The sequence below is a fragment of the Ciconia boyciana genome, chromosome 7, assembly GCF_034638445.1.
Source record: "Ciconia boyciana chromosome 7, ASM3463844v1, whole genome shotgun sequence".
Lineage (NCBI taxonomy): Eukaryota > Metazoa > Chordata > Aves > Ciconiiformes > Ciconiidae > Ciconia > Ciconia boyciana.
The window spans coordinates 34,777,581-34,849,669 of NC_132940.1; the positions used below are offsets into that span (position 1 = coordinate 34,777,581).

Consider the following 72,089-nt stretch of genomic DNA (forward strand, 5'->3'; position numbering starts at 1 on the left):
CTTGTTGGGATTTTTGGCTCTTTTTATCTTGCTGGACATCTTAAAATGTTAAAACACGCTTTTAAGAATTCTATTTATTTGCTTTACTCTGGTAAGTACAAAGTCCAGGTTTTCTGTTGTGCTGGAAATGCATAGCAGAAGGCATCTCTTTTTCCTGGACATATTAGGCAGATGAATATATGGGACATATTGGAAAAACTTGGGTAGCAACCTGTGTTTTCCAAGTTCCCTCTCTAGAAGATCAATCCACCTCCAGCCCTCTTTTCATACCAGTCTTTAGGAAGTGTGATTCACGTGTGGCCCTTGGGAGATGGGTGAGCAGTACCAACAGGAACTGGATTCATTCTGTCCAGAGGCACTTTTATAAAGTGAAATAGCTGTGGCTTGTAGCTGAAGTTTTGAATCTGAGACATCATTGTTCTGGCCTCACCATTTGCTGGTGTTGGCTTGGGAGGGGATGCAACCAGAAATCTCTCATTTATTCCTTCTGGAAAAAATAGACTCCTCAAACGTAACTGTACACAGAATTGCCCACAATAAAGTGAGCAAAATGCAGTCACTGCATTTCCAAGATGACCAACACTACTTGCAGTATTCTTTTAGCTGGGTGTGGCCCAGAAATATTAGTCATAAAGTAGCTTTCATTCATGTAAATGGCATTTAGGCATCAAATGAAACTGAGGGTGCATCTACAACATAGTCTGGTGGTATGTATTATTGTAAAGATCTAAACCAATTTGCTTTATAATTAGCTAGCCCAGAGCTCACCACAGGCTGCAAAAGCTTCTCAAAACCTTGGGCAACCTAGATTCAGCTGCCTGCAGCCATGCATCTGCATCAAGGTCTCCCTTGCTTGGGTTTTCCAGCCTAGGGTTGGAGACCCCAGCACTCTTGCACCCTTGTACTTCAACAGCAGCACTCAGGTGCCATCTCATCTGGCTGGGCAATGAAAAACAGGTTTGAGATGTGATCTGGCCTTGCTGGAATTTCCAGGAGGTAGTTTGCACAACTCGTGCCTTTTCAGGAATGTGCAAAGCAACAAATTGATTTTAGGTTTTAGAAAGAGAAAGAAGACAAATAGAAACAAAGCTGTTCAACTTGGCACATAGCTCTATGCCACCATGGAAGTGAACTGGAAATAATATCTTTTCTCTGCAAGTCTTGCAGGTAAGGGGCCTTCAAATGCTCATCACAGGATAGGAAGCTAGTATTTATAGGTAGATAAATTGGACAGACATGTTTATACGAAAAGCAAATAACCTGAGAACTGTGATAACCACACTACCCTAAAGGGAACTACTTGGCCAATATTTTTTTTTTTGTCAGAAGCTGAAGAACATGTAACTTAGATTTCGGTGACAAGGACATACACCCCTACACTCTCCACACTTACACTTACAGCATCAACTGATGCTGTAATCATGAAATGTGTATGAAAAACATAATCCAAACATGCCGTTATGATGAGCACTTGAAAGGGGAAATGTAATTCCTTAGGTATTAAAACAGCTGTCCTGAGCCTACGAGAGAAATCATATAACTGTTCCTCCATGCAAGATCCTCCCTTGGCAGCCCAGCTAACTTCAGGGCAGAGACGATATTAGATAGGAGTAGCAAGAAGTTTGTAACCCCTAAGACCTGAAGCTCCTGTTGTAATGCAACTGGTTTTGGTATCATAGCAATGTGAGAAGCAAAAATACATTCTGGAGACAGTGACTAATTTTCTTGTACCTGCTGATAATGCTGATTTTTTTTTGAAGCCCAGGCTGTCTGCTGGAAAAACTGATGTTACTGGATCTTCCTTTTTTTGTTTGTTTGTTTTTAAAGTAATAGAAATGGTCAAATCTGGAAATTTCCATCACTCTTTACTCTATCCATAAATTTAAAAATTCACTTAGAACATAGCTTTTTAGTATAAAATTTGAGTTTATCCTAACAGCTTTTACAGAAAATATAAAGATAAGTTTTAAAATAATAAAAATATTTGATCATTTTACTAGTATAACCCAAAATTTATTTGAAATCTTAGATTTTAATGCAATGAAGAAATAATTCCAATAACAACCTCCGATACTCACTCAGACTCTGAAACATGATTTAAGCTGTGCTATGATGCAATGGGACATCTTTAATCGTCACTCTATAACACTCTGTTAAGAAAAGTGTGATTAATGTCCTTTTAATGTTTCTTAATTTTTTCTTAAAAATAAACAGATTTATTGATATTCACTGGGGCCCAAGTTCTTCTATTAGGTATGTCTGGAGCTATTCAGAGATCTCAGATGTAGCCATAGCTGTTTTACATTCCCTTTTATTTAGCCTTATTAAGCAACCTTAAAGCCATGGGACCTCACCTGGTAGTACTGAATTAAGACTATCTCTTGAATTCCTTTTGTAGACTATGAATTAACCAATCTACAGAAAGAGAAGCATTTTGTTAAAGGCGATTGAAAGACAAAGTGCTTCCATATTTCTGCATTTCATGCTTTACTGTTTGAAATTCCATTCATATATTATTGTCAGTGTTTGTAACTTTTCTGTGTTTTAAAACAATATAAGAAGAAAGTCTAATTAAAGAAAAAAGCTGATGATGATAGGAAAGAGGAAAGAAAGGAAGAGGACAGTTATTCTGGACTGTTAATAAAAGCATAATGCATAGTAGTTTTTTTTTCTCTCCCTGAACCGTTTTCCAAAATGTTTATATTCTCAGAAGTTTTTCATTTGAATCTTTGAACCTGTAGTCACCTAATTAGATTAATTTTTTTTCCAGCAACCAGGTATTCTAAAATGGCTCTTGAATATGTAAGAGAACAAATTTGCAGATTGGAGTCTCTATATTAATTCTGATTGATATTTTTTAAGAAGCCAGAGGGTAGATAGTATATCTTTCCACAGAGCTGCTAGGAATATGGTTTTGCACCTTAAATTCCCTAAAGGGACATGTTTTGCTGCTCTTACTCTAGAGAAATAGAGCCAAGGCTGTTTTGTCTGGCTGCGTGTGAAGACAACAGAAAATGGCTAGATTGTTTTAACTTTATTCAGCTACCAAAAATGATGCTTTTTGGCATTTTATATGTTGCTTTATGTACCTCTGAGATGACCTTCACTGACCATCTCACAGTTGTTCCTTCCTTCTCCAGAGGTATTTCAGGTATTGACATAGCTGTTTCCCTGCAGATCCCATTTTGGGGAATGCCGCCCACGGCATGACAGCAGCACAGGCAATGGCTTTGCTGCTGTAGCAAAGAATAGTCTAAGGCTGGACTCATTTTTCTTCTTTTGTTCCTATTACTTATAATGAAATAGCTTACTATTTAAGCAAAATTATCCTTCAAAGGTTTTTTTCAGTAGACTTTGTTTGAATTTAGAAGTACTTCATAAGAAGCAAAACAGACAATCTCATTAGGATCTGTGAAATTGGCACATATGGGGAGATTTAACACCTTTTGAAGTATTGCTTATGATAGTGATATGTATTAACCAATTGTCTCTTACTGTGGTGTGAATAATGAGATGAGTCTGGAGTCATAGCAGGGAAGGATGTTAAAAGCTGTGGTGATATTTGTTCATAAATTTGCAAGAGTTGCAGCTGGCTGTAATGCTACCCTCACCCATATGCTTCACTGCAAATTTATGTACTGAATGTCTCTCCTGCCCACCCCCCTGTCAAAAAAGATCTGAGTGCTTGGTTTGAAAAACACAATTATATTTGAATTTTCTGTGGTACCTTACCAGGTTGCCATGATGTATAAACTTACATAGTACCAAATTTTCTACAAGTTATAGAGTTAGAGCTCATGTTAGGAAATCATCTTCCACAGATTATCAAGGTTATTTCCAAAATTTGAAAAAAAAAAAAAATCTCCAGCTCAGTGACTGATGCTTCTATTAGCCAAATACACAAAGCAAAGTATGTCTTAAGTTGTGTGCTTTGCTGAAAATTCAAAAAGTGAGATCTCTTCTGCAGCCTGTATAATTCATATAGCACTTTAACCTCTGATTAATTACAAAGGGACCAGAAGCTTTGCTCCTGCCCACTTGTGCTTTCATCAAAACCAAAAACCCTAAAGTAAATCTCTGCTAGGCAGTAAGAGACCCAAGTGACTTGCTAGGCTGATTAAAAGTCAGCCATCCTGCTGAGTCTTAAAACAGCACCCAGTAAAATGGAATCTCTGGAACGGAAACATCTACCAGAGATCAATGCTGTAGAAAATAACTTTTTTTTGAGGGGAGAAATGACACTGAAAAAGCAAAAGAAGGTTTCTGCACAGGGGCAAATCTGATCAATGGGAGAACAGGTAGGACTTTTTGATGTGGGGGTAGTGTTTCTTATTGAAGGTGATGAGCTTCTGGTGTGTTCTGGGGGTGGAGAGAGTTAACCCACTGCAGAGTGAATCACAAGATTGAGTTTTGCCATGCAAAAAAGCCTCTTGACTGATGCTATTTGATATGCAAAACTTTCTTGGTGATGGTGAATCATCTGTGAGCAGGGAGTTGCTCTCACTAGCAGCCTAGAAGTAAATTTTCCATGGCAAAACCCAACAATGTTATTTGAAATAAATTTCTCCATCAAGTAGTAGTCTGCCATTTTAATGTTTATTTGTGGTCCAGATGCTCTCATAAGGTTTCAAGGTTATTAGAATAAGGTGAGATTAAAGGATGGGGTAGGAAGGGGAAGAGCAAGGTTTCATTGTGAATTTTTGTCTGTTTGTTTTGAGCCACTTCTGTTCTTTGTCAACCTATTTCAGCCAGATAGTATGTCAACCTTGCATGGTGAAATAGTTAGCTACAGATCAGGAAAGGTGTTTCCCTGCCTTGGTTTTACTGTGACTGTAACTCAAGGACAGAAGTAAAAGGAAGTGGGAACACAAGACCCATCTTCTTGTGAATGGAGAGTGGGCAGATCCCAATGTGTTGACTGAAAAGGAAAATATGGGAGTGCTTTGCCTGGCAGGTGATGTACACAGCTGAGTTCCTCTTGGGAGAGCTATGAAAAGCAATCAAGAATACCTCTGGGACCCCCAGCTCCTTTCTGTATGTCTCACCCATTTCTTTGCAAAGGATTGGGGTCACAGAGAGCACACAATTGTTTTCCATTACTTCCCCATCCCCAGTTTCCTCCTCTCAGAGATTCTAGTAACTTCATTACTCTCAGCAAGAGGTGGGAGTGGAGAACTATAAAAGTTGGGGCTTTGAGGCTTGTTACCATCATTAGGTCCTGGTGGTGCTGCCCCAGCTGTCCCTCTCCCCCATGGTCCTGCACATGCCTTAGGGTGCAGCTGGGCACTTAACCAAAAGTGTAGTGCTTGCTCATTTCAGCAATATTCAGGGAGCTGAAAAAGGAGATGAGAGAACTCACATAAGCAAAAAAAATAATAAAAATAAGTAAGTAAATGGTTCTGCAGCGTAGTTTTTGAAACTGCGTGAGGAGAGCAGCAGCTGGGGCTGAACAGGGGAGGGGGAGAGTCATAATCAACATGCTCATTTTTCAGTAAGCCCCAGATGCAGATCAAGAAATGCAGAGTTTGTGCTGACTAGGAGACAAAGGCCTCAGTTCTCATCCAGCAGAGACTAAATTAAAAAATAATTATGAATAATAGCAATTTCTCTGAAAGTGTTCAATGCCTTGCATATTTTTTCCATAGTTATTTTCTTTCTGTAGATGAAATGGAATGTCCTGGGACTTGGTCTGGGAACATTTCATGCACCTTTATTCCTCCAACAGCTCCACCCCACAGGGCACATGCCCTCCAGCTGACAAGTATGAACTGCTCTGGAAGTGGAGTTTTCCAGGTGGTGTGGCTTAGGAGCAGTTGAGAAGAAGAGGATAAGCAAACTCCTAAGGGTGGAATTCCTAGGCAAGGAAACTGAGAAACTGGCTGCTTTTGCTCATTTGGTGTTTCCATGGATTGAAGGAATTCAGTTTTGGGGGAATGAATATAAGCAATATTTGCACATCTAAGTGAATATTGAACAAATCTGAACAAGTTTCTCGGACTTGTCCTAGTATTATCCGTGGCCCAAGCAGCCCCAATGCTGAATCATGGGTTCATTTCAGTGTAAGGCCAAACATGAAGTCAGTAAAGAAATCTTCAACTTTGGTCTCTAGTACTTTGACCAACCTCATTTTAAATCTAGATCTCTTCCCTATGTGATATATCCTCTGTCTCACCTAACTAGTAATTGAGTCAGATAATGTTGATTGCCTATAAAGAGCATGGATTTAAGGAGAGATTGCAGGTTCTTGGCCAGTTAACTGGTTCTTATTTTGTATTTCCACTGCACCATACATTACAACATAGGCTGCTCTTCAGTATATCATGGGAATGCAGAGAAAATACAAATAACTTGCCTCATATATTTAAAAGCATATAGAAAGCACTGGCTCGTTCCGTGTGTGTTCCTGGTTCCTCTTTTAAATTATTCTCAGCATAAAGCATGTATTTACATTCAGATCAGAACTATTCACAAGAGGCATGCAGCTCTGGAATGTGTTACATATTGTAATTTCAAAGATATATTTGTTGCTTTCTCCCTGTGAATAGATTCTTGTATTGATTTGTTCTTACTTCTGCACACCTACACTGAGGCAATGGAGAGAAGGTTGATTTTATGTGAAATTACTTTAATTGCCTTATCTCTGGGGAAGAAATACAGTCATTGAAAACCTCAGTTACAATTTTGTAACAATTTTTCCAAACAGACTTAGACTAATGATCCAAAACACTTTTCTTCTTAATTAAGACTATGGTTATAGATGGTTACTGGGATGCTTGGAAGGTTTGGGGAAAAAAGAAAGCCTAGCAAGTTCAAGGAAAAAAATGTAATATTCAGCTCACATTTTTTAAATTGAATGAAAGCTATAGCTTCTGTAAACTGTTTTGAGAAAAAGAGTTACCCAGCAGATTCAAAGCCATCTAATAAGTGAAAACCTGGACAAAAGCTGGAATTTTACTTTTAAGCCTACAAAAAAGAGCCAACAAAGAGTCAAAAGACCAAAAAAGAACCAACTCAAATCCCAGACCCCACAAAGAGATCTTTGTGGAACATTGTGACCTTCAGGTTTGGCTCTTGCTTTCCTGGACATAAATGGAGACAAAATCCAACAGTCAGTAGATGAGGGCAGTAAGGCAACCACAAGGTGTGTCAGTTGAGGAGTCACACGAGCAAGGACTATTTGTAGGTTTTGAACCTTTTTTTACCTCTAGCACCTCCCTTTGAGGTAATGTCCCAAAAATTGCTCATAGGTTGTCATACTTTGGAGATGCTGTTTTGAAAAGCAGTAATGAAAGTTAAGAACTATTATGCACTCTGTTGGCTGTTTTTATTGAGTTGCAGGGTTTTTTTTAGTTCTGAATTATAAAGGTCTCCAAAATTACTGCAGCAATATGGCTACTGTTACTACAAAGTTCTTAGTTGTTAATATAACCATTATATTTCAGTTTGTTTTAAGAATAGTTAGAATATGCTGCTTTTTAAAAAAATAGACGGAAGGAAAAACAAACCCTGTGTTGGACCCGACATATTCACCTCTGAAGATCTGAATCCTCTACAGACATCCTGCAGTGATATTGAGTCAGGAGAGCTGTACAGAAATGCTGACAGAGAATGTTGCATCAGATAAATAGATCAATTTTCTTGGCAGAATAACAACATTTTTCCTTCTTTTATGTGGGGCAAATGGAATTGCTGAGCTGTGTTCTCAGTTAAGATTAGATACATATTTTGAGCCCAAAGCTCCTCTCTATCAGAAGTTAATATTAAAAAAACCCACAAAAGCCTCTCTGCTTTAAGTACTGCTACTACTGCTATTAATGTATGTGTGTCTATCTGAAAGTATAGCATGAATGGCTCTTGCTTTTTATCTGCAAAGAAATGTATTCAGCTCTTTTACAGGAATGCAGTGAAATGCTTCAATTCACAATGTTTGTTCCTCTGTGGTTTAGATGGATACAGCACATTGTTTCTTAAATGAACGTGCAAAGGTTCTCTCTCTTATACCTCCAAGAGGAATGTGTTATGGTTCTCTCTCATATCAGCATCTACCCAAGCTGGGTGTTCTTCTCTTCCCCATCTTGGGTTTTCTGGGATTTTTTTTCCTCCTATTTTTTTTGCAATTATCATAGGCACCTTTTGGCTCAGATGGTCTAGTCTTGCATGAAAATTAGATTTTAATTAATCTCTTGCAAAAATTTATGCTTTGTGTGGATGATGTCATGTTTCCATTATCTAACCCTTAATAACTGATTATAACCTAATTGAACGTACTAGAGGAAAAACGACAGGTTGTCAGGATATAAAGTTCATTAAGGAAAATCAATTTGCAAGGCTTTAAATTGCATTAAGGGCTACCCTTTAAATCATCTAATGTATTTCTTCCTAGTTTGGGAAGGTAAATAGGCACATTGTGGAGAAATATGTGTGAGAAGAAGTGGTAGCTTTGTGGGTAAATAAAATTGCAAATGACTGAAGATCAGACAACAATTCCATTATCAATGACAAGCTGCCAAGGTACTCAAAGAAATACTTTGCCAAGTGCTTTGTATTTTCCATTTCTTTTTCAATTAAAAATAAATAAATCTTGCTTGTAGGTTGGACCGAGAGGTATCTCATTTATTAAAAAACCCAATAGAGAAGGGTTAATGAATACCAAGTCTACTACTTGCTCTCCAGGATGGATTTGGCAGCCCCTTTACATGCCAGACCAGATGTTTTCATCTTTTTCAAGTCTATAAACAATAGAAGCTGCTTATAGTCATATTCTTGGCATCATCATCAGCTGGATGCATTTCAATTAGTGTCTTTTGTGGTACTGAGTCAATACAGTACCTTTGTGAATTGTTTAATAAAAGCAGTCAGTGGGAGACAACCTTACCATGGTAGTTAACTCTTGACAGTTATTTGAGGACATGGTGATATGCTGGTGACAGTTTATGTCCCATGAAACTGGTATGTTTCTGTTGGGGTCTCAGGGCTAGCTGCATCTGCTTGTGGCTTGTATATATTGGTGTGGCCTGGCTGGTATTGGGCTACCTCTTGCTCTCTGCATGACCTCTGAGCTTTAGTAGCAGGCAACAATGGTTTTGTTCAAAAACTACAATAAAGTGATATAATAACCCCATGATATTACAAGCTAAATTAAACAAGATTCAGTTCTGAAATAGAGGCTTTTCTCTCTAGCATCCTGGTTTCTTCTTGGTGCTATTTTGGGCTGGATTTTGGAAACATAACATGGGTTGGTCCACCTATATCTCTTCTCCTCTGGCCTTTGGCATTCACACATTCCCAGCACTACAGTGGGAGACAAAGGCCCCGCTTCTGACCTGGACTCCCCTCTGGGGTCAGGGCAGTACGACCAGGAAGCAAGACCTGTTGCATGACTTCAGCTGCTTACATGGTACATGACAGCCTTTGATGAAAGGATATGTTCCCAACATAAATCCAGCACCATGGACATATGCTATACCGGCAATTCTTTGTCCAAGATCCAATTGTTTACCAGAGCTTGCCATGGTCTTCCTGTGCACCAGTGAGGGTGAGGAACCCAGATATCTCAGTATGCAAAAGCAGACCCGCAGTCTCCTGTTTGTAGTGATTTTCAGGTAAGATAATTAGGACTTCAAAGGAAGAAGATGGAATGCTTAGCATAAGTTTTAAGTCACATTTTGTCACCTTCCCAGAAGTTGTTTAAAGAGTGGAGAATTGGTACAGTATGTCTTTCTCTTTGAGACCGTTTATACAGAGTTTTTAATTACATTGGAGATCTCTTAAATGTAATTTTGCATGATGGCATCTGGTACAAACTGGATGTCTCACTTTGATCTCCCATGGAATAGAGGTTGACAGTAATCTTCAAATGAAGAGTAACATCAGCAGAAAAACAGAGATGAAATTAACATATTGGAGTATAGCTTTTCTTGTAATCATCACTGTATTAAATATGGAGGGGAGTATTCTGAAAATCAAGTTTGCATTTTGAACAGTGTTACTGGGGCTGAGTTGCCCTCATTAGCTATTTTGTATTAAATTTGATAAGAAAACTGATGCTGACAAGCACTGGAAATGCTTTTATTTATCCTGTTTTTCATCATTTTAGATCACCTACTAAATATCTTGTAATATTTTAATGGGTGTCTCATTCATAGTAAAAAAAGGTGAACAAATTGAATATAGAAAATAAAAATGCAATCTTCTCAGCCTTTTGCTCTTTGTAATGGTACCAGAATAAAAATTATGGTGCATCTGTGTTTTTATTTACTTTCAGTTTGCAACCATATTTTTGCATATTTGATATGACTGAAAAAGTATGTTGCATATTTTTGCAATGAATTTGCATTTCAGGTACAAAATTTTGGCCAGTTTTCTTGTAAATTCCACGTGACTGTAAGGCCCTTTAATTTTTTTGCAGGATTTTAGAACATTCCCAGTGTCTTCCCTGGGTGTAAATAAGATGCATCAAAATATACAGATGCTCACTTTTATGTGTTATCATCCCACAGTTGAACTCACAGTGAACATTTTCATTCTGAATATGTTCAGTTTTGGTTTTTTTTAAACAGATACATATTTGGGAATGCTGAAGAGGGAGAAGATACTTTTTATAATTCCTTCCATTTATTGTGAAAATGGGATTAAAAAGTTCCTACAAACATTCCTAAAAATTCCTACAAACATTCATTGAAGTCCTTCTTCATTGAAGACTTTTATTCCTAAGGAATATAATATATATTTTGCATGCCAAAAGCATCAGGTTAATTTTGTCCTTACGGTAATTCCAGGGGAGTCACTAAAGCCTTTCTTTCAGGAGACAGATGCTGCTGGAGGGTTTCTGTGTTTTCCTGGCACTTACTGCACTCCATTTGTGCTTCAGTGAAGAGGCATCTAGAGAGGAGAGAAAAGCCAACATCCTTGCATTGATAACTCTTCTATCAGATGGATGGACGTGGGCTTTAAATATGTTTATTGTACTTAATTATAATTTTTTAATGTTCTTTAATTGAAAATGTAGATTTGCTACAGCCTGCTTCAACAAAAATGCAGTCTAATTTGGGGTGATGCTCTTTGTTCAACAGGCACTACTACATAGAAAAATACCGTTGTTGAAGGTTGGGGTTCAGATACTTTGTCAAAGAAGCATGAGGAACAATAATAGCTACCAACACTACGCTCAGGCCCCATTGGTGCAATTTGGACGTAGCCCAAAGCCCAATAAAGATGTCAGTGTGCTTTGCATGATGCCTTTAGTGAACTGGAACTTATGTATTCTCCAGCCTTTACGTGCCTCCTTTCATCCCAGTGTGACAGTCCCCAGCCTGTGCCACGTACTGGGGACTTGGCTATTACTTCTTTCCTTCGTGTTTTAATGGCTCTCTATACCCTCCTTGACTGCACATGCAGCAGGACAGCAGAGCAAAGCAGAAGAGGGACTCGGGGATGCGTGGTTTCAAAAAAGCATCTATTTGTCACTCTTTGCTATGGGGAGACCCTCTTTTGGATTGACAGAGGGATTTTTTGGAGGCGGGGAATGACAAATACTATTATTATTTTCATGGAAGCTCAAAACACTAACTACTGCCCTGCCATTAGGAAATGGCATATACTTGTGTCCCTGTACCTTGAACGGGCTCGTGAGCCGCAAGGGTACCTGATAATTCAAACGCACATTGGCACTGACAGTATCTTTCTTTCTTTATGCATAGCACAGCAGAATCCCTGCCACTGAAGACAACTATAAAAGTATACAACCAGGCAGCACGAGTTTCTCATTTTCACAAGAGTTGGCATCTCTGGAAAATAATCTTAGCAAAAAAATAATAACTGACTTGCTATTTGCAATTGAGAAATTTTGTCATGCAGTGATTGTCTATTGCTTAGCGTGACAAAAAGCTAGACAAATATAAAGCAAAGCTGCAAAGAAAAACAGAGAAAATGGTAAGAAATGAGTGGGAAACCAGGTCTTTGTTAGATTTGGGACAGTGAATGGCATGATAAGAAAATCCATCGTGTGTTTTCTATCAGGCTGAAAACCTACTGTAATTTAGGCAATGAGAAGCTCATGTGCCATTGTGCTGGTACTGCTGTGGTTATGCTGCTCGTGGATGGCAGAGAGAGAGAAGCAATCTGATAAATGAAATGTAACCACCTGATGCATAATTCAGTCTTGCAAGAGCAGTGTAGGAAAACAGTGTCATATCTAGACAAATTAATCTATCTTAGGTTTATGACTATCTCAAGGCCTTCTCTTTCATTGTCAGTTCAGTCACAGGTACATATGTGATTATTATTTCAAATGGAAAGTTCTTTTCCAATAGCTATTTTTGAAAGATGCTGTCTCACAGCAAAATCACTTTAGTGAAGTATGCTTTCATTTTGAAGTACAATAGAAACTGTCAGTTAGAACCATCATTTGTTTTGCTTTGCTTTGTTTTGTTTCTATTATTTGTGTATTATCATTTCAGGAAATAAATTTGTATGTTAGCAGTCAGTGCCAGAAGTCTGAACTTTAATTTGTCATTTTAGACGTTGTCACCACTGTGGTGCATTACACTCACCAATCCCCATCATAACCAATTGGTTAATAACAGCTGTGTAAAGTTGGCTGTACTCACAAATTGCAACAACTTAATAAATACAGAGGGGAAAAGGAGCATTACAGCACTTTGCCAGAGATGGAGGCACTAAGAGGTTTGGTCCCCTGCCCACAAAGGCATCTGGGTGCACTGATTGCACAGACCGGGATCCGTTGGAAACCCATGGTCAGCTCTATAGGTGTTGGTCTACATACCGTGATTAAAGTCACACAGCAACTGCTGGTGCAACATGTACTGGGGGCAGTGTTTAAGGTCAACAGGCTGTCCTGAAAAACCTGAATTTGTGATATCACATCTTTGGCCAGTACTGACGTTGACTGTAGACTCCACTAGAATGGATTAATGATAAAAAATGAGTGTAATACAAGATATTATAAAGGATAAAATAATAATATATGTATCATTATTATCATAGAATCATAGAATCATTAAGGTTGGAAAAGACCTCTAAGATCATCTAGTCCAACTGTCAACCCAACACCTCCATGCCTACTAAACCATGTCCCAAAGTGTCTACATGTTTTTTGAACTCCTCCAGGGATGGTGACTCCACCACCTCTCTGGGCAGCCTGTTCCAATGCTTGACCACCCTTTCAGTAAAGAAATTTTTACTAATATCCAATCTAAACCTCTCCTGATGCAGTTTGAGGCCATTTCCTTACGTCCTATTGCTAGTTACTTGGGAGAAGAGACTGACACCCACCTTCACTACAATCTCCTTTCAGATAGTTGTAGAGAGTGATAAGGTCTCCCCTCAGCCTCCGCTTCTCTAGACTAAACAATCCCAGTTCCCTCAGCCGCTCCTCACAAGACTTGTTCTCCAAATCCTTCACCAGCTTCGTTGCCCTTCTCTGGACATCCTCCAGCAACTCAATGTCCTTTTTGTAGTGAGGGGCCCAAAACTGAACACAGTATTAAAGGTGCGGCCTCACCAGTGCCAAGTACAGGGGCACAATCACTTCCCTAGTCCTGCTGGCCACACTATTCCTGATACAAGCCAGGATGCTGTTGGCTTTCTTGGCCACCTGGTGGGCACACTGCTGGCTCATGTTCAGCTGGCTGTCAACCAGCACCCCCAGGTCCTTCTCTGCTGGGCAGCTTTCCAGCCACTCTTCCCCAAGCCTGTAGCGTTGCATGGGGTTGTTGTGACCCAAGTGCAGGACCCAGCACTTAGCCTTGTTAAACCTCATACAATTGACCTCAGGCCATCAATCCAGCCTGTCCAGATCTCTCTGCAGAGCCTTCCTACCCTCAGGCAGGTCGACACTCCCACCCAATTTGGTGTCATCTGCAAACTTACTGAGGGCGCACTCAACCCCCTCATCCAGATCATTGATAAAGATACTAAACAAGACTGGCCCCAAAACTGAGCCCTGGGGAACACTGCTTGTGACCGGCTGCCAACTGGATTTAACTCCATTCACCACAACTCTCTGGGCTCGGCCATCCAGCCAGTTTTTTTACCCAGCGAAGAGTACACCCGCCTAAGCCATGAGCCGCCAGCTTCTCTGGGAGAATGCTGTGGAAGACAGTGTCAAAGGCTTTACTAAAGTCCAGGTAGGTAACATCTACAGCCTTTCCCTCATCCACTAGGCAGGTCACCTGGTCATAGAAAGGGATCAGGTTGGTCAAGCAGGACCTGCCTTTCATGGTGGCTGGGCCTGATCCCCTGGTTGGCCTGCACATGCCTGTTAAGTGCACTCAAGCTCCATAATTTTCCCCAATACCGAGGTCAGGCTGACAGGCCTGTAGTTCCCCGGGTCCTCCTTCTGGCCATTCTTGTAGATGGGCGTCACATTGGCAAGCCTCCAGTCATCTGGGACCTCCACTGTTAACCAAGACTGCTGATAAATGATGGAAAGGGGCTTGGTGAGCACTTCTGCCAGTTCCTTCAGTACTCTTGGGTGGATCCCATCCGGCCCAGTAGACTTGTGAGTGTCCAGGTGGCATAGCAGGTTGTTAACTGCTTCCTCCTCAGTTATGGGGGGTTTATTCTGCTCTCCGTCCCTGTCTTCCAGCTCAGGGGGCTGAATACCCTGGGGATAACTGGTCTGACTATTAAAGACTGAGGCAAAGAAGGCATTAAGTACCTCAGCCTTTTCCTCATCTTTGGTGGCAATGTTCCTCCCTGCATCCAATAAAGGAGGGAGATTCTCCCTGGCTCTCTTTTTGTTGTTAATGTATTTGTAAAAACATTTTTTATTATCTCTTACAACAGTGTCCAGATTGAGTTCTAGCTGGTCTTTTGCCATTCTAATTTTCTCTCTCCATGACTTGACGAGATCCCTGTACTCTTCTTGAGTTGCCTGCCCCTTCTTCCAAAAGTGGTAAGCTCTCCTTTTTTTCCTGAGTTCCAGCAAAAGCTCCCTGTTCAGCCAGGCCGGTTGTCTTCCCCGCTGGTTCATCTTACGGAACGTGGGGACAGCCTGCTCCTGAGCCTTTAAGACTTCCTTCTTGAAGAATGTCCAGCCTTCCTGGACCCCTTTGCCCTTCAGGACTGTCTCCCAAGGGGCTCTCTCAACCGGTGTCCTGAACAGGCCAAAGTCTGCCCTCCAGAGGTCCATGGTAGTGGTTTTGTTCACCCCCCTCCTTACTTTGCCACAAATTGAGAACTCTATCATATCATGGTTGCTGAGCCCAAGATGGCCTCCAGCCACCACATCTCCTCACCATTCCTTCTCTGTTTGTAAACAGGAGGTCAAACGAGGCACCTCCCCTGGTAGGCTCACTTACCAACTGTGTCAGGAAGTTATCTTCCACACACTCCAGGAACATCCTAGACTGTTTCCTCTCTGCTGTGTTGTATTTCCAGCAGACGTCCAGTATGTTGAAGTCCCCCACGAGAACAAGGGCTAGCAATTGTGAGACTTCTGCCAGCTGCTTATAGAATGCTTCATCTGCCTCTTCATTCTGGTTGGGTGGTCTATAACAGACACCCAGCAGGATATCTGCCTTGTTGGCCTTCCCCCTCATCCTTACCCATAAGCACTCGACCTTATCATCATAATCGCTGAGTTCTACACAATCGAAACACTCCCTAGCATACAGAGCCACCCCACCGCCTCTCCTTCCTTGCCTAACCCTTCTGAAGAGCTTATAGCTACCCATCGCAGCACTCCAGTCATGAGAGTCATCCCACCACGTTTCTGTGATGGCGACTAAGTCATAGCTATCCTGCTGCACAATGGCTTCCAGCTCCATTATATTATATAACATATCATATAATAATTATCATATATAATATAATAAATGATAATATAATGATAAAAACCGAGTACCTGTTAGGCTGCCAGAGTGATTTCCATTCCCTCTCCCTTCCCCAAGTATAACTCTGAATTTGGGCTTCTTTTTCTTCCAGCTTTCATCTGTTTGTTTTACTAGGTGTGAACTGCTTGCTATGAACAAGGCACTGAAGCCTGCCCAGCTTGCAGTCTGTGGTCTTTCCAGGTGGGCTATTTTATTTTCCCGCAGAACACACCTGGGTAGGGGAGGGTCCCTGCAAGAAGAGAAACAGTTAAAATGTGAGCAAACTGCATCCAGGGGGAGATGGCAGGGGAAGAAAGAGTGATTTTGGGATTGGTGTTAGGGATTTCATATACAAAAATCGAAGACTCAGTAGCTTCTGTCTAGGACTAGACATGCAGAGACAGTGTCTGTGGCTCTTACCCCTCAGGCTATCAGAAAAGATTATGGATCTTCTCTGTGCTGTGGTGACATGCTGAACATCCATACATCTCATTCATGTATCATTGTTCACAAACAGGGTCATGGCTTTAACATCCAGGGACAGAAAAATGTCCTTTTGAATTAGTCCAGTCCTTATTCTGTGCTTTTTAACTAGTTCCTTCCCCATTAGAAAGGTTTTTTTTCTGGAAACAATAGAAAATGGCAGATAAGGAAGCAGGCTACAGCAGATACAACCACTTAGTTTCTGTCAGCTAGACAAGCACGTTTTCTTCCTCCCTAATATAATCACAAAAAAAAGTGAACAAAAACATGTTTTCATTCACAAAGTTACTTCAGTGCTGGAGCTGATAAAATCTTAAACATGCATTCAGAGCCAGCAACAATGGAAGAAGGAAAGGGACTTTTTCTCAGTGGATACCAAACAAATGGAAAAAATCCTGACATTACCCAGCGCCATAGCAAGGGTGAGGAATAAATGGGTTAGAATTCAGGGAAGAAAGGTCTTTGGAGGGTGGTTAAACCTGATGCTGTGGTTTAAATTTCTGCTCAGGAAGTCCCTGAACTACAGACTGGCAAAAGCTGGGAGGGAATGATGGAGAAAGGATCACTCTCCTCTCTTTTCCTAATGCTCTTTCCTCAAATAACTACCAATAAACACGTAATATTGGACTTAATAGACTTCTGTTCTGTCTCTGGGCAGCTGTTTCTTATATTGGTAAGCAGGTCCTCAGATGCAAGGCTGGGACAAGCATCTTGACAGTTCACAGCCTGTTCAGTAAAGGTAGGCCTGATATTATCTATTTAAGTAGGATTTATGCTTTGAATCTGCAAGTGTTAATATTCATTTATACTTAATTTTACAGAGCTGTCAGCAAAGTATGGTATGAAGGAACTAACAGTGTGTGTCGTTCACAGTTTTCAGTTTTACTGAAGAATATACCCAATGAGTATTGATAGGACCCAGTTAAGATATATAGAAGGTTTGGGAGGAGAAAGCAGGACTACTTTTGCAGATTGGTGTAGATGGGGACTTTTCCTCTCCCACCTGTGGCTCACAAGTCTTTTCCCAGAGAAAATGGTAGTCAAAAGTATTGGTATGAACCAACTGGTTTTGCACTGAAAAAAACCCCAAACCAACAAACCCCCCTAAACATTTTTGCCACCTTGCTTTATTACCACTTTATAGGCATGTACCTAAAGTATGAGGGAGTCATGTCTTCTTTCTAAAGGTGTCTTAAAATGATGAAGCATTTCTAAAGCCAATAGTTTATTCTTCAGAATATATTTCATGTTAATAAATGAATTTGTGAAATTGGCACGATTTCCATCTGCTTCAACACTATCTTTTACAGGCCCATAAAAAGAGATAATTTCAGAATAACAATCAGATACTGTTAAAAAAAAAAATGTAAAGGAGTTACTCAGTTTCTCACCCATATTATATTTATTTGGAGAAGCTGAAACTTCCTCATAATGGTACCAAACCTAAATTGCTCTTTGTATGGCCATCAGGACTGAATCCATATTTCTAAAGGTTTCATTTCTGAGGGCTTTGGAAATCAGATTTTGTTCTTTGTGCACCGAAATACTCATAAATATTGCATATGAATTTTTAACTTATCTTTTCTTTGTTTCACTGGGTATGGCTCATAAAAATGTCTCTTACTCCACTTACTAATATCCAAACTAGGTTAAGCAGCATTAAAACAGAGCACATAAATACAGCAGAAATGTAAATGAAAGAATTCTGGTAACAAGACCTGCCTGAAGAAATCTGTACAGACACAGTAATATATATTTCCTTGAAAATATCTTAAAGACCTTTTGCTCTACCTCCTACACCTTATAAAACACTCAGGGAATTATAAATTAAGTCCTGGAATACATTTAGATCATTATTTCCAATGACAACAATGCAATTCTTTGAACAGTGTGCATTTCATATATTCAGAACAGCAGTAGAATAAATAAGGCATATACTGCATTGGAAAAAAGCTACATTTCATGATTCACTTAGGGTTTGGCAGAGAGATAGGAACAGGTAGATTAGATATCCTCACAAAATTATTATCAGCTGCCTGGTGAAGATTCTGTCAGTGAATAATTGCAAGAAATAATTTTGTTTTCTGTAATTTAATATAATATTATACATGTAAATCAAATGGAGATAAACAAATCTTGACAAGCCACAGGCCTCAGTTAAGTGCCAGTTTAAGGGCAAAGTTTCTGTTCGCTACAGGGCTTACAGAAACACTGAATAGTACCTTTTTACTCTGAAGAGCCAATGGACATCCTCACGGAGTTATGCATTATTCAGTACTTTAATTGGTGAGCACAGCTAATTTTGGCAGGTCTCAGGTAGCTTCTTCAGGTCTCACCTTTTGTTGGCTCCTTCCTGGTGATGTGCCACTGTCAGTGAGGACTAGCTTCTCAAAGCTCCTGAAGGCTTTTGTTCTGTCAGCTCTAAGTTGGCTTCCCTTGGCTGTTCCCTGGTTAGGGGTGTCCAAGATGGTTGCGTACAACTGCCCATTGATCATGCAGGTACCAATGCACTCGGGAACAGCTATACTACCCATAGGCAAGAGCAGCAGGAATGCAAAAGGACACTGAATAGGTGTAATCTCTGACACTGCTTGGAGCTGTCATCCTTGGCAAATCAGAGACCTTGACGCAGGCAGAGCCCCTGAGGGAGGATGGGACTGTCCAGGTTTCTGGGGACAGGGAGCTCTGGGGATGGCAGTGGTTCCACCTATGGGACAGATGCTCTGCTTGGGAGGGATGCTCTGCTGGCTCACCATCAAAATGAAGTGAGCAGATTACGTGCCATCAAGGAGGACAAATGGGATATCTTCACAGTCACCCTACAGAAGCACATACCAGAGTCTCACCAGCATTTCAGGGAAGGATGGACAACCCTTAAAAGAACAATGGTCAGAAACTTCCAAGATGGTGGTGACTGGAAATTTGGCTTTTCCTACAAAACAACAAATCCCCTTCTCTGACTCTGTTTCTGCAATTACAGAATAGGGACTACAGGTATAGGGCATTGGAAACAGGTGAGGAAGATGATGTCCCATCAGGGGAGGCATCACGGTTGGCTGAGCCTTAACCAACAGCATGTATGAAGAAAGAAAAGGAAGATGATAGTTACTTGAGGCTTTCTCCTGTGGGTGATGAAGGCACCTATCTATGTACCTGGGGGGGCAGAGGTGGTGGAACTAGAGGAGATTCCTATGACTGGAAAAAGGCAAATGTTTCACCTGTCTTCAAGAAAGAGGATCCAGTTTCACTTCAGTCCCTGGGAAGGTTATGCCATTTTCAAGAACATGCTGATGGCTGGATTTGTTTTCAAACTCAGGTGTCTTAAAAATACATTGTTAAATAATAAGATACTCTAGTGATCATACAGCAGAGTGGTCCTCATGGGAATAGGATGTGTCTGTGTCAGTGTAGAAGTGACAAACCATAATCTCACTGATTATTCATAATCAGTGAATAATCAGTGAGATTAACCATAATCTCAACTGACTATTCCTGTTGTCGAAAGTTATTTATCAGCTGTAGAAGAGACAGGTAGGGAAGGCCTGAAATTTCAGACTGGAATTGGGCTTAGCTGTGCCGTATCAGAACTTCATGCCTATTTTAAAATGGAGAAGGGCTAGGAAAACATGAAGAAGATTCATTAAAATGGATACAATACAGCTGATATGCTTCATGCCTGCATGCTTGGGTGTCATTAGGTATATGCTAATCATTAGGATTAAGGTTCATTAGATAGCACTAATGATATTGTCTATCTATGGGATCAGTGAGCCATGTGAAAGAATGTCCTTTAGACTGCACTGATAACTGGAGTAAGCACTGAACCACCCCAAAAATCTGTATCTGCAACATTTAGACCATTTTGACTGTTTGACCTAGGAGCACTTTTGGTAGACCCGCCAGAAGTGTGAAGTACCAACAACTGCCTGGGGTCAGTTGAGTCTCACTGCACAAAACAGAACAAACAAAAAACCTTAAATCCAGTGGCGATCAAAAAACATTTATCGCGGAAGCTTCATGAGCAGGAATTTGTACAGTTACACTTCTGTCATACTGAAAACAGCTTGCTCTAGATTAAATTAATTTTTTGGGTATGTGATTGGGAGTTACTGACATGAAATCAAAAGTGATAAATATCAATAACTGGATGTTGGATCAGTTTTCCAATGTTGGGCAGCTTAATTACCTGCACCCTGATTTGAAGAGCTCACCCTTAATAACTTTTTGGTTGTGTATATTTATAAATCATGTTTTCACAAATCTGGATATTAAAAAACCCCTTCATAATAAACTGCCTCAGAAATCCTAGATGCTTTACCAGGTTTTGTCTGGCCTACTTTAGAGATTAGTTTAATTTAGGTGCTATTTGATTCCCCACTGTTGATGTTGTGGGGTTTTTTTTGTTTGTTTGCTTCTTGTGGAGATTAGCTTTATATAAACATGTTATCCATAACATAAATAAAAGTAGCTGGAAATAGTAATATAGTATGGTCATGTATATTCATGGTTGTTTGATGAAGGAAAGGCATTAACATATTTCTAGATTCTCTGTCATTCCCTTCCATTTTTTCTTAAAAGAAAAAAGAGAAAGAAGGAAAATGTTCTAATAAATTCATGTATTTATGAGAGTAAAATTATCAAAACAAGTAGGGCAATAACTCACTTTTTCTCTCTACTTTGGTGATTTGTAAATTAATGAGAAAAAAATGTTTTTCTGGTTCCATCAATCAGTGATGTAGCAGATTCTACTCTTATAATTAAGTGCAGTTTTTCCTTCTCTCCTTCAACATGGGGAATTTAAATGCTTTTGAAATAACCACCAGCACCACTTTCACAAACGGGATCATCTACACTGGTGCTGGAGAGCTTGCAACAGTTCATCCCACATTGTCAGATGGATTTTATTTTTTCCAACCATCACTTGCCAGTGTTGTTCCTATCAAGTTTATTATCTGTTGCTTAGGATTATAACTGAGAGACATCCCTTCCTGCAAGCTCTGTGCTGTAAAGTGTGTCATTATCCAGGTGAAGGGAAGGACGGCATCTCATATGAAGAACTTCACCCTGCAGGCATTAACATGTGCCCAGCCTATTGCTGAGTACTCGTCCTACCCTGGGTTCCTTTACTGATTTTTATACTTAACAGCCACACCAGAGATAAGTATCTCATGGTGTTATGCCCTCTGTGCTCCTCTAAGTTGCAATAATTACTGGTCAGTAGACTTTAAAATTAGGGTAATTCTTCCTTTGTCTATTTACAAAATCTCAGTCATTGTGACCAACTTGATAAAGGTGCCTAGAAAGCCCAAGGTCTCCCTCTTATCTGAGGATCTCTTGTGAGCTGGCCCAGGGCTTTCCCTAGGTGAGGGGGAACACAATTTCTACAGCCATAAGGGTTACACATAGTCTATACATTGGGCCTTTCACGTATCATGTAATAGGATGCTAGGCTGTGCAAGTTGAGGTCAGCACATCCTGACAAGCTGGATTTATTGTTCCTGCACAGAAAAATGCCAGTTCATGCTTGTGAGGGCTTCTAAGGAGTCCCACTGGAGAGAGGTGGAAAGGGGTTTCACTGGGTATGAAATGTTGAAATTATTTATTACTGAAGTTAAATGACTGACTCAACAAATCTCAACAGATCACCGTTCAACAAAATAAAACTAGAGCTTCCCTACTCTTTTAAATATTTTATACTTAATCCAGATGAAACTGATTTTTTTTTTTTGGTAGCTTTTGCTCTTTCTGAGCTGGAGCGGGTCAAAGATTAGGTTTTCTATTTCATGTAACATTTGTGATTTGACAAAAAAGGGGGAGAGGTCATTCATTCATTAATGAAAAATTGGAGTTCTGAAAGTTTCCCAAAGGGAGGAAAACTTGGGGGGAAAAAAAAAAAGGAAGCTTAGCACTAATCATGACATTGCAAAGCCTGGAGTGAACTGGAGGCTGGCGTCCAGGTTCTGGGGATCCCCTGCTCAGTGGTGGCTTTCAGGCCCTCTCTGTTCCCAAGTTCTCCCCAGCACAGGGCAGAAACCAGCAGACCCAGAACATGAGATTTTGGTTTCTGCTTCTGCATCAGAGTACCTTTGGGCTCTGGGAATGTGACAGGAGCTCTCCAGGTTTCTTCAAGCTTGAGACGTAGGAGGGAAGCCCTGATTAGACCTGAGGTTCCTTCATAAGACTTTCATTACTGTGTTGTTGTTGAAAAAGATAAATGAAGTGAGACTTACCACGCAAACTTAGATAAGCATGAAGAAAGGAAAAGCTGACAATTAGCAGTTTGATCAAATAGTGTAATAAGGTAAGAAACTGAATTTAATGCACAGTAAAACAATACAAGGCAATGGAGATACTATAATTAGGGAAATAACTTAATACATACATGTTTAATTAAAAACACCATTTATCTAAGAACATACACTCTGTTTTGAATAGTAATTTGAAATCACTAAAGCTCTAGTTGAACAATATAATTTTCATTTAATACTAATCTTGGACATGCACATTGAAGACATTCAGCACAGTGGAAATTAGATTTCAGTGAATTGTATAATGGTTGTCTCTTGGATCTCAAACTGTGAAAAGTAACTGTGGAAGCCCAGCACATAATTGCCCTTATTACATAATGTTAAAGTTAGCACTTAGCAGTGTCCATCTTCTGAAATAATATTGTCAGGGCTGTTACTTGTAATCTCTGTAGCTTTGAAAAAAACCCCAAATTTAATTCCAAGACGGAATTTTGAATTGCCAAATTCCTCTTTTCTTACTATTTATTTTAAAAATTACTTTCACTTTGAATAAAATCATAGTGAATAAGTCTAGTTGCTTTGTGTTTCCTTTGATGTTTTATACTGTGTATTTATCGAAAGTGGAAAAAATAGCATATTAATGAAAAATTAAAGCATTCTTTAATGGTCTTCTCTTTTCTTCTGTTTTGTTGTTGTTTTTTGTTGGGTTTTTTTATTTGGTTGGTTGGTTGTTGTGTGCTTCTTTTCCATTAATAAAATATTCTGAAAAAACACATGCATTTTACCAAATGCTTCCAAAGCCAACGGCCAAATAAAACTTGTCCGTGCAAACTCCGGTAATATGAGAAACTGAAAAATTATGATTTCAGAATGCGACAGGGTGTGAAGGGAAGCTGTATTGATGGAAAGATGGTTTCCAAGGCATTTCTGGTAAGTTCCAGAAACAGCTTGGTACTTAACCACTTAATTATCTCATTGCGTTCATTATTTTCCTACTTTCATGGATATTTTTCTTTTTGTTTCTGTTATAATTCTGCAAGAATTAGAAGAAAGCTCATAGAATTAGAACCTTTGTTTCAGTGTTTATAAAAGCTCCTAGAATGGGATGTTTTTTCTTTCTAAGTCATCAAACTTGACCTCAGATTTCTTACCAGAAAACTTAATCAGCTTATTGAAAAGAATAAGATATTTCACTGACTTTTCTTTTATTAGAGTTTCCACATGTCCCCTCTCATTGTCTCAGCTGAGCATTTAAGCTGCTTCCCATCTAGTTGTAAATGCTATTTTTAAATATTGCTTTCTGATATTCAGGTTTTAGATATCCTCAGTCACTGCGAAGCTATGTACCTTCCAGAGGTGTATTCAGTGTGGTGATGGAGCCCATGTCATCTGCAGTTCATTCTTTCACCTTGTCCCCTCCTTGCGCTTAGCGTGGGAATTTTGAATTAAATATATTATGGCAACCTTCCACATGTTTGTATAATGAAAAATATAAATGAAAGATAGAAATACTCATGGTGGTGGCGATCCTCAGGAATGAGTATTCCACAGTGTCAGACTGAGCAGTGAGAAATAAGTTTCTGCACATGGGAAACTCCTGTTGAGATGTGAAAACAGAAATTCCTACTGTGGTGTGTTGTTGGGTAGCAAAGCCATCAGATACAGTGAAAACTCAGTAACTTCTGTCTGTGCTTATAAGCATCTTAGGATACGGTTGGAGACTGACCTCAGCTTAGTGCTTTTTGGGAAGCTAGTATGCAAGAAGACTTTGATGTATTGCAGTAGTGTCTACTCCTGATGATTTACTCTGTCTTGGACTAGGTAATCCCTTCAAGGACTGCCTCCTAGATTTCTAGGAGATAGCATTACTTCCTCAAATTGGGAGATAACAAAGATATTTTGGAGCAGTGTGTCACTCACATCATTGATTTATTAGAACAAAACAGATTCTTAGCCAGCAGTGGTCATAAAATGCACATGAATCGCTGTAATTTAGGCTCCTTATTTACATGAAAATTAGTTCTTTCTGAGAAAGATTCTGTATAAAACAGACATTTGAGCTTAATAATCTGTGTTTTAATAGATCTGAGGCATCCAAGGGCCCTCTTGAACTGTACAGATTGTTTTTTGTCCTTTGTTGTGCCACGAAAATAAAGTGCATGGAAGCTGCAGACTTTTTTGTTGGATGCTACACAGAGAGAAGGTGGGTGTTGCAGCCTTTTCGTAATACAAACCAGGCACTCTGAGCTTGCCATATGGCCTTAGGCAAGTTGCTTATGTTTAAAGCTGATCATTGATTTTCTATGAGAAAAAGACAACTTGTTTAAAATTGAAACTGTAAGAAGGAGCTTCTTTTGATAAATTTCCTGTTCTAGTGTACAGGTTTGTTGGATATGTTTGACAAATAGCCACATCTCTGAATTCTTTCAAAATGTAAATCTAATTTTTAGTGAAAGTTCAAAGTAAAATAAACCAGAATATCAACAAAATCCTTTTAAGTTTGTTGAAATTAATGTTTCAGGGGATACAATCCAACTTGAGGGAACTTTAAGTCTGAAATATCTCAACTTCTGCATTTTGTCCCAATTCAGGCTAGATTTTCCTCCCAAAATTCTTGTAGAGCTGGTGATCTGTTTTTACCATGTTCTATTTAATAATGCTCTAACTTCAGACTCTCCCCAGATTAAATGACTGTTTCACTGTAGAGAGAGCAGCAGATATTCTAAATTCTATTTCTTTTTGAAGCTATATTTTTTTCCTTGTCAGTTTGGCTTCTGTTTCCTTTTTAGCCTCTCTCTCTCTCTCCCCCTTCCCCCTGCCCCCAAACAAGTCCAACAGACCTGAGCCCTCAACATTTTATTGATCAGAAAAATACCATCCCATTTGAGGACTTCACTGTGGCATAGGAAAGGCTCCATTCAATTGAGACTTTCTGCTGAGTTTTCATTAAATCGCACAGTAACGCTCCAGCTATTTTTCAGTTGGGGCTCAAACATCTTCTGTAGCTGCATGCCAGCTAAAACCTCAGAGAGCTAAAACCTCACTGCTTCCATACAGCATGGCCAACCCTTGCCTGGTTAGTACTGAAAATCTGCTGTCTCTGTTCCCATTAAGCTGACAATTTTCATATCCCAGTTACTCAGTGCTAACTAAAGTTATAGATCTTTCTTTTTGCTCTATAACTTCAGGTGGGGTTGATGAAATACAATAATCTGGATGGCTCTGGTGAGGAAAGTCTTGCATATGTCTGTATTTGAATGAAATAAAGTGGATTTGTCTTAAAAAGCCACTATTTTTCTTATTGACTGTGTATTTTAAAAGAAACATAATAAGTGAGAGGGTAAAATCATTAAGAAGGATGTGATCTAAATGTCTGGCATGTGGGAAAACAGATTTTCTGTAAAAAAATAATTTATTTAAATAAACCTTTGCAGCCAAAGTCATGTATATCACTGGCAGCATAATACTCATGAAATCACTGCTCACCATAACCAGAACAATGCAAGGCCCTGCAGGACTCCTGATTCCACCATGCATGTGGACTGGGACTGAACTAGGTATGGGAGGAGACCAAAACAGCTTCCAGAAAGTTGGCTGATTTTGTGGCTCAAAAAGCAGACATAATAAAATAATGCATATTTAAATGTTTCATATTCTTCATCAACCTGATAACTTTATCAACAGCTTTCATATTCTTTATTCTTTAACTGTTTCTCCTAGGTGCTAGTTATTAAGCTCATATAGGTTTATATGGCCTGAGTCCTCTTGTCCATCTTAGGGAGTTGTGTTGGGCTAATTAAATAGTTTGAGAAACCCCCTAGCCTGGTTGCTCAAAGATGGTCTATACCTGTGCCTTAGTGTTAGTACAAGCCTGTGGGAGAGTGGTTGAGTGACAAAGGGCACAATTTGATTGATGTGAGCATTCCAGCCTTTGATATGGCTGAAGAACCAGATGTCACGGTGGAATGTCCTTGAGATAAGGAAGAAAGCAGGAGGAGCACTTGGTAAACAAGATAAGCGGAACCAAGCCTGGGAAATGTCGACGGACCCCCTTCGCGTGAGCAGCGCGTGAACAGCAGCTTTGTACCAACCAAGTAACTGTTTTAGGTGCATGGACAAATGTAGTTATCCAATAGTATAGTTGTTATTAGCGCATGCTTTGCTTGGTTGTCTATATAAACCTGTCGAATAGTCTAATTAAAGGAGAACGACCATACTCATATTGAGACTCATCGTTACTCCGGGTCCGTCTCCCACTCCGGCATCTGGTAGCAGAGGATGGTTTCTCGCCGGTGAGATCTCCGTGACTGCGGTAAGCAGCTAGAGGAGGGGAGTGGGAAACCACGGCTGAGAGAAGCGCTGCTTGGGGCAGAAGCGGGGCAGACGCTGGTGTGAGGTCGCTCCTCACCTCTCAGGTGCAGTGATGGAAATAGAAGCTGCAGCCACGCTGCTCGCTGGAATCCTCTCCAAGAGAGGGACAGAAGCACCAGTGAAGCAATTAATTCGATTAATTAAGCTGGGACAAAGTTGGGGTCGCTTTTCTGACACCTGCATGTTGTTTTCCGTCTCGGAATGGCGGGATTTTGGAGGAACAATGTGGCAAAAAACAATAGAGGGAGATGAAAAGGATGAGAAGGAAATAAAAGCGGTTCGTGGGCTCTGGAACGCTGTGTTAGAGACTTTGAAAGCGATGAAGGCGGAGAGAGAAGTAGCTTGCGCCGCTGCCCAAATGTTAGGTCCGGGAGTGTCTAGTGATAAGTCCAGAAGTAAACCGGGACCTATTGCGCGATTTTTTGGGTTGCCTGCCGTGAAGGGCGTGTCTGGAGCTGTCTGTAAAAATGTCTCTGAACTGCGGGAAAAAGAAGGTCTCATCCCATTACATGAAATGGGTAGTGCTACGTCGGGGTCGATGCAAACGCCGGGAAAAACGGAAGTTCCTGCTAGCAGAGCTGATGCGAACTGTGGAGTAAATGCGGAAGTAACTCCGCCAAAGGCTCCTAGAGGGGCGGGGTTGACGAAACTTAATGACTTGGGCAGAGCATCCTGCCGACCCCCCCCTACAGCCCCTTCCAGTGAACCACCCTCCGCGCCTCCAGTACCACCCTCATCCTCGTTCTACCCGCCTCTGCCTCCCTCTACCGAATCCTCTGGAACCACCGCGCTGACTAGCGGGGAGGAGCTGCCACAATCCTCAGATGTCACTGCAAAAATATTGCAAACAGTGGAGCTGCCACAATCCTCAGGTGTCACTGCAAAAATATTACAAACTAGCGGGGAGGAGCTGCCACAATCCTCAGATGTCACTGCAAAAATATTGCAAACAGTTGTAAAACATCTTGACGATCTGGAATTACAAGCAAAAAGGAAAGGAGAAGCTGTGCCTCCATGTTTAATGAACCCTCCAGCACTCCCTAGAACTACACGCTGGAGTGCTGTCATCAAAGATGCAATTTTAGAAGGACAATGGAAGCCTGTTGGAGGGGCTGAGGGCCCTGCAACATTAGCGTTCCCGGTCATACAAGAAAACGGGCAAGGAAAATGGGCGCCACATGATTGGAAAATATTACAACAAGCCCGAACCACTATTTCAACATATGGAGTAAAGTCCGAAGCAACACGACAAATTGTTAGTTGGATTTTTGCTGCCGACCTCATGTGTCCACAGGATTGTCGAAACTTAATGATACTGTTACTTACCCCAACACAGTATCTACTGTGGATGTCGTCTTGGCAGCAACGAGCCACTAGTGCTGCGGCTCAAAGACAAAGGGACGGGGATCCACTTCGTGGAATCACCGTCGACATGCTCGCAGGGCAAGGACCATACAGTGACCTTCAGGTACAAATTACATTTCCGGCACACATGTTGCAGTTGTCTGCTCAGTTAGCACTAGAAGCATTCCTTGGCTTACCAGGATCCAGCGTCCCCTCATTTAGTAATCTACAACAAGGTGCAACAGAGAAATACAGTAATTTTGTGGATCGACTCTGGGAAGCGATCATGAATCACCCTGATCTATCAGAAGACAGCAAACAACAAATGTTCAAAATATTGGCTTTTGACAATGCCAATAAAATGACAAAACAAACGCTGGCCAGTTTGCCCAAAGGAGCTGGAGTAGAGGAAATGCTTCTGCGGGTGGAAAGAGCCGAGACACAACGACATGGAAACACCGTCGCTGCTGCGGTCCAGGGAGCAGTTCAAGAAATAATGCAACCCCTAGCCGCAGTGGTGCAGAAAAAACAAGGCCCAGCTCCCAAGGGAAAGTCTCATCGACCACCTGGACAACCTTTTCGGGGAAATTGTTTCCGCTGCGGGGAGTCAGGCCATGTTAAAATGAATTGTCGTGTCGCAGTTTGGTGTGAGCGCTGTCAGAAAAGCACTCATGCCACCAAGGCATGCTCGGGAAACTGGAAGCCGAGCGCGGGGAGAGGTCGCGCACAGACACAAATGAACCCCCAAAACGAAACACAGGGTTTTTACAACAGTACCAACCAGCCACCCGAGGAAGTCTGGGAGTCGACGTGGAAACCACAATAGACGTCACCCTTCTTGACTCTAACGTTCAAAGAATTCCCAGCAATGTTATAGGGCCTCTCGTTCATCAAGATAGCAACGTTGGAGGATTGTTACTAGGCCGGTCCTCCGCCGGTATAAGAGGTCTCATTGTGTTGCCCGGAGTGATCGACGCAGATTACACGGGTCGTATTTATATTATGGTCTATACCGTTTGTCCACCTTTGTTTATCCCTGGAGGTAGTAAAATCGCACAGATAGTCGCAGTTTGCAATCCACTAGGCCATTTGCCACAATCAAATGTTCACCGAGGCAATCACGGTTTCGGGTCCACTGGACCTGCCGTTTGTTTCACAGCAAAACTGAACCAACGGCCAATGATAAAAATAACCATTACTCAATAGGACATATCACAAAAAATTGATGCAATGTTAGACACTGGGGCTGATGTTACAGTCATCAGCTGTGACATATGGCCTTCAATGTGGCCAGTAGAGTTACCGACATCATGTATCGCAGGAGTAGGTGGACAATCAACACCCTATATTAGTAAACAGCCAATACATTTGCAATTTCCGGAAGGGCAGCATGCCACTCTTAAGGTGTATGTGTTACCTTTACCTGGGACATTAGAAGCACTAATCGGAAGGGATGTTTTGAGTCAAATTGGAGCAGTTTTAACAACGAAGTATTTTCAGTCATGGGCACTGGGGAGCAGTCGCCCAACCCGCCCAACCCGCCCAACCCGCCATTGACATGGCTTACAAACGAGCCTGTGTGGGTTGACCAGTGGCCCCTGACTGAAGAGCGACTGCAAATCGCTAGACAACTGGTTGCTGAACAGCTTGCAGCTGGTCATATTAGACCTTCTGTTAGTCCATGGAACACTCCCATTTTTGTAATCCCAAAAAAGAGTGGAAAGTGGCGACTCTTGCATGATTTGCGTAAAGTGAATGAACAAATGCAATCTATGGGTGCATTGCAGCCTGGGATGCCATCTCCTAGTATGTTACCACGTGGATGGCACGTCTTGATAGTTGATTTAAAAGACTGCTTTTTTACCATTCCACTGCACCCGCAAGACACTCAACGTTTCGCCTTTTCGGTGCCGACAGTGAACAAGGCCGCACCGGCAGAGCGATACGAATGGGTTGTTTTGCCACAAGGGATGAAAAATTCACCCACGTTGTGTCATTTGTATGTAGCATGGGCGCTGCAACCACTTCGAGCCCAGTGGTCAAATACAATAATTTGTCATTATATGGACGATATTCTTTGTTGTCAAGAACAACCATTCTCAGACGGGTCGTTACAGCAGCTTACCTGCATCTTAGCAAAAAAGGGGCTTGTCATTGCACCAGAAAAGGTGCAGCGTACTGCCCCTTGGAAATATCTTGGGTGGTCCATCTCAGACTCAAAAATCCAACCACAAAAGACAGAACTTGCCACTCAACTGCATACATTACATGATGTCCAAACTTTGCTTGGAGACATTCAATGGGTTCGCAACTGTGTTGGTATTTCCAATACTGATATTGCACCCCTGACTGCGCTGTTGCGTGGAACAAATCCTGCAGACAAAGTGACGTTAACAATGGAGCACCACACAGCGCTACAACAAATTATTCAAAAAATGCACGCGGCTTGGTCATCACGCCGCATCCTGCCACTACCAATATCATTGATCATATGCAACGGAAAAGACTCACCTTATGCAGTCATTTGTCAGTGGCAAAACAAGAAAGGGGAATTCATTTCTCCCCTTCAGTTAGATGCCACTGCCAAATGCAAAGGACAAGGAGATATGTTTAATATTTTGGAATGGGTATTCTTAGGTGTACAACCAAAAATAAGTATCCAAACACGGACTAAAGCAATAGGTGAACTAATACGGAAAGGACGGTCACGAACCATAGAAATCAGTGGCCAAGAGCCAGGAGATATTAGCATACCCGTTAGCGCCGTAGATGTGGAGTGGTGGCTTCGTAATGATGAGGCCATACAGAATGCCTTTTTAGGCTATAGTGGCAAGATACATTCTCAGCAGCCACAAGGGAAATTATGGCAATTGTTAAGGCGGAATCAATGGATACAGAGATCCAAAGTAAGTAAGAACCCATTGCCAGGCGGTGTCACTGTCTACACTGATGCCGGCAAGCGTCTGCGGCGTGCAGCCTGTGTCTGGAAGGAAGGTGACAATTGGAAGCAACATATCATGGAGGGACAACCTCAAGATTCCCTCCAGACTTTGGAGCTGACTGCCGTAGTTTGGGCTTTGACTAACTGGATAAATATTCCCTTAAATGTGGTGACTGATTCAATGTATGTGGCTGGAGTAGTGCCGCGTCTAGAAGATGCCCTATTAAGGGAAACAACGAATCCTAGATTGGGGAATTTGTTTGTCAAACTACGATCTGTATTAGGTCAACGAACAGCAGCTTGTTGTATTATCCATATTCGTAGTCATCAATTGGACATTGGTCTTGGCCAAGGTAATCAGCTGGCTGATAGTCTAGTCAGTCCAGTGTGTCATGTACCTCCTATGGATAAATTTCAACAAGCTAGACAAAGTCATGAAAATTTCCATCAAAATGCTAAGGGGTTAAAAAGACAATTTAATTTAACAGAAAATGAGGCAAAAGGTATAATTCAGGCCTGTCCAAAATGTGGAAATCATGGTCCAGGTATAGGGTCTGGAGTGAGTCCAAAAGGACTAAAGGCATTAGAATTATGGCAGATGGATGTCACACGTTCCCGAGTTTGGTCGATTGAAGTATCCGCATGTAACTATAGACACCTTTTCAAAACAGATAGGGCAACTAGCCTGTTGGGCCGAAAAACAAGCAAATATCACTACCGAAATAACAGAGGCTTTATTAGAGGATCAAAATAGCTTGCGCCATGCAATTTTGCAAAATAGAGCAGCAATTGATTTTTTGCTATTAGCTCAAGGTCATGGTTGTGAAGATTTTGAAGGCATGTGTTGTATGAACCTGTCTGATCATGGTGAATCAATTCACAAACAGCTGCAGCGGCTAAAAGAGCATGCCAACAAAATTCAACAGGATCAGGGGTTTCTTGATGAATGGTTAACCAGTTCATTTGGGCCTTTGCCGCAATGGCTAAAAGGCTTGTTGGCTGAAGGGTTGCGACTTTTAATAATCTTAGTTATTGTAGGTTTGTGTTTTTGTATAGCATTTAGCTGTATTAAAAGGACCCTTTTAACCATAGTAAATCATGCCTGGATTGCTCAAAAACAAGAAGGGGGAATTGTGGGAGAGTGGTTGAGTGACAAAGGGCACAATTTGATTGATGTGAGCATTCCAGCCTTTGATATGGCTGAAGAACCAGATGTCACGGTGGAATGTCTTTGAGATAAGGAAGAAAGCAGGAGGAGCACTTGGTAAACAAGATAAGCGGAACCAAGCCTGGGAAATGTCGATGGACCCCCTTCGCGTGAGCAGCGCGTGAACAGCAGCTTTGTACCAACCAAGTAACTGTTTCAGGTGCATGGACAAATGTAGTTATCCAATAGTATAGCTGTTATTAGCGCGTGCTTTGCTTGGTTGTCTATATAAACCTGTCGAATAGTCTAATTAAAGGAGAACGACCATACTCATATTGAGACTCATCGTTACTCCGGGTCCGTCTCCCACTCCGGCACAAGCCTGTAATTCACTGAAGTAAAGCTAATCCATTTCAATGAGGTCTATAATTGTTTAAGTGTCCAAGCATTAGGGTACTGTACCAAGTTAGGAAACTGGTCTTTTAAACTAGATTAGTTATATCAATGTGTTTATCCATTTATTTCTAATTTAACTGTTGTCTCTAAGCAGAACTTGGTGATAGGTAACAGCAAGATACAATATGTCCCAAGAACCACTTCTCCATTTTGAGTATTACCCAGGAGAATAACTGGATTTCTGTTTACTAGGCTTAAACAGCATCCAGGAATTGCTTCTTTATTACAAATGCCATTGAGAATCTCATTTTGCTTGTTAGCAAGCCCATCACAGGTGAAATTCAGACTGTTGTCTCCTGAGTGCTTTTTTTTCTTTTAACCTCTTAAGGATAGTATATTTAAATAATCTCTAAATATGAAAGAATTCACAGTTTGGAAAAATATATGGGAGTAAAAACAGCTGATAGGAGAACACTATTGCAAAGCAGTTCTGATTGGAACAAGCCGAGCCCTGTAAAATGACTTCAAGAGAGTTTGGGAACCAAAATACTCTCTTCTGTTGAATCATAAAATGTGGACCTAGCAGAGACATTTAGCTTTGCAGCACTACCCACAGCCAGCCAACACTCAGATAATTACTTGAAATTCTCTATCCATAGGGGAATTTGATTTTATTACTGCTTTCCTTGCTAACATCCCCCTCTGCTCCAAAGTTGCTAACCACCATTTCCTCTCAGATTGTCAAACCGATTAATGTAATTAAGTTAAACTCAGGGTGCCACCTACAGTTGTGTACCGTTGTAAGTGGCAAAGCCATTTTAAGGAGTTTGCATCTTTGGCCCATCACAGCTGACACAACATTACCTTTCCTGAAAAGTCATTGTCATCTTCCCTTGGAGGAAGAAAAGCCAGCATGAGCTTCTTGTGCTGGAGCTGTTGTAGCTCTGCCATTTTATGCCTCTTGTCTCTCTCTCTTCATTCTCATTTTGAGCAAGAGGAACACATAAGACTTGGTGTGTAAGTGATCTGCTGAGATTGAGTGACCTCTGAGTTTTCCCTGCTAGCTAAAATGTCTTGGCTAACCCAACTAATTGGGAAGGAAAAGAACATGGTATCCCATGAGCTGGCAGCTCTGAGGGCCAGAGACCATTGGCAAAGGGGCTATGATAAGCAGTGGGTGCTTGTAGCCTCTCTCAGTAGGAAAAGACATGGGGACATTGCCTCACCTCCACTGGGGCAGTGAGATGACTCATGTGCAGCCGACCCAGTTGGGGCAGGAGTGACTTCTAGCATGGAGGCAATGATAAACACCTGGGCATCAGCTTCTTCCAGAAGAGGACATGGGATCATTGCTTTAATCCTCTTCCCACTGGGGAATAAACAACATGGGTATCAGGGTGCTTTACAGCAGCATAACTGGGTCAACGAGATGCATGGGAAATTAGTGTTTTGAGGATAGCAGTATTATTAAAGTGATGTGATCTTCATGTCAAGAGTAGCTCAGGGGGCCCAGGTGATGGAGAACTTGCAGTGTCCCTAGTACTCTTTCACTGACATTTAACCTATAAAAATATTCTAATTTCCAGCAGTATACTTTGATATAAAATGGTAAAAAATGAGTTTAACAGACTTCTGCAGTTTTCTGTTGGCTTCCCATCTGTCAAGTCCCTCTTTTATAGTTGAGCTAGCTAGCTTATATTAGTCATTTGGGAGATACTGCATTGATTTACATTACAGTGTGTCATAAACCAGTATGTGATGAATCTAGTGTGCTAATAAAAGCTAATGATACAAGTAGAATGATATAAGGTGGGACAATGCTAATGTTATAACTTTCTGAGAACAAACCTTCCTTAAGCTTTCTACTACTCTATGTGGGTTTTTCCCCATAATCTCAAGGTTACATTTACATATTATTTTTAAAATGGTTTAGTATTTTTGCTGAATTCCTTGCCACAAAGGAGAATAGTAGTGCATGTATATTTTAAAATCAGTGATTTATTTGTTCTATATGTAACTTTTCAATTGTTCTAGCTACAAAGAAAATTCTCTATTCTATGGAAGTCATTGCTGGTTTTTACTGCCTGAAAATCTGGTCCTCTGTCTTATTGATTTTAGTATTTAAAAATAAAATGCTGTGCTTTCTCCACAAGAAAATGAGGGAAAGAAGTTCCATCCTGAACGTGGAAGTAATTCGCAGTTCCTGTGTGTTGATACAGTGATGCACAGATATCCTTCACATATTGGGTCTGGCAGGAGAGAAGTTTAGCAGAATTTCAGGTGTCAAGAACAGTTAGGTATTAATTAAAATGATACGTTTGCTTGTCCCCCAAGGTCCTCTAGTTCAATTACAACATGCAACAACAATATTGGGGCACTTTTTTTTTCCAGCTGCCCCTATGATAAAGCAACTACTTTTTCAGCTCATCAATGGGTGAAAAGTCACTCCATCTCCTGTCATACAAAGGGAAACCTTGTGCCTCTCCCTCTAGTAAGCCACTTTTTCTTGGGCATCTTCTCCAGTGTGCTGGGGGGTATTCACAATATACATAATCCATGAGTACTCAGCATTACACGTGGGCTAATACACATAGTATATAGTTACCATGTAATTAGACCAAGTGTTAATATGTTTGTTACCCCCATGATGGGGAAATGTTGGTCTCTTGTTGCTCTTCAGAATAAACCAATGCTTGAGGTGCTGTCTTTTTATTCTTTGCTTTTATTTTTTTCCTTAGGGTTTAAAATCTTTTTAAAAAGTTTAAAAACCTTTAAATATCAGTATTTTTCTCTTGAGTTGCTAAGTACTACCATCTGAAATATTTATTTTCTGTGTTTTTATTTTTCTTATCTTGTATGGTATTAATTCAGATACATTTGCGCAGCTTAAAGGCCCACTGTGTACACAACCAAAATGGATTTTGGGTCACAGACAACTGAAGCAGTGGGATGCACATTATATTTTATTTTTTCCTTGTTTTATGACATAGTAAATCACTGTTACTGCTATTAGAAAGCAGATTAGGTCTCTCATGCATCTGCAGAGAAGAAAGGAGGTTCATTTTTTAGTTTGTGTAAGGGCTATGCATATGTGCAACTTCTGTGTGCAAGGAGCTATGGAACAAGTTGTGAACATGCCCATAACTGTCTCTGTAGGGTAAGACTAATATTTAGATGAAGGAAGTAACCAGTTCCTGCCAAAAGCCATACGAGAAATTTTCCATATTTGAAGCAAACTATATCCCCAGCAGTGGTGCTCTTTTGCACCTATTCCAATGCATAATGGTGCCAGCCATTGTGATGTTGGAGAAGTGTGCAGGAGCATGGAAATTCATATAAACCCTGAGAATTTGAAGGTTTTTAGTAAAACCTGCATCAGCCTCTCCCTCTCCACCTTTAGATGTGAAAATAGTCAAATACGCTGCTGTGCATCTTTTCTCCCTTCCTAAGAAGCTATGTGGCATAGGCTCCCCCACCAACGCTTTGCTTGCTAGCTTATGCTAGAAAGGTTAATAATGGAGAGACTGTGTGATGAGCCTTAGCTAACAGATTTTCCAGAGAGAATAAATCAGAACAAGCCTGCTTCTCTGCTATCTTTTCCATTGAGATTCAAAGCCCTGGTGGCTGCTTCAATTACTAATTATAAGTTACATTCAGCCATGAAGGGAACAGAACAACAACAACCATGTGACTTATGTGAATAATCACACTTTGCTGCTCCAGCTTGAGTTTGGATTGCTGAATACTGATGGACTGTAACAATTTCTTGTCTTTGGGTCAAAGAAAAGGAGAAAAAACTGTAAATGCAAAAAAAAAAAAAAAAAAAAAAGAACAAGAAAAAGGAAATAAAAATGTTGAAGAATATGAAAGAAAGAATAGTTAGCCTAAACCTGCTTGATGATGTTACAAGCTGAATATTAGGCTAAAATTATCACATAAATATGTGTTCACCGAGGGTTTTTTAGTGAGCTAAGAGTAGTGGAAGAATGGGAATGTCACAATAAGTATTCCAAGGCTCCTCTCTTCCTTTATTTTGTTGCCTAAACTCTGTATGTCTCATTTTCCTCCATCTTGAAGACTCCCTTCTGATCTCCCACTCCTTATCTCACACCAGCAGCTTAATATTCTCCAGTAGTTTCTTTTCCAGTCCTGCATTGCTTCCACCCCCTCTTGGCCACTGTCTCTATTTGATTGTTCACCTACTTCTCTTGTGACATGTTACCCCACATTATCTTCATCCATCTCAATTTGCATCTTCATTTTTTGACTCTCTACTTTAATCTCTAATACTGTGTCCCAGTTGATTCATCACCATTAATCCAAGTCCATAATATTATTACAGATTCAGCTTTGCTCTCAGCTTGCTCTTCTCCATTCTCCGACTCTGGGTCTACTTCCTCTCTAGCCATTATGGAGATTTGGCTTATGAAGTTCCCATGTCTTTCACCCCATTTCTCTCCCTTTGGACTCTCGTGTCTGCTATATTTTCTACAGTTCCAGCTACGTCATCCTGAACTCAATCCTGCCCTTCTGGATGTCTTTTTATGAGTTTTGTGTCAAGTAGAGATCTTATTTCTAGCAGAAGCTCAACTACCTGTTGGCATAGCAAATAAAATGGGGTGTACTGAGTTCCAGCAGAATATGGGAGAAGATGTCTTGGCAGTGCAAGACAGGCTGAAAACTCTGCTTTTGTGGACGATGACTTAGGTATTCAGAACTGTGACAAAGTCAAAACACTTGATCCCACTTACATCTATAAGATTTTGGAATTGGTTAGATTTGCTATTTGAAAGTTGTGGCATTATAGGCAAATCAAATGTCAGAGTAACAGAGGTCACTGGGAAATTTTGCCTAGGACATTTAAGGGGTAGCAGAGTTGGCAAAGAGGATGTCAGCTAGTGTCTTCAGCACTCCAGCTCAAAGTCCCACTTTCCATCTTGAAATGTGATTTTGCACCAAGATTGCAGGGTATGAGATTGAATGGTTCATGAACAAGCAAATTTTCCTTGCTATCAACCCTGGTGATGGGGTGGTAAATGCTGGCAGAAGAGAAGAAACAAACAACATGAAGTGCTAATTAGGCCTTGCTTTATTCACCCAAAGAAGTCTGCAATGTTAAAAGAAACTGAAGGGAATCAGGAGCCCAAATCCATGATGGAAGCTGAATGTCTGACTGCTTTGAGATCCTCTCAAACCCCCAGTCTAAGAAATTGCAAGTAGTATTGCACAACATGGCCAAGAAAAATGGAAACATTGCATCAGTTTGGCTGCTTTAAGTACTTTCTGATTTACACACTTAGAGGACTGTAGCCTGATGACCTCTGTGGGGTTTCTTTTCTGTATAAAATTTGGTTCTCTTTTGTGTTCAACAAAATGGAATCTTTTATCAGAATATTTGAAAAGGGGAAATGATGGACCAAATGATTTGTGAATAAAGATATTCATACCACCTGAAATTATGCAGGCATAAGGTATCATTAAGGCATAAGGCAAATTAAGCATAAGGCAAATTTATAAGCAAGACAAGTTTGATATCCCACAGACAAAACATATCTTAAAGTGATCAACTGTTCATCAAATATTTACTGCTGAGAACAAACTACAAGGCAAAAGATGGTCAAAAGCCACCAAAATAATAGTCAAATTATATCAGTAAAAGAGACCTCAATTTACTTTAGTGTCTGATGTTTAGGAGCAAACACTGATGAAAGATGAAAAGTTTGAAAATCTTTATGAAAATCAGTTCTGTACAAAATTGCCTTCTTTGGAGCATCTCTCATCTGTGTGTTTGCATTAGGATTAAAATTTTGCCTTTTCCTTCTTTTCTTTTTTTTCTTTCTTTCTTTTTTTTTTTTATCAATCATAGATGTAAGAACAACCACATCAGCAGTTTTGTCACCAGAGAACTAAAGAAAATATTCAAACATGTATTTAGTCTCAGCCTCGATGATATTTGAGGGTAGTTAAAAAGCCTTTTCAGTGAGAAATTTGATGCAATTAACCAGCTTCCTATTTGCCATATCAGCAAATCACATATTTGTGTGATGTAGACAAATGCTGACACATAGCTAAGAAAGTTTACTGAGTTTACTGGTAGACTGAATTGAATAGATTAAAAATGTTTTGATGCAAAATCTGTAAAATAAGCCTGTTGATGAAAAAAAAATCACATATTACTCGAATAGCATAGGTCAATAAATGAACTTGTAGAGATCTAGCAGAGGTGGTTCATTAATACAGCAGGATTCAATCCTGCTTTTAGGCAAAACTTAAGTGCCATTTTTTTGTAACAGTATCACTAATTTGATTTGTGCATGATTATATATGTATTTATTTTTGCATTGCAGGAAGCTATGCAGTCACTCTTGCTCCCAGACACCATCCTGGTCTGAGTACTTAGCGTTACTACAGACTCATCTGCATCAGAAGGCCTATAATACTTTATATATGCCGTCCATGGTGCAGAGCTTTCTGCTAAGCCTTGGACAGCAAAGTTGTCTTTCTTTGTATCGGTGACACTTGAGAATGTTGTCACAAATTAATTAAAGGTGTGAAGCGAATGCATTAATTAAAATCCATGAACACCTGCATGGATCCTCTCAGTCATAACTCACGTCATGTTAAATTGCTTTTGCATAATAGCACACCTACTTTGGGATTGAACAGACCTGTAAAGGGTGCTTATGAAAGCAACAAGAAAAAAAATTCACTTGCAGGGACTTTGGCTTTGCGATAGCCTTGGAACATGGCCCAAACTCATCAAAAAGTATGAGAATGTTTTAAGCACACTTAGGACAAGATAATTTCAAATGAAGGTGACACGTGTGGTCTGAGACAGCTAGTGAAACACCATGATTTTGAGAGGGTTCTGCTTGGGGATTTAAGATTTAGTAGCATGTCAAACTCAAAGTCAACACAGCAGAATTTAATGCTGTGTAAATGGGAGCCAAAGACAATGCCCTCATGAATCCATGTAATAGATGCACATGCATTTCCCACAGCTTTATTCTCTACCACCAGAGTTTTGCTGTGAAATAACAATCGTTTCTAGGAAACAGAAAAATGCTATTCATTTTCAGTTCTCAGTGAAACTTTCTGAAGTATTTTTACATGAGAGAAAGCCTTTACAGTTTTTAAATTAAAATCCCTTTTTTTTTTTTTTTAATCTGTTGAAGTGAAATAAAATTGTGAGCACAGCCAAAATTGGATGGTGTTGACTAGCTTTTAAGACTGATCCTTAAAGGAAGTAGTGAGTAACAAATGACTAATGTATCACACAAAAAGACATACAGGGCCCAAAACAGCTGGAATATATCTGATAGTCATTGGCAGTTTGCTTCATGGGGTGGTTTGCAGTAGTTGCACTAAATTCACTTGCAACTGCTTTGGTTTCCATTACTTTGGTTTCCATTACATTTCATTCCATTAACTGCTACATTAACTATTGTATAAACTAAAGGATTTCACCGGCAACTTTCAGCTCTACCTAGCAGTTGAAAGATATGGATAAAACACGCTAAAGCTTTCAAGAAAACAAAGCTGTCTATTGTAATATTTGAAAACATTTTTTTTCATAAAGATTATGTGATGCTTTAGCATAGTAATACTTTCTGAAAGTAGAGAGATGTTTTATTTTATGAGTTTCAATGCTGCTGAGGTTACATCTTCCTCTTTCTTATAAACTAGACAGTCTTAGGAGTAAACAACATTCCAAGCTTGGGAAGTAAAAGCTAACTGCCTCTTTGTACCAGGGCATCTATCCTAGTATCAAGCAATGGTACCATTTCTTTAACATGCATGATGCATATTCTCTATTTCCTTTCAACTAGACTCCTCTCTAGCACCCATCTTTCATTTTAGAGACATCTTGGTTTTCACAGTTTCATATCTATATGATGTCTGCTTTCTAAAAAGTCTGTGTTCACACTAGTTAAAAGTATGTTGACTTTGTGCCTGTTCTTTTACACTAGTACTACACGAAGACTGTTATACTTCACTGAGAACATACTAATTAGAACTGGATGGAATTTTTTCAATAAGATGTCATTCATTCAGATTTCTTTTTGATCAGGAAACAGTTTCAGCTAAACCAAATAGCTTGGAAGATTTATTTCAATTAATCTTTTATTGAAAAACTTAATAAAAAGATTTGAAATTGTAGAAAAATCACTTTTGTTGTCTTTCCTAGGTAATAATGTTTCATTTTTGGCTAGGCTGAACTTTTGTTTAGGCATCTCAGTTAATGATACAGTACATACAAACTGGAAAAGGACAGAAATCTAAGTGAAATATTTCAAAAAGATGGAGCAAAATAAGTTACGAGTTGAAGTTATTTCCTTTGCTGTGAAGCCTTCCCTTTTCCATTTTAAGAGAAGAAAGCACTTCTCAGGTGTGTTTGCCTCGGTTCTCCATAGTGTTTGTTCACAGACTTGTTTAAAAACTCAGTGTAGAGCTTATTGCTTGTGGCAATGCCTCCTGTGATGAAATTTAGGCGTGTTAAATCCTTCTGTCCCCTTAATTCCTTTGGCAGCAAATTGTGAAGGTACAAAGACTATATTGTTATTGAAATTATACCAGTACTTAAATGGTTTGAAAGAAGTGGTGCTTTCTGTTGTTGTGCAAAAGAACTGAACAAACTAAATGCTTATAGAGTTTAAACAGCCTTAGCAGTTCTCAGGGCTGAAGTCAAAGGACGTGCCTCCTTTCCAGGGTTTTATTTTTTTCTTTTACTCACTGAAAAGAAAGAAAAAGAGAGAAGAGCTAAAATGAGAAGCCAAAGTTCCTATTTGTTGATGTTTCCATTTTCTTGCTATGCTACCAACAAAAAAAAAATAAGAAAAAAAAAAAAAAGGAGAGTCTTGTGGATGTTGCGGAGTCTTGTGGCAAGAAGTCTTTTAAAATTAAGTTAAATTAAATTGTTTGAAATGTGACCTTTGGCAAAATATTTTGGCCTTCCTCATCCTCTTTGCATTCCCCCTACCTCATAGCTGTTCCCATTGATAGAGCACAGCTAATTTAGAGCATCTGCCTCTGAACATTATGAGGTTGTTATCATGAACAGTGCTGTGCTGGAGAATATTTCTGTGTAAAAGCAGAATCCATCATTTGTTTGACAGAGACTGCAAGTAGCCTGTGCCAGACCAGACAGTGTTCTCATCAAGCAGCAAGACAGCCAAAACTTAGCAAAACTGGTTTGCCGCAAACATATTTGTAGGGAGTTCAATGAATGACAAACCCAGGACCTGGTGGGCCAGAGATTGCCACTGACACTGCAGCTAGATTTTGAGGATGAAAGGTATGCCAGAGTCAAACAGATAAGGAGAGACAGCAGGAAGACATCTAAATAGCTTCAAAAAACTATGAGGAAGAACGTAGCTGGGGATAGGAGCCTACATGAGCTCCCCGAGGAGGCTGTTGGTTAACTGGGGATTTGTTGAGATGTTCACAGAAAAAAAGCATGGGGTATTTCGTTGGGAGGGAGGGGGAATGTCTTCATGGCAGTGTTTTTATGTTTGGTTATAGTAGTAAGAGAGGACTGAGGAACTCCGATTTTGGCATAAAGCTTACTTTAGCACTTTGGAAATTACATTTGTACACAGAGACAAAGTTGACGTATACCCAAAGGAGCACCACATTTTTGGGGCTGCAGTAATGGTCATGTACATTTGCTGTGGTGAGTCGTCTTGCTGCTGAGGATGACTATGAAGCCAGGATGAATTCATGTTCTTCTTTGTGATACACAGAAAACAAGGCCAAGGGAAGAGTTTGATTTGTTTGTATTCCAGAGCCATTTCATAGACTACATCACTGACATTTGACCAACCTGAAGGCATTGAAGAGATTAGTTAAAAGAAATTTTGGAAAGCCAGAGTGTAAAAATGTTTTCCCAAAGCATGGAGAGCAGGCACCACAGATCTGCAGAAGTGGAGGAATCCACCTGAATGGTTGCGGGTTCTTTCATGGTGTTTTGTGTGAAGAATGAATGAGTCCATCCCCTTTTATAGATCACTTCAATACCTTTTGGCTTTTACTTTTTACCTAAAGAAAAAAAATCTCCAAGATCAACTGTCTAGAGGCTGATACCATTTACAAACTTTTATTCTTCCCAGAATCAGAAGGAAACAGAAACCTGAACTTTCTTTACAAAAGTATTTTAAAAGCTTGCTTTTAATCTTTCTGCCTTATAAAGTTTTATAAATAGGCCCATATTATCAATGATTTTTTTTTTCATAAAGCAAACTACCCATTGTTGCTATGCAGTTGTTTGCTAAGCTGTGTCTATTATTACTTTGTTTTGTCTTCCACAGAAGTTTTAAAAGTTTTGGAGATCTGAGTTCATTTTCATTATGTACTTTTCTGGTGCTATGATAGCACAGGATGAAATTACTATGCTCAAAAAAGCCTCAAAGCAACCCAAAGATGTCCAAACTACAGGTAGACAATAAACCTAGTAACCAAATCATCTGGTGCCTATGGGGATATTTTAACTTCAATGTGTATCTACAAAATTATGATCTGAAAAATACAGGTAACAGTCCTGTAGTTTTAAATGTAGAAGGCAGTCGGAGCAGTCCCATTAAAGTCGATACAAATAAGCTTAGGTAAGTCTAAGCCTGTTAGATTGATGCCATGTATTTTTATTTATGTTTGTTTCTTTTTGTGTCTCTGTTTCATTTATTTTTCACAAAGTGCTTCCTGTATCTGTTTGTCTGAGATATCACATTTCTGTTAAGTCCAATTATTTGTGTGCATTTCTTTTTTCTGCCATAGTTCTATCCTCTCTGGTTTTGATCTCTTGCAAGAATATACACTTTTATTCCTCTCCTATCTGGGAAAAAGACAGTGCCTTAGAACCACAAGACAGTAATTAAGTGCATAGCGTACCACTTTCTCTTGCATTTATAGTAGTTATGGTGGTAAATAATATTTTATTTCTCCTTAGTATTCAGGGATCAGAGAGGATGAGACCGGCATGACCACCCCTGGATGACAGCAGACCAGAGGATAGACATCAGGCTTCTTATGTTTCACTCTAGTGCTCTGTTAACCCCGCGAGTCAATAGCAAACCCACAGATCTTTGATTCAGGAGCTAAGTGATTAAGTGCAAAATTCGAATATCTTTATTCCTGCTGGACAGTGTCTCACTGAATGAGATTGTTTCCGAGTAAGGAGCCAGTTGGTATGTGATATGAATAAAGCCAACACGTCCAACCCTCCAAGATCTGAATATACGTGAATGCATGATTCTACAATTTAACGTTTTAATTTGGGTAAAGCGAGTGAAAACCGGAAAACTCCAGTTGTATTTCAGACACAAAGCCTCATTAGGAATGCCCATATGTTTTCTGCTGCGGTAAAACATGTGAAATGTAAAAATTCCCAAGTGGCAGGAAGCACAAAAATACTGTTTCTTGTTTGCTTTGGTTGTTATGTATGACGGTGCAATTTAGAGTAGACTGTGCCATGCCATGAGGTAACAAAAGCTTTGTCCCCATACCCCATTCCTCAGTGCGTCTTCTTCACACCCCTATTATGGATTTCATATGTACCTTGAGATAATTTCAAGCTCCCATTGATCTGAGGTGAGTTAGACAAGCTAAAGCGATGATGAAGCAGGCAAGCAAAATTACCAGTGTACGAGAAAGTATATGAAAACTTGCTCATGCAGAGATATTCATGTCTCCCAATTCATACCGACAAGGCAGCAAACATGAAAATCTGTACTTTGTTTTTCACATGAAGCGCAGACCTTCGTGCAGCAAAAATAAACGATCATTTCCATTTAACACCCTTGTCCAAGTGAGCTTTGTTTCACATTGCTAAAATAATGGCAGGCTGACTTAAAAAACATCAAAAGGCTGCTGCAAACCTTCATTGCCCCAATTAATATTTTTCAGTAACTGTGAAACAAAATTACGTGCAAAATACAGGCAGCAAATATTTGTGCCTTCTTATCCAGTGCCACTCTGCAGCTGGATAAAGCACTTGGGTATAATTAAATGTGACGACAGAGTTAATTTTCACACATATTCTACAGCACGTATGTCAAAGACGGCAAGATCCACCCGAGTGCCAGCCGGTCTGTCACATCTGACACCAGAGGCTCTACTTTGGCCTCAGGTGTTGAATTTGAGTGTTTTATCAAGACCTGCCTGCCTCATTTTCGCGGTGTCGGTGGGCTGACACAGGTGCTTGTTGGAAATATTTTATGGCTTTGTGCTGGACAGTTGTTGTGGTTGTTTCTGTACTCGCCACAAGAAAACTTTGTACCCATTTATTTACTTTTATCACACCTCACTTGTCACGCATTCCAGTTTCTGCTGCAACATCCTTTACTGTCTTAGTTTCCTGGCTTTTTGTGCAACTATAAAAATAGTTTAAAAGTGAGGTTTCTCACTTCTCACACTACCTTCCTCCTTTCCCCTACTCTATTTCTAGTGAAAACTATATGCTGCAGGAAGGAGGAAAAGAAATTGAGGAGAAAATTTGTTTTTCAGTTTTCAAAGACGGAGACCAAAAGCTTTTTAAAAAATCAAAATGGAATGAAAAGACAATCTGCCTTTGGAGAAGGAGGTTTATTACACTGGGAAAAAAATTGCCTTATGCAATTTTCTGTAGAGTAATTCCATGCTGTCCAATTTGCCTGCTAACATTTTAATTAGATAATCCTACAAATGCTCAATAATTGATCTGACTGCTCAAGTAGGTTTGATTCAAACATATTAAAATGGTCTGTAGGTCTCTTGGCCTGGGCAAGTTGGACAAGTGAAAGAAAACTTGTCTCTGTATGTTTTCAGTCATTTTTTCTGCCGTTGACTGTGGCTTTTTTCATGCCTGTTGACCAATGAAGGTTTAAGAGAAGAAGAAGGTGGCTTTTGCTGTCCACTGTAGATATTGCTCCTAGAATAAGGTCCAGATTACCGTGTTAGATAGGAAACATCAAAAAAGTGAAGCTGCCCCAGGGTCAATGCTTGGTTAGGAGCTATAATAAAATGAGCAACTGACCTACTCTGCTTGGATTTGAGCATAAAATGAAGTTTCACTTCAAAACCTAAGAACAGAAGACATATATTAGAAATATTGTTTCTTTTCTAGCACTTTCACCAGATACCTGATTTACATCCTAAAGGTAAGACTGGCTAAACTCTGTGTTAACATACCAAAACCAGAAACTGATTATGAAGTCTGCTGGTTGATACATGTTTTTTTGATTCTGCTCCATGGTAGTTGTCCTCCAAAAACTGCAACACTGAACCAAATCATTCAATGTTGCTAATTAAGAGAAAAAAAAAAAGTTGAGTGCCAACTGGGAACAGGCACTCAGCCTTGTTACTGGATGAACCTAGGGAGACAAAGCCACATGTCTACAGGGCTACTGAATTCAGCAACCTCTACCATAACTGACTGCTTCCCTTTCCGGTAGGAGCATGTAAAATAATATTTAAAAGTATACTTTTGTATGCCAACCCCCACACATCCATCAGTCTTGCTCAAGGTCAAGATTAAATTCTTTTATTAGGACTATTCAGCTGAGTTTACTAGATTTGCATCTCAGTATAGTTCATTCCATATAATAAAATAAGAATAATTACAACTGTAAATAATTTTATTAGTTCCTTTGCACACCAGCCAGTATATGACATACAAATAACATCTGCTTTACAGAGATAACCCATGTCCAGGTTTGCTGTTATTTTTTTGTATGGCTATATATTTAATTCTAAGTATTTTTCTTTTCTGGTTTGCCAGCTGAAGGTAACCCAGTTTGCTGCTTATGCATCTTGTGTTTCTAACCCAGCCAAATCTGTTTTAGCCACAATCCCTATCCTAGTCAGAATCCTACTAATTGCTTTGTTTTTTAAGTGCTATAGAAATTTGTCTCTTTTTTATGTCTGACCAAAACATGGACTTAATGAGCCTGCATCTCTGCAAAAGCATGTGTGACTCTACAGACCTTTCTCTCTTCTGCAGGTGACAGATGCCAGGCTTCTCTTCTTTGCAACACTACCAATTTATAAAATTAAAAGCTCAAGAGCTTTTATTTATGTCCTATTTCTGAATAAAAATTAAAATTTCTGAATTTTTGGCCCTGAGCAGTCTCATTTTCCATGACTGCGTGACACCGTGGAGAGATGCGCTTGCTGCCCTGGGCCAAACTATACCTGGTGGAGATGTAACTCCTCTTCTACACTTCTGGAAATCCTTTTTCTTAGTGCATGAATGCTGCTCAGCCTATGCAATAACAACACACTGCTGCCAGATCACCTGTGTTGCGTCTTTCGAGGGCGAGTAGCACACAGAACATTCTCTGTCTCTCTCCAGACAGTTAAAGAGATAAAATGACTTTGGGGAGCAGGCCCTGTTATTTAGACCGAAACTCCTGAAAGATGGATTTGCATCTGAGCTATTTGTGACCATGTGTGCTCACAGTCTTCTGTGAATATCAAAAAAAGCTTGCACCACACGAAGAAGATACCAGAATGCTTAATTACTAATTTCTTTAGTCTTGTGCATGGCTTGCCTCTGAAGATCCTTAAATCCGCTGCTGCTATGGCTAGACAGAGGGCTTAATATAGTAGATGTTATGCAAACGTTTGTGATAGTTATCTCCCTATTAAAATGTTTTAACTCTTTTTACTTACTTTTTTTTTTTAATTGTAAACAGTTTTAGAAAAGGTGAAACCTTTCCCTTGCCCTAAAAACCCCAAAATTTTCTATGATAAAATGCTGTGAACATTTCTCATTGTACATATTAAGAATTTATCATATATAATACTTAGAAGCAAAATATTAAAAAACTTCCTATTTTCAAAATCAGAAGCACTTCATCAACTGAATAATTTCTTGTGTTTCAGTGCTAAAATAGTGATGTTTTATTAATTTGGGGATTTTTAAAAATTGTTTTATAATTTTTAAAGGCCAGCCAAGTTCTAATGAGATCTAAGGTCTTTGTGTTCCTGTTACTACCATATATCCGCAGCTTCCGTGTTGAAGATATATAATGCGTAAGTAAACTGACCTTCATCTCAGAGAATTTGATGCGAAATGCCAATGCCTTCCTCGGAACAGGATCATATTCAGGAAAAAGGGCTTGGGAACGTCCCTGATCCCACGTGTTTCCATGTATTTCTTTTCACCGTGTCTGAACTGAACATTTCTAGAGATTTTCAGAGAGGAAAGAAAACTAGAGCCAGAAGATGTTCTCACAGAACAGGCTGTCATAGATGGAAACAGGCAAGCACAGGTCTTTGTGCTCAACACTGGTAACTGAATTTCTTGCATCAATTAAATCAAAAAGAAAAAAAACCCCTTGTTAGCACAAGTGTTGACATAGTCTAATTTCTGCAAGTGTTCTGTATTTGAAGAAGGGAGATGTCCTTCAGACAGAAGGGCAAACTAAACAAGAGTGGAAACTGATTTTAAAAGGACAGAGAAAGATACTCCATCTTCAGTAGTTGAAATGGTGCATAAGATTTTGAGTTTTCCATGGTAATTATTCAACTGTAACCTTCTCAACGCCTTGTCACTTCTTAATTTATTCTGTATTGTAAACACCTGCAGGCACAGATGGCTGATCTATTCTCTAAAGCTTTGGCTATTTTACAGTGCTAAAATGAGGTAGGGCATTGGTGCAATACAGATTAGGTGTATTATTGCTAATACTCAGTTTCACATGTTCATGGACAGGAGGAAGATTCTTTATGAATCCGTCCCAACAAACTGGCTTAGGATCCTTCCCCACCCCCCTCCCATTAGGTAATACCTTCTCTTGACTGAGTTAAAGCACATTTGATAGATACAGGTAATAGGCTATGCTGATGAGCTGGCTGAATGACTTCAGAAAAAAATGGGCATTTGCTGCAAATTACACCTGAAATGAGGACTTACCAATGTCTTAGTTGAAGTACCTTGATTTGGGGTAATAATTTTGCTTTGGGCCAAATTTTGCTTTCCATGCTTTCGCAACTTCAGGCAAGGCAGTGGGACTCAGGAAGTATATCAGATTCTCATGATATCCTTGACCTCCATTATATCTTAGTGAATGATGTTTAATCGATATGTCTCATTTTCTGATAAGTAAAATAAGGGTGAAAATCAATTTCCATCATTTGTTGCAGTCAGCCCTTCGGAGGCTGGGACTTGCATGCCAGTAGAGCCATGCAGGACGGGACTTGGATCTTGCCTACTGATATACATGACCGTAGCATGGAGAATAACATCAATCGTTGTTAGGTTTATCACTGTGTTGATCTCAATCAAATCCCTCTCCATACATTAAGAGTGGAGGCAAAGTGAATGAAAAGTCACTTCTGGTCTCCACCAGTCAGCTCTGCAGCCACTTTTCTAGGGGTAGCTGGATTTCTTGAAAATACTCATCCTCTCCCAGTAGGTACCCACCCATTGGGAAATATGCACTGCATATGTAATACTTGTATTTCAGCATAAATGGAATGGAAGTTTTATAACAAAAAAAAATTGGAAGAAAATGATATTTTCAAGAAAAATGCTGCAGAAAGGGACAAGAACTTGTGGTTTTTTCATAACATATTTACATTATTTTTATTAAATTACTAAAAACTAGCTGATGGTTTACAAAGCCACTGCAAATAATGTGTTTAATACACAGTAATCATCTAAGAATAAGGAAAAAAAAGGACTGTTTTTTTACTGATTAGAAGTATGTTGTGTTTATTATGCTAATTTGGGGATTTGAGACAGAAAATTGAAGCATCATTTTTCCAGTTCATTAAGATTTGACTTTTGACTACTGCTCTGCAATTGATTAGTTAGTTTAATTATGCAGATACCAAATGTTCTGAAGGCCGTGCACACTCTTTCACATGGCCACATGCTATCTATGATAAAATGTGTTTTTGTTAAATGATAATATGAGTTTTTCTAGTGAGATAACTGCTTCATTTGGCTCGAAGTAAGAAATCCACCATTTCTTGTCAACCAAACATTTTGTGGTATCCTTTAATTAATACCTTGAAGCATACATGTTCTTTGAGTGATGTAAATTACATTTAAAGTGACGATTAGTCTCTACCACATAGCAAGACTTTCACACTCCATTAAGAATAAAATTAGGTATAGCATCTTCTCAGCATAATCCATGGTCATTATAAAACCATCCATGGGGATCAAGTATTGTGGTTGTTATTGAAATATATCATTATAACAAGGGTAATGATTGCAGTATTCATCCAGCTGCTGTCATCAGTTGCTCTTTTTAGCTCTGATTTGAGAAGGAAAAATCTGCAATTAGAAAGCCACATATTCGCAGAAAGTCAGTGTACTTATTTTCTGTCACTTCTGTGCTTTAGAACTTCAAGCCATATTTATCAGAAAGTCCAAGAAAGAGGCAGAATAAATACAATTTTATTTTATAAAAGAAAAAAATGCTAATTCAACTGCTATGTAAGTTAATATAAGGGATCCAACATGTGGACTTAGATGTTAAATGAAACAATCTAAGCATTTGACTAACCTTTAGCTACAGGGAGCTCTTGCCCTCTTTCTATCTTTCCCCTTTCTTGCACTTCTTGTTCTCAGGGTGTGACTAATGTAATGAGATGACTCCATATTTTTAAAGACAAAGCCATTCTTGGTCAAGGCTCTCATTGCCTTCAGGCTCTGGGCACACACTGGCCTGTGCCTTGCAATTTGCTGTCTTTGCTGGTGATTCCACTTTCCTCTAGCTATGTGGTAGAAGACATCGTGTATGCAGATCTCTGCCAAAAACAGTCATCTGACCTCTGATACGGAGCTCTCCCTCATGGATCTGTTCACCAAGTACAGTAACAGGACTGGCACAACTATCTGAAACACTTCTCAATCCTGTTTCCAGCCCACTGGTTCTCCAGCTAATGTGTTCTCAGATAATGAATCAGTAATCTACCCCTACCCTGTTATTAAAAGTGACCTTTTCCCGGTCTGTTGTATTCCTATCTGTGGTTGATCACTGTGCCTTGCATGTTTTGCTACACAAGCCTTTCTAGTAGTTGTGCTTCCTGGTTCTTCTTCTGTCTCTTCCTACTTTCAAATATGTATGGTCTTGCTTGCAGTGCCAAGACCTGAGTGTGCTATGGGTGTAAGATTCAGTGTCCTTTAAACTTAACAAAGCCCTGTACTGAGCACAGTGTCTGGTGTGGATTTAGTGGACACTAATGTGGATGCCACAATGCTAACTTTTCTGTATTACTGGAAGGGTCAGTGCACCTGCTCCTGTGTGCTGCAGAAGTGGCTCTGCGGCTCTCTTCTTGTCAAATGCAGCTGCATCTGCCCCAGACGCAAGCCTAGCTTGGCAGAAAGGTGATAATCTCTGGTGACACTTCTTATGCTCTGGCTAGGCGGCAGTATGGACACTTTTACTGCCTACTCCAGCTCATCCTTCTCAGTCCTTTGCAGGGCTCTTCTATGGCTCTTGTGAGTGTATTGAAGTCAGGTCTGGTGAGTAGTGACAGCACATTACTAGTACTCATTTCACTAGTGTGATCTTTAAAAGACATACTGCTTGTGTTGCCGGGCAGCTAAAGCTCTGGAACTTAAAGACTGATTTGCACAAACACAAATGATTGAATTGGGCGATTGAGTTATACTGGTTTTATTACATAAAACAATATTCCAGTTGTTATTTTTAACAGCTGTTAAATGTTTATACCCAAACCAATATCTAACACACTATCTAACCTCGCACCTACAAGGATAATATGCAGCCATACAAGCACAAACCATGCTGTCTTATTCACACACTAGTTATCCTACTACTAAGGAAAGACCACCTTTCTATCCATCAGCAATTCAGAATGGCAACACCATGGAAGTCATGTTCTCATGCACTGCTTAAGATACCCATGCTGATTATGGTGGGGAACCGTCACTGGCCTAGGATACTCTCTTACTCATCCAGACCATGGTCCACATGTGTGGCTTTAGTCACATAGTGAAATTAGTGTCCTCGTTTTATCTCTTGATTGGCAGTTGGGTTCACTGATTGGTCTCCTCAGCATCTTCAGAAGAACTTTCCCAAAACTCACCTGGCACAGCCTGTGCTTATACTGGTGATCTCCAATCTGATCCCATGGATCACCTAATCAGATGTTTCCTCATTCATCTTGTCTTTATTTTATCCAACCATCATCAGTCTCTGGAATACCATGCCTTTCTGCTGTTTCTTTTGACCAGCCACCTTCAAGGTCAATAGTTAGTTTCCATTTTTATTATGCAAGTCACCTTACAACCCAACAGTTACTTTCATTTGTACACCCATAATCTTAAACTTATGGTTTACATATCTGTCTCCTCTACAGGTTGTCATTGACAGGTAGGGAAGTCCCATTCAGATGATCAAAAAACTTTGCATCCTCCATAAGTTCATCATTTTAAAAGTGTTTAAACTAAACATACATTATTAATGATAAACACTCTGTTTGTATGTCCTACTTAGAAAAAAAAATATTTATGGGCCAGCTTCATTTCAAACTCCTGCTTAAATTCCTTGGGGTGTCAATGAAGCATAAGTGTGCATTGACTGTGCACCCTCCTGTCGTAGGTTTTTTGCAAGCTTTTTAGGATGCTGAGCCTTTCTCTTCCATAATACCTGCTTCTTTGCTCTACAGAAGCCTTCTTCTTTATTGCACTGGTCTTCAAACTAATCCATCTCTGAGTTGGTGAACTCTCCTGCCTCAGTGAATGCATAATAGAAAGGCATCTTATGGTTTTTGGGTAGTTATACCAACCAGCAATGGGTGAAACTGGTATTGTTGATATAACATCTGGGGTTTCTGCATAACGGTGACACGTTGCTGAGATTTCATTTCCTGCAACACAATTAATAGCCTTGAACACATGCTTTATGGGGACATTTCCAACAACCTTTGCTAAATAACAGGGATGTTTAAAATACGTTCTTTTTATGCCTACATTCAGCTAAGGTGCAAGTGCAATTTTTAGAGGTCAGATCTGATGGGAAATGTTTCGTTTGTTTTTTATAGCAGTGTTGACTAATGTTTTCTGTCAAACAGGAAATTAAGAAAGGCACCAAAATCATGACTGCATTTAATTCTTCCCACTCTAAACCAAATAAATTCAGACTGCAAATGAGGCATACTTGTATGTATATTTAATAGCAGAGGAGTCACGTATCAAGGGTTATGCCATTTTCCCCGTTGCTGTCAGGGCTTGAATGAGGATCAGGTATGCTTTTCGGTTTTGTGTTGGAGGAGAGTCGTGAAAAATATGCTCTAGAGAAAAAACAGAAAACTTGTGTTGTACAGAAAGTCATGCTGGTTGATTGCAATTGTTCTTTCTGGCCTGGATCATTTTTAAATGAATTTATTTTATGCTAATAGGGAACTTGGCACCTTTACTTCTCTTAAGCTCAAAAGATACATAGGATTACCCCTGAAGGCAAAATTTGTGATTCTCCTACAAAATTGAAATTCAGTAGAGAAAATCTGGATTTTTTTGTTCCCAGTGAAATGAAGTAAATGTTTCATTTTGGGTCAGTCCAAAATGTTTTGAAATGTTTTTTCCTCCAGTTATTTACCCCTTTAATGAGCTGGTTTTCAATTTAGACAAATTTTTACATGAAGTGGTATTTAAGAACTAATAACTACAGTTCACTGTTTCATATTTCACAATGAAATAGACTTTTACTTTAAAAATTAAACACCAAACTCCACCCTTCCCCTGTTTATTCCTTGACAATTTTTGTTGAAGCTCCTATTTATTGCAAATAAGAAAAAAAAAAAATTGCTCACAGTTTAAAATGTGCAACTAGTTAAGAGAGAATTTTTTCCCATAAGATCTTGGACCCAAATTTGGCTGAGAGGAGTGGTAATGAGAGTTTACTTACCACTACATATTGCTTATGGTATGCTTATATATTTGATAGAAACTTAATTAACCATCCAGTTGCTTCAGTATGGCACAACTAGGGGTTTGTTGTTGTATTATATGTGAGATTTTTTCTTTTGAATAATGCCATATAGAATACTTACTGTGGAATATTTATCTTGTGCTCCTTGCCCGTGTTTCTCCTGCTCAAAACCAAGCTGAGTCTTTCCATCTGACAATATTTATAATGTAAAAATCTATTTCAGTCAGTCAATGATATTGCTACTAATAGCTTGGACTGCAATTTAGTAAAACCCTTAACCATATGGAAAATATCTGTTGAAGTTAATTGAGCTGCTGGCATCATTGAAATTACATATGCTTAAAGACCTGATACCGGGAGCTTAGTCAACTCCACTGAGTTGTACTGGTCTGTGGGATCCTCTTGGAATGGGATCTAGGGGACTATATCTGTCTTTGCCAGTTCTCATTCAGCACCTGATGTGGGGGTTCAAGATCTCTCTTTTAGGATGGGTGAGTACAGTTCAGCCTGACAGGGACATGGGTCACTTCTTGTGAAAAGTCAATAAATTATTAAAATTAATCACTCCTGTAGCAATCCTGATTGTTTAGTGCAGTTCCAGCCACTCACCACTATCCAGGTGTTTCTGGTAGAGCCTAACAGTTGTGCGTCCCTCATGGGTGTCACTGTGGGACATCTTCAAGCTTAAAGTCATAGTGAGCCATAGGGAAGAGGGAAGCCTAGTTCTCCTCTTTGCATCGCTAATGCTATCATCTCTCGAAACTGATACCTGTTTCTTCGTGTGAATCAGGTGGAAAAAGCAAGATGGCCAAAAAATAGGGAGAATACATTGGGAAGCAATTTTGTAAGTATTTGCTCTATCTTAGGTAAATCAAAATGTGTGCTTGAGCAGACTGGTTCAGGCCAAGCAAATAGGCCTCCATGGCATTGCTGCAGCAGGTGGTAAGTGAAGCCCAGGACATGTGGGATGGGGATGGCCTGAAGTGTGTTGGTGTGGTATGGGATGCTCACGAGCTTCTTTTCCAGCAGAGTGCCAAGGTCCAGGTCTTGCAATTCATCCTTTCAGGACAGATTTATTCTGGCCTTTTAGACAGATTTATTTTATAAAGATAGGAAACATAGCACCTTCATTTATAGTAACTACCTCATACTTTCAGAGCCAAAACCGTCTCGATTTTTCAAGGCAGAAATGCTAGTTAGGCACATTCCATTGACAGAGAATGGGAATTTGTGTGCTTTGTAGCGATTTACCTTCGAAAAGCTTCCCAGAGTGTTTTACAGACAAATTATGTATGCATCACCACACTCGTATGAGTTTAGAGGTTTTAATCTGATGAGTGACTTACCAGAGCAAGACAGGAGCTGACTGTTCTTTAAGAGTTGATAGGTCTGGCTTTCTTTGGACCACTTGTCTTTAGTGGCTGCAGTAATATGAAGAGTAGCAAATTAAATTTTGCCAGTCACTAATGATGGCTTCCCATATGCTCATAGAGTGGCCTGCAAAAAAGGACTTGGGTATAGGTTTGGGAATGCCATATACTAAATAAGTGAAGCTCACAAAATGAACATGGCTTTCCCCACTTAGAAATGATGAGTGTGATAGTAATTAACACACAGATAGGTGTGTGGTGGGACATGAAATTGATGACATATTCAGGGATAGAGATCATACTTACTCATCAGGTAAGCTCCTACTTTGGGACATTACTCCATAGTAGAAGATTTATTCCAATGGCTTTAACTTTCTTACCCTATCAGAACTTCTCTTTATTTTCACTGTATATCACCTTGGCATTTTCCTTGACTGAACTCTGCTCTCGCTTCTCTTTTTAGTGTGTCTGCAAATCTCTCTGTCATTACCTTTGCTGTGTCTCCCAAGTCATTACTACAGTACTTAATAAAAGGTACAGTAAAGTCATCTTAAGTATCTTCAGTTCTCAAAAGAGAGCATATTCAGAATTAAAGTGTTGCCTGGGTGTCAATAACTGGTGTAAACAGGAGTAATTCCATGTCAGCTAATGAAACCAGATCTGTGGAAAAAGAGACTCTGCCTATAATCCATCACACTGTGTATGGATTATGTATCACAGCAATCTTCTACATGCAGCTACAAATACAGTCTACCGTGTAATATACCCAACCACAGTGGTTCATATTAAACAAATTTTTGAGTCATTTAATTGAATTTTAAAATGTCACAGTAATTCAGGCTCTACTTCACTTACACTTGTACAAATCTGTTTATGGTGTCTTGATGTAATTTTGTCCATTGTAAACTCTCTTAAATGACCCAAAAAGGGGATTTGTTTCCCCTTTCAATTCCCCAAAAGCTTTGCAGAAGTTAATAAAGCAAGTCCTCTGTTGTTTTTGCAGCAGGCAGAATCTTCACTGCAGAGTACCTTGTTTAGTTATTAATTTACTCCAGTACAAAGGGAGTGTAATGTCATGGTCATTAATAAATGACATAAATATGACTTTTTAATGTGTTTTGGGGAAATTTTTCTTGCTGATTTTCATCTAGGACCCATTCATGAAAATGCAGCTAGCCTAAAGGATTTACAGTTAAGGGACTGATTCAAAGGGAGATGACTAAGGTTTGGCTTAAGTTAATATTAAGGACAGGAGGGTGGAGTGACCTTTTATGACCTTTTTTGAGATGCAGAGGGATGTCTTCTTGAAAGGTGAACAAAGACCCCAGTTCATGTTTGAGACTGGCCTCAGGGCTTGGGGTTCTTTGGAGGCCAACTTTGGGGAGAAGATGAGTTGAATGATCTATTAGTTGTTTTATGTAAACCTCCCCTCCATCTTTTCCCACCTTCTGCTGGTATAGTTGGGCAGAATAAACATATATGTGTTGTATATGGCTGTCATGACTGCAGCACACACAGATGATTTTTGTTTAACTCCTCCTCTTCCTTCTGCTTTGGTTTTTTCCTCCTAGGGAGATCTAACAGCTTCCCATCATTTTCCTGAGGGCTCACCCAAATTCATTTCATTTAGTGTGGCAGCTTCTTCACTGGAAAAAATATCTGCAAAAATTTTGGGTTATTGTGAGCCATTGTCCTGGTTTTGCCTGGGATAGAGTTAATTTTCTTCCTAGTAGCTGGTATAGTGCTGTGTTTTGGATTTTAGTATGAGAATAATAGTGATAACACATTGATGTTGTAGTTGTTGCTAAGTGGTGTTTACACTGGTAAAGGACTTTTCTGCTTCCCATGCTCTGTCAGGTGCACAAGAAACTGGGAGAGGACACAGCCAGGATAGTTGATCCAAATGGGCCAAAGGGCTATTCCATGCCATATGATGTCATGCTCAGTATAGAAACTGGGGGGAGTTGGCCAGGGGGTAGCGATCGCTGCTCGGGGACTGGCTGGGTGTCATTTGGCAGGTGGTGAGCGGTTGTATCACTGTTTTTTTTCTCCTGGGTTTTGTTCCTCTCTCGCTGTCTTGTTTTCCTTCTCATTACAATTTATTATTATTATTTTGTTCCAATTATTAAACTGTTCTTATCTCCACCCACAGGTTTTCTTACTTTTGCTCTTCCGATTCTCTCCCCCATCCCACTGGGGGGGAGGGTGAGCAAGCAGCTGTGTGGTACTTAATTGCTGACTGGGGCTAAACCACAACAGTCCTTTTTGGCGCCCAGCGTGGGGCTCGAAGGGTTTGAGATAATAACAGATTAACCAGAGTGTATTAAGGAATTTAGATGTGTTAGTAGTTGCGGGCCACAATATTGATTCATTTGTTCTTTGATATTGGTTTACCTGATCTGCACCATGCTCATTTTTTTCCTGTACATGTTAAAGATTGGTGTTGGTTTTTGCAGTTTGCTGTGTTCTGCAGTGATTAGTGATGTTTTGCCTGGGAGTTTTGTTATTAAAACAGTGACCTTGAGCTTACTTTGGTATCTAAGTTTGGTACTGAAACCATTACTGTACGTCGGGTACCACCTCATGGGGACAATTAGCAATTATACTTCTTCCTCTGAGAGGTTTTTTATGGAGGAAATACAAAATGGCACCTTTGCTCCCTTCTTGTACAATGTTTCCTCCTTTGTTACAATAACTTTTCAGTATCTTGAACATCCTTGGGTAGTTAAGATACATCCATTGGTAGTACTCGGGAATATTGTTTCGGTTTTCTCTAAGATTAGTAAGCAATTTAAGAATATCATCCAGAGATCTGCCCCAAGGCTGGATAGTTATGAGTGGCAGGGTGTGTGGGACAGCATGGGCAAATGCCTAGCACGGTGGGCACCTCCAGTGTTTTGGAACTTCACCCCTGAACAAGTGCAGAATCCTGAAAAATTAGTAGAATATTTGGAAAAAGTATGTTGTCACCCTGACAATTCTACGGAGATACAAATCACTGCAATGTGCTGGGGCCTGGCCCATGCCTACCGAGCCCTGTTCAACACTATTCAGAACCCTCAAGGATCTGGTGACAAAACGTCAGACACCATGGCTAATCCTGGTCCTCCTACGACAGGCACTGTGGCTACTCCAGATCCCCCTGCAACAGGCACTGTGGTCACTCCAGCCCCCCCTGTGACAGGCACTGCGGCTATTCCAGCCCCCTCTGCGAGAGGCACTGCAGTTCAACTGGAAACCAACCCGTGTCAGTATCAGTCGCCCCTATACACAAGAAGAAATCCTGGAAGCAAAAATCAGCTCGTTTAGAAAGGGAAGATGAAAAAGCAGAGCCATCACAAGGAGAGGAAGAGGAAAAACTTGTGGATGAGATGGAAACCACCCGATCCCTATCCCTGAGTGAGCTGCGAGATATGCAGAAATATTTCAGCCGTCGTCCAGGCGAGCACATTGTCACCTGGCTGCTCCGATGCTGGGATAACAGGGCCAGTAGCCTGGAATTAGAAGGTAAGGAAGCCAAACAGCTGGGATCCCTTTCTAGGGAAGGGTGCATTGACAAAGCAATTGGAAAAGGGGCACCAGTCCTCAGCCTCTGGAGGCGACTCCTGTCAGCTATGAAGGAAAGATATCCCTTTAAGGAAGATGTTATATATTGCCCTGGGAGATGGACCACCATGGAGAAAAGTATCCAGTACCTGAGGGAATTAGCCATGCTGGAGGTGATTTATGGTGACCTGGACAACGAGCAGTTACCCAAAGATCCAGATGAAGTCCAGTGCACACAACCCATGTGGCAGAAGTTGGTATGGAACGCACCATCCTCGTGTGCCAACTCACTGGCAATACTGAACTGGAAAGACAGAGAGGGTCCAACTGTGGATGAAGCGGCTAGCCAGCTCCAGGAATACAAAGAAAATATCTCTTCCTCCCTTGTCTCGGCTGTGGAGAAACTGTCCCAGGAGGTCCAGTGACTCAGAGCCCTACTTTCCACCTGTACAGACCAGTATCTCAGCTATTAGCAGTCAGCGTTCCTCTGCTCGAGAGAGAGGATATAGAGGGTACACACCATGGGGCACCCTATGGTTTTACCTGCGTGGCCATGGAGAGGACATGAGGAAGTGGGATGGAAAAGCTACCTCAACCCTAGAGGCACGGGTACGTGACTTGCAAGGAAAAACAATCACCAAAGGGGGTTCTTCCAGGAAAATTGCTGCTCTGGTTTCCAGTGGACAGTTCCCCAGACAGAGTAAAAGGGCTGATCTTACTCCTGATTTTAATGAAGGAGCTCCTGACTCGTATGTACAAGAAGTGGGTAATGAATACTATGACCAGGACTAGAGGGACCCTGCCTCCAGCCAGGTGGAGGAAAGGGACAACCAAGTTTACTGGACTGTGTGGATTCGATGGCCTGGCACATCAGACCCACAGGACTATAGGGCTCTAGTAGACACCAGTGCACAGTGCACTCTAATGCCATCAAGCTATATAGGGGCAGAACCCATCTGTATTTCTGGAGTGACAGGGGGATCCCAACAGCTAACTGTATTGGAGGCCAAAGTGAGCCTAACTGGGAATGAGTGGCAAAAACACCCCATTGTGACTGGCCCAGAGGCTCTGTGCATTCTTGGCATAGACTACCTCAGGAGAGGATATTTCAAGGACCCAAAAGGATACTGGTGGGCTTTTGGTATAGCTGCCTTGGAGGCGGAGGAGATTAAACAGCTGTCCACCTTGCCCGGTCTCTCAGAAGACCCTTCTGTTGTGGGGTTGCTGAGGGCCGAAGAACAACAGGTGCCAATAGCTACCACAATGGTGCACCAGAGGCAATATTGTACCAACCGAGACTCCCTGATTCCCATCCATAAACTAATGTGTTGACTGGAGAGCCAAGGATTGATCAGCAAGACTTGTTCACCTTTTAACAGTCCTATATGGCCAGTGCAAAAGTCTAATGGAGAGTGGAAACTAACAGTAGGCTATCGTGGCCTGAATGAAGTCACGCCGCTGCTGAGTGCTGCTGTGTCGGACATGCTGGAATTTCAGTACGAACTGGAGTCAAAAGCAGCCAAATGGTAGGCTACAACTGATATTACTAATGCATTTTTCTCAATCCCTTTGGCAGCAGAGTGCAGGCCACAGTTTGCTTTCACTTGGAAGGGCATTCAGTACACTTGGAACTGATTGCCCCAGGGGTGGAAACACAGCCCTACCATTTGCCATGGACTGATCCAGATGGCACTGGAACAGTGTGAAGCTCCAGAACATCTGCAATACATTGATGACATTATTGTGTGGGGCAATACAGCAGCAGAAGTTTTTGAGAAAGGGAAGAAAATAGTCCAAATCTTCCTGAAAGCCGATTTTGCCATAAAACAAAGTAAGGTCAAGGGACCTGCACAGGAGATCCAGTTTTTAGGAATAAAATGGCAAGATGGACGTCATCAGTTCCCAATGGATGTGATCAACAAAATAACAGACATGTCTCCACCAACTAGCGAAAAGAAAACACAAGCTTTCTTAGGTGTTGTGGGTTTTTGGAGAATGCATATTCCAAATTACAGTCTGATCGTAAGCCCTCTCTATCAAGTGACCCAGAAGAAGAATGATTTCAAATGGGCCCCTGAGCAACGACAAGCCTTTGAACAAATTAAACGGGAGATAGTTCATGCAGTAGCCCTTGGGCCAGTCCGGGCAGGGCAAGATGTAAAAAATGTGCTCTACACCACAGCCCAGGAGAATGGCCCTACCTGGAGCCTCTGGCAGAAAGCACCAGGGAGACTCGAAGTCGACCCCTAGGGTTTTGGAGTCAGGGATACAGAGGATCCGAGGCCTGCTATACTCCAACTGAAGAAGAGATATTGGCAGCATATGAAGGGGTACGAGCTGCTTCGGAAGTGGTTGGTACTGAAGCACAGCTCCTCCTGGTACCCTGACTGCTGGTGCTGGGCTGGATGTTCAAAGGGAGGGTCCCCTCTACACATCATGCAACTGATGCTACATGGAGTAAGTGGGTTGCACTGATCACACAACGGGCTCGAATAGGAAACCCCAATCGCCCAGGAATCTTGGAATTAATTATGGACTGGCCAGAAGGCTAAGATTTCGGAATATCACCAGAGGAGGAGGTGGCGTGTGCTGAGGAGGCCCCACTGTACAATAAACTGCCAGAAAATGAGAAGCAATATGCCCTGTTCACTGATGGGTCCTGTTGTATTGTGGGAAAACATCGGAGATGGAAAGCTGCTGTATGGAGTTCTGTACGACAAGTTGTAGAAGCTGCTGAAGGAGACGATGAATTCAGCCAATTTGCAGAAGTAAAGGCCATCCAGTTGGCTTTAGACATTGCTGAACAAGAAAAGTGGCCAGTGCTCTATCTTTATATAGATTCATGGATGGTGGCAAATGCCCTGTGGGGGTGGTTACAGCAATGGAAGCAGAACAATTGGCAGCGCAGAGGCAAACACATCTGGGCTGCAGGGTTGTGGCAAGATATTGCTGCCCGGGTAGAGAACCTGGTTGTAAAAGTACCTCACATAGATGCTCACGTACCCAAGAGTCGGGCCACTGAAGAACATCAAAACAACCAGCAGGTGGATCAGGCTGCTAAGATGGAAGAGGCTCAGGTGGATCTGGAGACTGGCAACATAAGGATGAATTATTTATAGCTCTGTGGGCCCATGACACCTCAGGCCATCAAGGAAGAGATGCAAAATATAGATGGGCTCGTGATCGAGGGGTGGACTTGACCATGGACACTATTGCACAGGTTATCCATGAATGTGAAACATGCATTGCAATTTAACAAGCCAAGCAGTTAAAGCCTCTGTGGTATGGAGGGCGATGGCTGAAATATAAATATGGGGAGGCCTGGCAGATGGATTATATCACACTCCCACAAACCCGCCAAGGCAAGTGCTATGTGCTTACAATGGTGGAAGCAACCACTGGCTGGCTGGAAACATATCCTGTACCCCATGCCACTGCCCAGAACGCTGTCCTGGGCCTTGAAAAGCAAGTCTTATGGTGACACGGAACCCCAGAAAGAACTAAGACAATGGGACCCATTTTCAAAACAACTTCATAAACACCTGGGCCAAAGAGCGTGGCATTGAGTGGGTATATCACATCCCCTATCATGCACCAGCCTCCAGGAAAATCGAACGATACAATGGACTGTTAAAGACTGCACTGCGAGCAATGGGTGGCGGGACATTCAAACATTGGGATACACATTTAGCAAAGGCGACCTGGTTAGTCAACACTAGGGGATCTGTCAATCGAGCTGGCCCTGCCCAATCAAAACTTTTACGCACTGTAAAGGGAGATAAAGTCCCTGTAGTGCACATAAAAAACATGCTGGGGAAGACAGTCTGGGTTACTCCTGCCTCGGGCAAAGGCAAGCCCATTCGTGGGATTGCTTTTGCTCAAGGACCTGGGTGCACTTGGTGGGTAATGCGAAAGGGGATTTGATTTTGGGTGAAAATAGACAATGAACTGAATGGTATGTTTAATTGCTATGTAATACTGTATGTCTTCACTGTTATGGTTACTATACACCATATCAATGGTATTTCACCCAGAATAATGAAGAATGAACTTTGATGAAGCCAAGCAAAGTGCAGCAGTGATGGAACTAGAACTGACTTCAGCATGCAACACTCCAACACCACACACCATCTCTCCTGCCCTGAAAGACTGTTATGACAGATGGAGGTGAAAGTAATGGACTAAATGAACGGACATTTTAGAGGGATGGCCCATAGACCAAGGGAATGATATCTGTGTGTATATATCAAAAGACAGGAAAAGTGGTGGTGATTAATTGGAATGTATTAGAAAGGGTAGAACCTGGGCATGACGTAGATGGTATAGAATAAGGGGTGGATGCTCTCCTGGTTTCGCCTGGCGTAGAGTTAATTTTCTTCCTAGTAGCTGACATAGTGCTGTGTTTTGGATTTTAGGATGAGAATAATGTTGATAACACACTGATGTTTTAGTTGTTGCTAAGTGGTGTTTACATTGGTCAAGGACTTTTCTGCTTCCCATGCTCTGCCAGGCACACAAGAAACTGGGAGGGGGGCACAGCCATATAGTTAATCCAAATGGGCCAAAGGGCTATTCCATACCATATGATGTCGTGCCCAGTATATAAATGGGGGAGTTGGCCGGGGGGTAGCAATCACTGCTCGGGGACTGGCTGGGCATTGGTTGGCAGGTGGTGGGCGGTTGTACCACTGTTTTTTTTTCTCCTGGGTTTTGTTCCTCTCTCGCTCTCTTGTTGTTTTCTTTCTCATTACAAGTTATTATTGTTATTGTTATTATTGTTATTATTATTATTTTGTTCCAATTATTAAGCTGTTCTTATATCAACCCACAGGTTTTCTTACTTTTGCTCTTCTGATTCTCTCCCCCATCCCACTGCAAGCGAGGGTGAGCTGTGTGGTACTTAATTGCCAACTGGGGCTAAACCACAACACCCATATAGAACACCAAGGCCAAACATATTGGGAGGTTATTTAATTTTTTCTAAAGATAAAGTAAGATGAGAAGAAAAGTTTTTCTGTCCACCCCACAAAATTACCTCTCCGGAGTCCCAACAGATTAAACATGATACAAGACTTAGCAATATTAGTTACATGGACAAGATAGCAACTCTGGTGTTAAATCCACTTGCTAGTTTAAATAATTGCAGGTATCTCTGTATCGTCTTTTAAGCTAAACCTAAGGCTGATGCAGACTTAAAAATCACTCGGATAATACCTTGCTGAGAAGGACCTATCTGGATGCAGGAGCACGTGCTACATGGATATATCAGTTCAGACCTCTTCACAAGCAATGTAATTGTGTACTGTATTTCTTTCAGTAATGAGGCAGTTGGCACTGCATCTACCAGATTTCCAGTCACAAGAAGGGGATCATTTTCAAGTGCGAATGAATTGGTCATGCTAAAGCAATTGGAGTTAATGGGCACGATGCAAAGGAAAGAACTTACAGGAAAATATTGGTTTGATGCAGTATGAGGGAGAGGGAATGAAATACTGAGGCTAAAACAAAATGAAAAAGAAAGCTTGTATCAGAATATGGGTACCAAAATAAAATGGGAAATGCAAAATAAAGTAAATGAATGGCCCTCATTTTTAAATTTCACCAAAAAAGGTCTAATTAAAATTTGCCATTGATGTTGACAGACACTTTCTGTTAAGAGCCAAGTGCTGTTCTGCTGGTAAAAACATTTTCATATGGAGAATTTTGACTTTTTTTAGATCAAACAAGGGTATTAAATTAATATTTTAAAAGTCTAAGATCTGTTGAAATGTGATAGCTATATGTTTATGAATACTAAAAGAAAGCATCCTGTAAATGAGTTCTTATTGGTAGTGAATGAACTATTTCATTATTATTAATGAACTCTGGAGTTGCTATTGCTGTCTAATTATACTAAATGTATTTCTCAAGGTTCAGGAATCTACATAAATCAATAAAATGAACTGGCCCTGAAAAATGAAGTGAAAGTAGTTAATACACTGCTTGATTGGACCTTACTGATGATTCTTCTTTTTTTTTTTTCTGGTTTAATTTTCTTACTTGCTTGAGGAGTCCTTCTGTTACAAGGCAATTTTGAATAGCTGGTGTTTTTTGGTAACCTACCTAAAAGTTATTTTTGAATTGTACATGCAATAGCCAAGAACTTTCCCTATATAATTGCTGTGGGGCTATGGAATTTTCCCTGCAGTGAGCTTTAATTATTCTGTGCTAATTAAGCAACTGATGCCTACTGTGAAAAATTTTCCCTTTGGAACAATGTGAGCAAAGGTGCATACATAAATTTCATAACATATGCATAAAAGCATCCGTTTTTATCTCTTGTACTAATTTCATGTCCCCATGTTCAGTCAGTGGAATGAATAAATATAATTCCTCTTGCCATATATAGCATGTTTATAAGACATAATATTAATCTTTTCCCATTAAAAAAAATAAAAACATGATATTTTTGGTTTTGTTGGATCCTCTCTTGGTAGTAAAGACTGCAACCTATTACAAAGTTAGATAAAAAATGAGGCGCTCAATTATATTTGTGTTAGAAGAAGGCTTGGTCAGAAGAAAACAATAATTGAGGAAAGTAGAGATAGACTGTACCGTCAACTTGAAAAGTACTTTTTTGTTTGGTTTTTTTTGCTTCTTAATTTTTATGATTTAAGAAGAAAATGGATAACAGAGTGGAACTGGCCTAAGCATGCAGCTCCAAGATAGATAAAGGACAGTACATGCCTCAAGGCTGTGCCTGCATCTCTATCTCCTTCTGCTACAAAGTCAGCGAGAGTATAGATCTCTCCATTTTTTTATACACTTCTAATGCTACTTTACTGAAAGAAGCAACATTTTGAATAAAGGGCAAGCTACAGAGAATAGCCCTATCGTATTGCAGTTTTTTTCCTCAGGAGGCTCATGTTGTGCCTTGCTGGTATACAGAAAAAGAATCATAGGATGATCTGGGTTGGAAGGGACCTTTAAAGATCATCTAGTTCAAGCCCGCTGCTGTGGTCAGGGACATCTTTCACTAGATCAGGTTGCTCAAAGCCCCATCCAACCTGACCTTGAACAGTTTGCAATTGCAATGAAATTGCAAAGTGCAAAGAGCAGAGAGAAAGGGTAGGGGGGAGCAGAAACTTGAGAGAGATATTTTGTTCTGGAAAGTGTATCCATGAGACTGCCAACTATATTGGAGAGCACATTGCAAGAAGTAGCAAGATTAAAATTGGTGATGTGGAATCACTATCAGACTGTCTTAAAATGGAGGGCATGCAGTAGGAAAGAGGAAATTTGAAGAAAAAATTAATGTATAAAAATGCCTGAAAATGTAATTTCTGATCAAAATAAGTAAAACGAGATTTGCTTCTCTTACTCTGTCTGAAACTAAATAGATTTTTTGGTAGTTGTGCTAGAGGTAAAAGATATTTTCTGAGGAAACTTTCATTGAATTAAAATCCAAGTTTTTGTCTGAAAGAAGTGTCAATATAAAAATTGAATCAGCATTAGTTGTTTTGAATGGTGGTTTGGAAAGTAAGCTTTCTGCTTCACAACTGAAACATTGCACTGGTGCATATTATGGAAGCAAAGCTGAGTGGATGGATAACTGGATAGTTACAGCACTAATAGGGCCCTGGGAAAACTGGTTCAGGACCTTACTCTGTTCCAGACTTCAGCTGTATCTGCTCTGTGAAGTGAAGATGGGCTTGACTGAGCCACATGGGTGGATCTGTGTGGGCTCTCACTGCACTGCTGGTTCCCTCTCTGGCTGTAGCTCAGAATCAAAAACATCCAAAGTGTAACTTTGGAAGAGGAAAACTCTATATAACAGGGATGGACTGGTATGGAAGCACTTGACAAGTGTCAAGGGATTTAAGTTCTTTGTTTATAGAGAACATGAAGACTGTGCTAAGGCTTTGTTTTAGGGTGAATCTGGTATAGATGAGCTCCTGAGAGTGTTGCTATACCCAGTTGGGTGCACTGGGGCAGAGCGTAAATCTCTTTTCCCAAGCCAGATGAAGTCAGTAGGAGTTAGAGGCTGTGCCTGGAGGAAATTGAGCTTCAGCCATTCGTTCTGCAAAGGGGGAACCTTGTGAGTCATTAGAAGCTACATACAGATTGGGAACAGCAGAAGTCTTCATGGGTGCAAACCCCTGCCCTGGGCAAGCAGACCCCCAGCAGCCATCCAGGCTGGACCTTCTTGGCCAGGGGCAGCACTGTGGGAAAGTCCCTGGTGCCTGGGGGCAGCAAGAGGAAGGGATCCCACAGCGCTGAGGGCAGCAGCATCCTGTGTGGCACAAACAGGGGCATGGCCAGGAGATCAAGGCAGAGATTAGCCCGCTCTGCTCAGCACTCCTTAGATCACATCTAGATGTTGTGTCCAGTTTTGGACATCAACATTGACAATCTGGAGCGAGGCCAGTGGAGGGCCTCAGGAGGTGGGAGACAATGGACAAGAACTGAAACAGAAGATGTTCAGGCTGGATGTAAGGAAAAACTTTTTCCCCATGAGGATGTTCAAGCAGTGGCACAGGCTGGCCAGAGAGATTTTGCCATCTCCATCCTCCAAGGTTTTCACATCCTGACTGGATCAAGCCCTGAGCAATCTGGTCTGATGCCAGAGCTGCCCCTGCCTTGAGCAGGAAGTAGGACCAAAAACCTCCTGAGATCCCTTCCAGCTTGAGTTATCCTGTGATCCTTAAGAAAAATAGGCTGAATACTGAGGTAGAAGCTGATTTTAATTTACTTCAATTGCTCAAGGTGAAAGAAATTCAGAAAAAAAGCAAACCAGTTGTAAATTTATTTCAGACTAAAAAAAATAAATTAAATCACTTATTAACAGGCTGCTATCTGTGTCACCTAGGTATTACAGATGGATAGACATGTAGATATCCCCAGTTCTGATCTACCTAGGAATCCAGTGGTTGTCAACACACTGCTGTGACAATCCGATCCAATCTCACAGGGACAGTGTCCCAAAGACAGGAGCTATTGCAGTCACATCTGGATATGTGCTCCAGTTTGCTGACAGATAGACGTGAAAATACTCATCCTAGCAGTGAGCTGTCAGAAACAGGAAAATGGTCTGCTTTCTACTTAAAATTGTCCATATGACCAAAGTGAAATTATAGGACAAAATATCTGCATGAATTATGTTTAGCTCAACCCATTTTTTCCTCTTCAAATTACAGATCTGTCATTTATATAGGTTTTTAATTCAATTATCTTTAGCTCCAGGTAACTGGAAACTCCTGGTCCCTGTTAAGGTACAGGAAAAATATTGCCTTTTGGCAGCTCAGCCTCATCTCTCCTTGTCTTGACAAAGTGCTTAAAGAAACTACTAAAGGTTTCAAACAGGCTCATTTATCTTGTATATTACTTCAAGATACTCTGGGCAAGTTCGTCAAAATGATTTCCAGATTTGCCACTTTTTTGATGTTTCTTTCTCTTCCCTGTCTTAGCTGTGCTCACCATGGCAGGAACACACAAACATAAATTTATGTATTTGTTTCTTTTACCAATGTGTGCTCATTTTTAAGCTGTGCTGGATTTTTCCTTGCTATGGCACACGACACTCAACAGTCAGAAGAGGAAAGCTTTATGTACTTTCCATTATTCGCTTTTTCTCCATTAAAGGTAGCTGCCCTGTACAACAAACTGTGGGACCAGTGCAGATTGCAAGAGATCATCACAGAGGTCTTCTGATTGTTTTGGCTTGTGTCCCCAGAAGTCTTTTTGCTCCCTAAATTTAGAAATTTCCCCCGCAGTAAAGAATTTTCATTCTGCAGAGGGTGCCAGCACTTTCAATGGGTTTTCATTTTTAAGGGAGACAAAAGGAAATGTTACATTTTCCTGTAAAAATGAAAGGCTTGAAAAATACAGCTTGCATTTATCAAAGTTTCCCCTTTGGTAATCTCCAAACATTTTTTTTTTTAGTGAATTAGAAGAGTGTTGTTGCTGCTGTTGACTGAGGTGGTTACTCAGCCTGCAGCAGCAGTGGAGCTGTTTGGATAACCGATCCTATGATGTAATCCTGTTTATTTGTGAGGAGGGTACAAAATGTTCTGCCTTTGGACATGGGTAGAATAAAACAGCAGGAGACAGTACTTTTTGCTCACCAGACTGTCTCTTGCAGTCAGTGCTGTGTAGATAAGCCCTGCTTTGTTTTGCTTTTTCCTTCGGGTCATGTTTCCCGGGCTGCCTCTGCTGTGTCTGTAGATGCTTAGCTCCTTCCCTGCAGCCTGTGCTGCCTGCACACAGCTCCACGGTCTGTTACCTTTGTTGTATGGTTCTCAGCAGAGATTCCCTAGGACACATCAGCTGTATTTTGAGTGTTGCTCTCATTCCCGTAGAGAAGCTTAATGTAGCCTGACAAAAAGCCACAGCTCCCACAAACATCCGTGGCTCTTTACCAACATCCTTTTCTTTACCTAGAAATGTGATAAAATAAGGAGTATTCAAATGTATAAAGTGTGCAATTATCTGATATGTTAATTGTTTAATAGTATGTATCTTAAATAAAAATGTACCTCCTGAAAACTGCCTAAGCCCAATATAAATTATATATGCAATACATAATTGCCTTTTCCTAGTTTAGGGCATGACCTAGTCAAGGAAGATGGCAAGGGATCTGCTTCCTTTCCTCCCTGCCGCCACCTCTGCATAGGGTCTAAATGTATGTATTAACATTTAAAATCAAGCTGTATGTCAGGTTTGGGGGGAGTGGGAAGGCACTGCAGTATCTTCATCCTCCAGCATGTTCTGTGAAATGACAGTGAGGGTTAACAGACTTTTGAGCATGACATATTCCAAATTGCTCTACTTGATCAGATGAATTTTGGAGTGCCCCCCCGCCCCATTGTAACGTCTGTCATTTCCTGGAAAGGGCACATTTGATCAAATATCTGTTACTCTCCTGCTGAACAGAACTTGCAAATTACTAATGATTCTGGCAAAAGAACTTTAATTTTGTGCCAGTGGGAGATTTCAGGTTAATTAGTCTCATTGCTTCTATGTTTCACCAAGTAACCACTCTTGGCTGAGACTTAGAAACTTGCAACTTGAGGCCCTAATACTGTCTTGACCAGAACTTCATCAGGCCAAGCGAATTTCCCCAAGTGTCTGAGCAAGTTCTGAAACTCATTTAAAAAAACTTTAGGGCTACACTAGGACAACAGTTTGCTCTGGGCTTTGAAAGAAACCCCTTGATGCTTACAACCTTTGTTAGGCTTTAAGCAAATGTTCAAAAATGTGAGAAGAGCAGCAAAACCCCACTGCTGAAGCACATGTCATCTAAATCAGGATCCCAGTCTCACCTATGGTAGAAGGTGAACAAAAGAGAAAGGCCAGGAAATCCCTGAGCAGAAGGTAAAAAATCCAGAGCAAACTTTTACCTGCAGGCAGTAAGTGCTTTCTGTCTGCAGTGCAGACTCCTGCAGAAGAGATGGATGCTGTGGGAGAAAAAACTGATATATTTGGTGTGGCCAGAGGACCTGCAATCAAATCTGGTCCTGCCTATATATTCACAGTGGTGCTCTATTACAGTTTGGCTCTCAGTTATGATATGAGGCTCAAATATGATGGTACATCATGCAGATAACACATCATGTATATAGGGTAACTCCTTGGGGATAGCCACAGGCCTTGGGCATAGGATTCATAGGAAGAAGTGTCACTGTCACTGGTTGCACTCAGCTATCTGCTTAGGATGGAAGGTCCTCTTCTGTTTTTTTTAGATGATAAAGAAGACGAATATAAATGAAATTATCTAATGAACATGGGAAGTATAGGGGGGGTCTTTCTTGGTCATCCATCTTTGGAAGAGATGAATAATATAAACCGTTGTTCACCGACATATGTGTTTCATTGCTTTTAAATAGCTCTGATGAGTCCTCATTACCATGGCATGATCCAGGTAGCACCTCCTTGCATTTGCATTAGTTCATCACCAAGAATTGTTCTAGGCTCCTACCTCAGTTCTTTGAGCAGCATGTATGTCAGCCCAGGCAGCTGTGAAAGACTCTCAGAAAAAAAAGTTTTTTGGGGAAAAAAAAACCCCAACATGAATCATTCTTTTTATAGAAATAAGAACTCGCAAGTAAGATGCATTGTTCCCCACCCTAAACACGTGGTGGGGAATGACAACAGTCAGCTAGACGTGCTGATTCACCCATGCTGGTGCCATCCTTGCAGTACAGGGGTTTGTGTTTCAGACACAGCTGAAAATGGCAAAAGCTTTCGTTGAAAATTGGCATCAGCTTGGCTAAAAACTGCAGTTTTCTGATTTGTACAAAAGACCCTGAATTTCTTTAGCTTTGTGCTTCTGATAAATGGCCATAACTAAAAATTCATTTCATGCAATTTTTAACAATGACCTGTTAAATGCCAGCTCATGTCAAAGCTTCTACCAGTTCATTGTCCATTAAAGTCCATGAAAGTGCAGTAAGGGAATTTCTGGCCAAAGTCTTACAGTAAAATTTTGGTGGTTCTCCTCGCCCTGTGCAGTGATGTTCTGACAGATTTGGGGGTCTGGGAGAAGAAAGTGGGGCCAGGAGAGATGGGAAGGGTCAGGACTGGGGGTTCTGAGAGCCACATTTTCACAGGGGGAAATCTGGAGCAAGATGAGAGTCAGGAAGCATTTGGGACACAAAATACTGGGTTTTGCTGGGACAGCTTAGAGGTTTTGTGGATAGTGTCTGGTGGGACTGGGTACAAGAACAAAGGAAATTAGATGAGCCAGGGGCTTTGGGGCAGGGGATGAGTGGCTAAAGAGCTCAGTGCTAATTGGTGATCTATAGGTGATGCTGAAAGAGCTCCCTCCACTTCCCACCCCATATGGGATGCTGGCCATCCCACCCATACTTGCGGTTAGAAATACAATAATCCCATGTGAGGATAGGCCTCTGCACCTGTTTTTATCTCCTGATTCAGATCTTCACATTCATAAACTAGATCAGCTGCTTAAATCTGAATCTCCGCCAGCTTCATCCAGCAGTTACACCTCTGCTGTCGTTCAGCTCCTCTCCAGGTCTGCAGCAGGCTAACGGGAAGCAGAATCAGGCTCCAGAGCTGTAGCTGGTTTGTCTGAAGATCCAGTATCAAACTCTTAGAATTTTATGCCAGAGTTTATCATACATGGCTGTCTAAAGGTTTTAGATCGCATTTTGTAACCCTGGATGAAGTAGAACAGTGAAACAAGAACAACTGCAGAATATAAGAAAAATGTTGATAAGATATCCAGAGGGACCTTTGTCTGTAATGGTTGCCACCAGTGTTATTTTATTCTAATCCAGAAAAATCACATTTTAATTAACAAGAAAAAAAAGTAATTTGGGCTAAAATAATAATGATAAAAGGAATCCAGGTGCTGTTCTGAGAAATGCAGATGAAGAGAAGACGTAACTGGAAGAATGCAGTCAGTGGCGGATGGGGATGACAGTCCATCTACACCAGAGGTGTCGCCTAGGTCAGAAAAGCGTACCTCTTGTATCAACACCACCTCCACAAGGAAGAGAAGACGGGTTATAGTTGTAGGCGA

The 72,089-nt window shown here is 40.5% G+C and overlaps 1 protein-coding gene across 1 annotated transcript; it reads left to right on the plus strand.

Annotated features, from left to right (window-relative positions):
- The first annotated feature begins 26,812 nt into the window (after positions 1 to 26,812).
- Positions 26,813 to 29,108, plus strand: LOC140654197 (uncharacterized). Its single transcript, XM_072867273.1, has 2 exons — positions 26,813 to 26,879; positions 27,461 to 29,108. The coding sequence occupies exon 2, from the start codon at positions 27,477 to 27,479 to the stop codon at positions 29,106 to 29,108; it is 1,632 nt and encodes a 543-aa protein (XP_072723374.1). The 5' UTR covers positions 26,813 to 26,879; positions 27,461 to 27,476.
- The last annotated feature ends 42,981 nt before the right edge of the window (positions 29,109 to 72,089 follow it).

Excerpts from the sequence above, each read along its gene's own strand:
- LOC140654197 (XM_072867273.1), top strand. The coding sequence starts at position 27,477 with ATGCAAACGCCGGGAAAAACGGAAGTTCCTGCTAGCAGAGCTGATGCG.